The 72089-nt window shown below is 42.6% G+C and overlaps 1 pseudogene; it reads right to left on the reverse strand.

Annotated features, from left to right (window-relative positions):
* Positions 1-45962: 45962 nt before the first annotated feature.
* On the reverse strand, positions 45963-57711 carry LOC110722460 (annotated as a pseudogene).
* Positions 57712-72089: the final 14378 nt, after the last annotated feature.

Here is a 72089-nt window from a genome sequence, read left to right on the forward strand (position 1 = left end):
CTTCTTCAAAATCTGTGAATAAAGACAAAGTGTAGATCTCTGATGCATGTTTCAGCAGACCAGATAATGGTATTGCTAATGATGCATGTTTCGGGGTTTTTGGAGTCCCTCGAGAGAGTTACAATTCCAAGAATGTGCGTCGACCGTCTGTACCTGCAAAACCACGGAAAACTCCGGTTGGGTGGAGTTCCGCCTCCGACGATCAAGTTAGAATGTATCCGGATGTAAAAGTGCGGAATGTAAAGGTTTTTTCTCTCGGATTCCGGGAGAATTCTGCAATTAATATTGCTCGGGTTTTGTGTGTATATTTATGAATATGCAATAAATGAGGATTTTCCTCTATTTATAGTGAAAGAGGATCAGTTCCCCTTTTATGGGTTGGAGTGCCACGTGTCACCAGAGGATTGGTTCTCTCAGAACCTCTCTGATGTTGACACATGTCAGCACACAATTGGTCCACGTGGACTGGGTATTTTACCCTACACATTTTCCCCTCACAGATGGCACGTGGCTTGCCACGTGGCACCTGCGACAGGTGTCATGCTCTGAGGAGGTGATGTTTCATCTCCTTCCTCTCTCTCTCCTTTTATTTTATTTTATTTTTTTTTAAAATTTGAATTGGGAAGGTGACGGTTCACCTTCTAGGGTTCTCTATAAGTACAGACCCCCTCCCCTCATTCTCACACTTTGCAATTTTTGAGAAGTTTTCTGAGAAAAAAGAGCTCTGGTACCGGCTGCTATTTCTTGCGCAACCGTCTTCCTTTTCTTTACTCAACCGGTCACCATCTAAGTGCTCATCACCCAAACACATTAGAACCGCCTGGGGGTCCTTTAACTGATTCCCTATGCTTTTAATACACCCACAACCGGTCAACCGTCTAGGGTATCATTAAGCAACGCTTCAGAGGAACATCTGGGTTTTTTTCCCCAATTTTCAGTTTCTCTTTAAGAGGATACATCCGGGTAACCGTCTGGGTATCTAGCAAGCAACTCAGAGATTTTCGGCTGCTAATCCGGATAGCCAACTTTCCCCACACTCAAAGCATCATCAAGGTACCGTCTCTACCCCTTGCAACTTTTTGAGTTTTTTCCGGTTGTATAGCTTGTAAGGAATAATGGACTCACGCAACACACAAACGGCATGGCCTAGGACAATTGTCAGTCGGTCACCGGATACGGCTGAGTCTAGGACTTGGGATGCCGTCTGGGGGTGTTTGGACCACCCTAACTCTTCTGCGAATCCGACCGTCTCTGTTCATGTGCAGGACAGAATGGCTCGGACGAGACGGACGGCTGTAAACCCCGAATACCAATCAAACGGCTCAGCCGATGCTCCGGCTAACATTGTACATTATGACCATCCGGGTGTACCTAGCACGCCCAGTGATGATATCTTGGAAGAGTCCGAGGATATAGGCGGTGAAGAGACCGTCCAACAATTAGAATCTTCAGAGTCTACCTTGGAACCGGATGCCCCCCAAGAGGATTAGGAGGCGTATAAATGGCCCTCCATCAATAATCCAACAGAGGCGCAAATGACCGCCAGGGATGTGGTCACTATAAACGCCACCTTACCTGGATTTTTACAGAAGCGCTCGGTTGGAAAAGGATGGGAAATTGTGGTGCCGCCTGTAGAAGTAACCGTCATCTGGGATGACGACCTCAATCATGCCAACGACTATTTCGGCTTTTATGAGGCGGCATTCAAAGACGGCCTCCGGTTCCCCCTCCATAATACAATAAAAGCCATTCTAAGAGGCTACGACCTTAGCATTTGGCAGTTAACACCTAATTCTTGGGTGAATATATTAGGATACATTGCCACCTGCGAGATGCAGGACATAACGCCTAGCTGGGAGGTGTTTGCACATATGCACTACCTCAGCCGTGCCCCAGGCGGCTGGAGTGCGTGGATCAAGAAGAGGAGAAAGCGAAAGATGATGTGCAGGTTGATGCCCATCAAGCTCAACCTCAGCAAACTAAGGACGCTCCTTCATCCGGCCAGGGCCAGACGTCTTCCACTCCCCAGCAACAACGAACTCAATTTTTATTTTCGGTCTGCTTTTCGAGTAATTTGTGTACTTTCCTCCCCGAACGTAGTTTTGGCTGACAATTATTATTATTCAATAGAATTTGCCGACTGGGTTGGTTTTTCTCATGCTTGCCTATATATTTTGCTTCAATTTTTGCAATTTTCTCGTATGTATGCACAAACTTTTCTTTTTGCCAAGTGACTTAGCACGTGCGGTATGCAGGATGCATTGGCTTTACCTGCCCCTAGACAGTTGTTTGCTTGGTAGTTGCCCAACCTGAGCAGGCAGCCGTCCAATAAAGCATCCGGACAAATAGACAAACGGTCATTGACCGTTAGGGAAATTTCTCAAATTATCTTCTAAGTTGAAATAGCAGACGGTGCTGGCTAAGGCCAACCTAGATTATTCTCAAATCTCTCAAATTATTTTCTAAGTCGAGATAGCAGGCGGCCATTGGCCGGGTATAGGCATCATAACCAGGTTATGAACTAGCTGCTAAGGTTTTAACCTTGCTTAATTTTTACTTGTAACCGACTGTAGTACCTTTGGGCAAAGGCCGGTTATATCTGATCAAGATATCAGTAACCGTCTGCGTTGCGTTAGAGAAACAACCAGCTGTATCTAGATCTCAATTGATTTAATCAAACGGCCGTGAGTTATCTTTAACTTGAACAGTCGGTTAAAGCCGCTTGAGTTATGATTTATAGAACTAAATGTACCACCCAAATGGGAGATGCTTTGACGAATTCACCCGAATGGGCGTCGCCGGTTGCCTGCTCATGTTGGAGCAGGCGATTGTTTTTAAATGTCATCCGGCCATTGGCCTCAAAATAACTGCTAAGTGTTGGACTTAGCCTTTATTTACCCAAGTTAGAGCAGACGTTTACCCGGTTGTGCAAAATGGGACTGTACAAGAAACAATGAAAATAAAGCATTCTTTCATTAATATACTTTATTTACAAAAATTTACAAGTCTTTAGAAGTAGTACTTTTTCAAGTTATCTACATTCCATGTTCTGGCTAGCTGCCTGTCGTCTGGAGTTTCTAGGCGGTAGGTGCCGCCTCTAACTTCTTCAAAAATCCGGTAGGGGCCTTCCCAATTAGGAGTTAACTTCCCTTCCTCATTGGCCCTACTGGTTGCCTCCATTTTTCGTAACATAAAGTCCCCACTTTTAAAGGCCGTTTGTGCACTCTTGTGTTGTAGGCTCTCGTCATTCTCAGGCGGTATATTGCATGACGCAAGGCGGCATTGCCCAGCACTCCGGGAGTGAATCTAATGCTAACCGCATGGCCTCCCAATTAGCCTCTTCATCATAGAGCATGCTTTGAAGTGTTGGCTCATAATGTTCAATAGGAAGGACGACTTCAGTGCTGTAGGTCATGAGAAACGGGGTTTCACCGGTTGCCCCTTTTTCAGTTGTTCTGATGGTCCATAGGACATGAGGCAACTCATCTGCCCATAGACCGCCAACTCGTTCAATTTTCTTTTAATGCCGTCTGAGATGAGCTTGTTGAAGGCTTCAACTTGGCCGTTTGCTTGGGGACGACCGACTGATGCAAAACAATGTGAGATCCCTTGATTTCCCAACCAGCTCTTGAAGGTAGGCGTTTCAAACTGAAGGCCATTGTCAAAGACCATAGACATAGGTACCCCAAACCAGGTGATGATGTTTCTCCAAATGAAGGAGATGACATCCTTTGTCTTAATGCCCTTGACCGCCTCTGCCTCAACCCATTTGGTGAAGTAATCTACAGCAACCAAGATATAACTCCGTCTGCCTGTAGAAGGTGTAGATGGACCTAGGATGTCCATGCCCCATTTTGCAAATGGAACCGGGCTTTGGATAGACGTCTAATCGGTGGCCGGACGATGTATGAGTTTGCCAAATCTTTGACACTTGTCGCACTTCTTCACCATTTCCATGGTGTCTGCCTCAAGAGTGGAGCAAAAGTAGCCTTGCCGCCTGACCCTTTTCGCTAGAGTTTTACCGCCTATATGTGATGCACAAAAGCCCGAGTGCAGATCCTCTAGAACTTCTTTCCCCCTTTCTAAGGTAACACATTTCAGCAGCGGCTAGAGGTAACCCTTCTTGAAGAGTTCTCCATTGTGGATCTCAAAACTTGCGGCTCGCTTCTTCAATGCAGCCGCTTCTGAAGGGGCATCCGGCAAAGTGTCGTCTGCCAGATAAGCCCGGATGACATCCATCTAGGTCGAGCTTCGGTCAAGAACTCCAATGGGATCATGTTCAATGCTTCTTTTTTCCATGATTCCTAAAAGACAAGACCTAGGCGTATCACAAGAGGCGGATGATGGCAATTTAGATAGTGCATCCGCCTGTTTACTTTCTGACCTGAGCACCTGACTTAGATGAAATTCGTCAAGTGTCCCGACCTCGTCTTTGACCGCCGGTAGATATTTGATCATAGCCGGATAGTGGCCTCGTAGTCACCATAGTATTGGCTAACGATCAACTGAGAGTCAAAGCAGGTGTCAACCTTTCTTGCCCCTGCCGCTTTACACATGCGGATATCGGATAGCAGGGCCTCATATTCCGCCTCATTATTTGAGGCTTGGAACTTGAACCACAATGCATATTCATATTTGTCCCCTTCCGGAGACTTACAAATTACGCCTGCACCACAACCGTTCATTGTAGAGCTCCCGTCTACATAAACCTTCCAAACCTGATCAACATTGTTCGGCTGAGCTAGCCTTGTCATTTCTACAATGAAGTCGGCGAACGCTGACCTTTCACTGCCTTTCTTGATTCGAAGGTTATTTCCAGACTTTGCATTTCAATAGCCCATTTGAGCATTCTGGCAGATGACTCCAAGGTTGTCATTGGTCGCTTAAGGGGTTGGTCTGTGTAGACCACCACCGGATGAGCCAAGAAGTAAGGTTTCAACTTCTTGATTGCCATGTAAAGGGCAAGGCCAAAATTTTCAACCAAGGGGTATCGTAGCTCAGCATTCCAAAGTACATGGCTAATGAAATATACCGGGAGCTAAATACCGTCTCTTTCAGATAGGAGGACAGCACTGAGGGCATGTTATGAGACGACCAAATACATATAGAGAACCTCTCCTGCTAGAGGGCTAACCAGTCGTGGCAATAAGTGGAGGTGCTCCTTCAATTTTTGGAATGCCGCCTCAGCTTTTTCCCCCCATTAGAATCTAGTCTTCTTTTTGACTGCCTGGAAGAAGTAGAGGCACTTGTCACCTGACCAGCTGAGGAATCTCCCCAATGCCGCCAGACAACCGGTAAGTTTTGGAACTTCCTTGACAGTGTGGAGTGACTTCATGTCAATTACCGCCTGTACCTTTTCCGAGTTGGCCTCTATCCCCCTTTGATCAATCAAAAATCCGAGAAATTTCCCAAACTCAACACCAAAGACACACTTCTTGGGATTAAGCATGACCTTGTGCCGCCTGAGGGTGGTGAAGGTTTCTCGGAGGTCAGCAAGGTGATCCGTCTGTAGCTTAGAGTTGACTATCATGTCATCAATGTACGCATCTACATTCCTCCCAATTTGATTAATGAAGATTGTATTAATCATACGTTGGAAGGTAGCAGGCGCATTCTTCAGCCCAAACGACATCACCGTGTAATAGAATAACCCTTGATCAGTGACGAACGCCGTCTTCTCTTGACCTTTTTTCCACAAGGGTATCTAATGGAAGCCTGAGTACGCGTCCACGAAGCTCATTAAGGCATGACCGACTGTAGAGTCGACCAGACTGTCCATCTTTGGAAGTGGATAGCTATCCTTCGGACATGCCTTGTTCAGATCTGTGTAATTAACACACATCCGCCAGGTACCATTCAGCTTCTTAACGAGGACAACGTTTGCTACCCAATTCGGGTAGTAGCATTGCTGAATGAACCCGGCATCCATCAGCTTCTTGATCTCGGCGGCAGCCGCCTGAGATCTTTCCTCGCCGTGATTTCTTTTCTTTTGCCTAACCGGCTTCTTTTTTGGATCCACGACAAGTTTGTGGACAGCAAGATCCGGGCTGACGCCTGGCATCTCTTCCACTTCAAAGGCAAAAATGTCTTTGAATTCTTTCAGCAGTTGCTGCAAATCTGCACCCAACCTGGCAAAAGCTAACCATCCCCACCTTGACGGTTTGTTCCAGACGGCTGTCGTCAAGAACAATGTCAATATTTTCACTAGCCGGCTAGGGACGGAGATCATTTGACCGCTCCCAGATCAGTGATTGCTATTGCTTCTCTTTTTTGACGGCCACCAAGTGGTCCGCCATTCTCTTTTTGCCGGCTGCTTTGGGAGCAGGCGCGACTTCCTTGAAGTCATCAAGGTTGATGGGTTCCTCGCCTTGGCTGGCTGCGGCCACAGTAGGCTTGACGTCTGAGAGGTAGCACTCCCTTGCCGTCTTCTGATCCCCATTCAAGAAACCCACTGACCCATCATCCCTCTCAAATTTGATCAGCAAGAGGGATGGGATGATGACTGCCTTGGACTCGTTGAGGGTTCGACGGCCAAAAATCAGATTGTAGGCGGTCAATTCCTCAACCACAAAGAACTTTACGACCATGTGTCGTCCCTCCCCCTTTTCTCCTAGCCAGATGGGTAGGTCAATCCTCCGCACCGGATGCACTACTCCTCCCCCAAAACCAACTAAGGGGTGAGAGACTTTGTGCATGCTGCTAGGCTTGTACTTGAGCTTCGCCAAGCATCGATAGCTGATAAGGTCAGACGAGCTCCCGGTATCAATGAGGATCCGGCCCACTCGTTGGTTGGCAACCTTGCACTTGATGCACTACCCCTCTCGCAAAATCGCCTGCTGTAGTAAAGATTTGCTCTTCATCAGTGCCAGAGCTTATAGCAAGGTTGTCAGGGCTTCTTGGACGACTATCCACTGTTTGTTCTGGGGTTACCCTTGGACTTCAGAAAATAGGACTTCAAAGCCCCTTCACCAGCCAGACGGTCTAGTAATCGCCTTAGGCTATTGCAGCCATTGGTGTCATGGCCTATATCCTCATGGAAATGACAGTACTTGCTCTTATCTCGGCTTTTGATGGGACTTTTTGTTACAGCCGGTTTCTCAATGGTCATCCGGTCTTTACCCTCCATGAGGATTGAGAAGCAGTCCTTGTTGAACTCGTACTTGGGGACGTACTACTTCAAGTCTTTCTTTTTCTTCTAGGACAGCGACTAGAATTGTCCGCCACCTAGACTTCTTTTCTTTTCTTGCTCTCTTCTTTTTTGGCCGGCTGAGCTAACCGGCTCTCTTTTTTGTCAGACTTTTTAGGGTCCGACGGCTGCTTGATGGCACAAAGCTCGTCGCTTGTATATACGCTTCGGCTTCCATCAGAGCTTCTTGGAGGGTAGCCACCCTCTTTCTGACTAAGTCGAATTTGAAAGTCGACCCGCCTTTCAGACCCTTGAAGAAGTCTGTGTAGGCTAATTTGTCAGGCAGCCCTTGGATCTGAATTCTCATCAGATTGAACCGCCTGACATAGGACCTTAGCCCTTCTCTATCTCCCTGCTGAATAGCCCCCAAATCAAGACTTGTCTTTTTGGCTAGGATATTGTTCATAGAGAAGTTGGACGCGAACAAGTATGCAAGCATCTTGAAGTTGTTGATGCAACTGGCTGGCAGATTGCCAAACCATCGTTGGGCTACGCCCTTCAACGTCGCCGGGAAGCATCGACACCAGACGGCGTTATCCAACCCCTGTAAGTACATGAGGTTGGTATAAGCCATTAAGTGGTCTTCCGGGTTGGTGGTATCGTCATAGGTACCAACCAACACATTCTTAACCTTGGTCGGCTGAGCTGCCTTGGTTATCTCCCTAGAGAACGCCGACGGCTGTTCCCCAAGGTTTAGCAGCCGGAGCTTCCAGTCCATGGGCTAGACATTTTGTGCCGCCTGACCCCCGAAAAGAACCAGCTGCATATAGGGTGATCCGTACGGCATGTATGGCTGTTGGGGCACATACAAAGCCGGCTCGATAATCTGAGGGCCAGTACGTGCGGGCATGCCGCGTGACTGACTCTCTTGGTTTGTTTCCGAATACCTCATTGAAGTGTTCCGGAAACTATCTGGGTAAGTCGACGATGAAGCCGACTCAAACAATTGTTGACTTTTCTTTTGCTGGATTAACATCCGGGCATCTGATTAAGTCTTCTTTGATCCATCCGGCTAGATCTGCTGGATGACCTTCCTTTTCCCTGCTTCAGGGAAACGGAATTTTGATAGATCGAGCATGGGCCCATCCGTCCCCTTTGGCTTAGGGTGAGGAGTAGGCACTCGATCCTTCACTTGCTTCTTTCTAGAGGGAGAAGGCTTCTTGGTCGACTAACCCTTGTTGGTGCCTGTAAACTTGTTTATAAGGTCCTTAATTTCCCCTTTGAAACTCGTCATGAATTTCATGAGTTCGTCTCCTGTAACGGGGGCAGCACCCTCTGCCGCCTAGGGTGTCCCAGCCGGCTTGACGGTTGGGTTGCTAGGACCAGCTTTGTCTTCGTCTCGTTCCCTTATTTCCCTGGAACGGGTGCGTCTTGTTCTGAATGACCCGTCTGGGGCCACATAGGTGTCGACTTCAAGGTCGTCACTACTATCTTGGTCCGTGTGGACCTCGACTTCGGCCGTAGGCCGTTTGCCTTCAGCAGGCGGCACAGACTCTGATGCCATCTCAAAAGTACTCTCCCCACAGACGGGGCCAAATGTTTAGGGGTTTTTGGAGTCCCTCGGGAGAGTTACAATTCCAAGAATGTGTGTCGAACGTTTGTACCTGCAAAACCACGGAAAAATCCGGTAGGGTGGAGTTCCACCTCCGACGATCAAGTTAGAACGTATCCGGATGTAAAAGTGGGGAATGCAAAAGTTTTTTCTCTCAGATTCCGTGAGAATTCTGCAATTAATATTACTTGGGTTTTGTGTATATATTTATGAATATGCAATAAATGAGGATTTTCCTCTATTTATAGTGAGTGGGGATCAGTTCCCCTTTTATGGGTTGGAGTGCCACGTGTCACCAGAGGATTGGTTCTCTCAGAACCTCTCAGATGTTGACACGTGTCAGCACACGATTTGTCCACGTGGACTGGGTATTTTTACCCTAAACAATGCAGTTGATTTACTACACGAGAACTCATCATGTTTTTCTGTGCTTCTCCAACGTTGTATACAAGCTTTGAAAATGCTATAGAATTCAGTCATGGTTGTTGATCTATTTACTCTAAACCCAATTGCATGATTGGTATTTTCACTTCGTTGGGAAGAGAGGATACCAGCCGAGAATAAGTCTTTGCTTAGAGCTGGACACCAACAGATGAACTTGTGTACCCTTTTATTAACAATAAGCTAGGAAAACCAAGCTCACAAAGAATAACCTCAAGGAAACCCCACTCAACAGAATCATAGGCTTTTTTGAGGTCCACTTTAATCATGCACCTAGGAGAGATGAACTTGTGAGTGTACCCTTTTATTAACTCAGTGGCCAAAAGGATATTATCACCAATATGCTTCTCAGGAATGGAACCAGCCTGGGCATCATCCACAACCTCACCAATGACCTGCCCAAGTCTTGCAGTTATGGTTCTAGGCACAATTTTATAAAGAACAGAGCAACAAGCAATGGGTCTAAAATCTTTCACATAAGAAGCATTAGGGACTTTGGGCACCAGGGTAACAGTTGTGCAATTCCACTGAAGGGGCATCACACCAGTGGAAAAGAACTCAAGCACAACAGCATAAATATCAAACTTAAGAAACTCCCAAGCATGCTTAAAGAATTTAGCATTAAAACCATCAATACCAGGAGCTTTATTATCAGATACAACTTTAAGATCCTGATCAATCTCATCACTAAAAACAGGAGTAATCAAGAAATGCTGAGAAGAGGGAGAAAGCTACTTACCAGACCTCAAAATAGCCAAATCAACACCAGGCAAAGAACTAGAACAAGAGACTTATAAAAATCAAGGATCTCTTGCTGAATATCAGAAGGGGTACGAAGTAGAACATGATGCTTATTAAGAAGAGAGTCAATTTTATTCCTTGCTTGCCTATGCTTCATCACTAGAAAAAAGGAGTATTTGGAATTCGAATCTCCAAGCTTAACCCTTTTAACTACAGATTTTTGCTTCTAAATGCTCTCTTGAACATTCCTCCAATACTTAAGCTTGTGAATAGCCTCATCTTCCCGAACTAGCAGCTCAGAATCATTAAAGTTCACAACAAGTTGGCTTTGAATGTGACAAAGCTCATCCGAAGCTTAATCAATTTTCCCCTCAACATTCCCAAAGGATCCAGAGTTCAGCTCCTTGAGTCTAGTTTTAACTTGCTTAAGTTTCAACCAAACTCTAACCATTTTGCTCCCCGAAGATTGAAAATGCCAAGCATCCTGAACACATTTCTGAAAATCATCATGGGTGAGCATACAGTTCAAAAACCGAAAAGGCTTTTGATCGGTGGACAATAGGTCGTTAGTTTACTATCCTAGATCAAAATTACAATTTATAACTCCTATCCTATCTCTATCAATTTTGTTTTAGATAGCGGTAAGGTAGGGTCGATTCCCAAGGAAACGGGGGTTTAGCACAATTAATACGAAATCTAGGAGAAATTGCTAGTAACAAAAAGGGGTATTTAGATTTGTGTTTGAAGAATCCTATGGACAAACCAACTACTATTGAGTCTAGAGTAAACTAGAAACAAGGGAAATAGATTAAACACTCTTAAATGCAAATAAATGGACAAGATTAGAGAGATAACAATGACAAAAGCACTAGGGAGAGGGGGACTCAATCATGAATAAGGAGTACTAAAAAAACAGATAGGAAACCGATTCTAGGAGTATAAACTCTACCTAAGATAGTTCATTCTCATGCAACTACTCAAGTAAGTCGATGAAATCATTCACACCTTGATTAAATCATTCTCATGCATTCAATCAAGGGCTAGACTCTTGGGATTAGAGGTGCACACACTAACTCCAAGCATATTATAGCTCAAATCATCAACTCAAGAATAAGTCCCAATCAATAATCAATAGATAGTCAAATACACATGATTTTCACCCCCTTCCCTAGCTAAAAACCTAAGCTAGAAGGAAGGGAATAGCCATAACAACTAACATAAGCATGTATTCAATATTAACACAACCTAACATGATTTTAACTTGAAAGGAAATCAAAGAAACTAATAAAGCTTGAATATTTATGGAAATAAACTCAAGTAAGAACAATAAAACAAAGAAGATAAAAAACTAGAGAAACAAAAGTAAAGATTGATATTATAAAGATGAAAGATTACCAAATCATCAAAGTAGTAGCAATAATCTAGAAGAAAGCTTGAATATTTGATTACAAAGATTGATTCTTGAACACTAGTGTTTTCTCTCTCTAGAAACCATGAAATTCTCTCTCTACAAATGATTTTAGGCCAATGGAATAGTGAATGCCTCAAAAACTCAAGCAAGAGACTATTTATAGTCTTCTACCAAAAGGAAGAAAAAGGGCAAGGGAGAGGGCTCTCCGAACAGCCTGCCGCGCCCTCTCCAAGCTGGGTAAATAGCCTCGTCAAACCCAGAATGCCGCGCCCGCGGGGGAGAATGCCGCGCCCGCGGCCCCTGTGCTCCGCGCCCGCGGCTCGCCATCTCCACTTTCTTCTGCTGGCTTTAGGGTTTTCCTGTCCGCGCCCACGGCTTACAAGCCCGCGCCCGCAGCCAATCTGAACAGCGCGCCCTCTCCATTTTGGCATCTCCACTCCCTTGGCAAGCTCCTTTGGCATCTCCACTCGAGCTATTAATTCGTGATTCGCACATGAGCGCTGGAAGTTGTCAAAACACGCAAAAAGGAGGTAAAAACTAAAAGAAAAGATAAAAGGGGAGGAAAAATACGAGAGGGAGCTAAAGTGACTAAAATCAAGATAAAAGGGGTGAAAAGAGGCATAAGCAAGTGACAAATCCGGGGGAAATCGGTAGTGAAAAGGGTTAAAATGGTGGCATAAATTCCACACATCAAAATCCCCCACACTTGCCTCTTGCTTGTCCTCAAGCAAGACAAAGAAAGAAAGAAAAATCAAACACCACCAAGACAAACATAACATGGCATGGTTTTGGAAAAACAACATTAGAGATCAAAAAGACAAATGCTTTATTTGGACTCAACCATGTCAAAAACGTCAAAGAATATTAGCTATTCTCAACTACGTGATGCATGCACGCCTCAAGATGCTATAGATTGCAAGAGTCAAGCCTCAACTAAGCATAGAGAACTAGTGAGTCATCTTCCGCCCTAATCCCCTCTAGAATGGTCCGCGTTCTCCCCACTAGCTTCAAATCGTCCCCCTAGATGGCTCCTCATGATTCCACGAAGGAACCGGAAAAAGATTCAATTTGAGGAGGTAAAAGATTATCTCGACATCTCAACTATGTACGTTCTTTCCATAGGGTTGAGAACCATCTCCCTCCACCGGTTGTTGACCACGCACTCTTAAAGTCAAAGGGGCTTCACAAGGGTTGTAATGACACGACTTAAGTTAGAGGTCGGAAGAACAATTTTAAATAGTGGCGGTAATTCCTAAGTGAAGCAAGAGGAAGGGAAATCCTTAAGGTCAAAACTCAAAACACAACCACAACTCAAACGAACATCCAAACATTTTGATTTCATTCGCATCACCACCCTTTATTCAAGTATATACAAAATAAATAAATTTCTCATTTCATCAAATTTTTTTTTTTATTTTTTTTAACACTCTTTTCCAAACCTCTTTAAATATTCAACTCTAGAATTACAAACCAATTTCACAAATGATTCATGCTCACCTTCATGACGCTTTTTCACACTGACCTCGCAAAGCCATTGCTTCACTAACTAAAAGGGGTTGGTAAACATAGGTCACTAGGCTTGTAATGAGGTTGAGACAAGAATGGGAAAACATTAGGCTCAAATTGGTTGGCAAGAGGGTTGACGCAAAGAGAAAAATGAAATTTGTAACTAAATAAAAGAGAAAATAAACAAAAATGAGAAATGGTGCCCTTTTCCTCCCTCAAAAGTCCAAGGTCACGATCTTGGGAGCTAATAGTCAACACAAGGATTTAAACATGCATAGTCGAGGATCCTAATACGCCGCTCAACAAGTTGATGAAGGCATGAACAAGTGAACCTCACAAGGGATGAGAAAAGTAAGCAAATACCAACTACAGGGCTTTAAATCCACTACAGGGATCAACTCCATCTTACCACATCCCGTGAACTAGGGGTTCAAACGCCCTCACAAGTTCTTACCCTTGCTACTTTAACTAAGGCTCGTCTAATTCATTCAACAACAATCTCGAAATGTGCATCTCATCACATAGTTAAGAAAAAGGACAAACATTCAAGGATGCATCATCACTGAGATAGAGCCCAAATGTAGCAAGCAAGTTCCAAAACACATCCATATCATCATGCCATAATTATGCTTATCACACAAAAGGAAGTAGAACAAAAGAAAGAGAGAATCAAGAAGGTTCATATGAGAGGCTTAAAGATTCAAATAAATCCCAATCGACATACAAGTGATCGTTCGGTCTCAATACCAACGATCCCAGGTTCCTTGGAACCGCATGCAAACATCCTCGAACCATTCAACTCTTTCCTAAGCTAAATCCTAAACTAAACACGACACGAGAAGAGAAAAGAAAAGTAAAGGAAAGATCTCACCAATGTCTCTTGAAGAAAGAAAAAAAAGCAACCAAGAAATTTACCGTGCCTCCACATGTCTCTTTCAATTTCTTCCAAGCTACAAAAGAGAGAGAAACAAAGAAAAACAAGGCAAGCACTACAAAGAAAAGAAAGTTAGTACTAGAGAGAGAGAGAAAATCCATGAACTTAATTCTTTGGGTATGACATACTACCCAAACATCCCATCATTATGGAATCATCATCATCAAAACATTGTCATCATATCATCATCATCATAGAAACGGATAGAAACAGACATCATAGACACCAGACAACAACAACGCTACCAACGACACCTACACCCAAAACCCCTAAATAGTCCCTTGAGTCCTAGGTGCCTTCCCCCACACTCACTTCAAGCATTCCCTAACGCTCTCCTTTGACTCAAACACCCCCCCACACTAGAGTAAAGCATCGTCCTCGATGCGGCATGAGGACATGTAATAAAGGGAGGGAAGACAAAGGGAGGGAACAAAAAGAACAAGGGGGAAACTAATGGCCACTAGAGCCGGCACCGTCGTTATCCGCATTCCCACTGTCATAAGAGAAACCCGAGGGGGGCCCATAGGGGTCCCAACCTCCGGAGTAGCCAGGTGGCCACCCATAATGACCTTTAAAGAGGTCAAGTTGGGATGCGGATAACTGGTCATATGGTTCGGGTTGGACAAGGGGTGTGGGGTGAGAGGGATTGACATAGGGGTAGTTAGGATCACCCCTGTAATCACTCCCACCTGAAACCCGATAATCATAATGACTGGACTCATCAGGGAAATCACGCATAGGCACAGCAGGGTCCGAGGTCCCTTGCCAATATGGGTACGTAGGTTGGTTGTCACCCCCCCAAGATGGCACGGGCCCTTGTTGGGCCGGCACATATGGGTAGTTGAACGGGGGGGGGGGTGACATCCCCTCTACGTACACACAAATCATATAAAGCGTTGGTTTGGTAAGAGAGGTGTTGATGGGAAACAAACATACCTTGCATGCCGAGTTGCATGCTTTCCATTTGGGCTCGCATTGCCTCAATTTGTTGTTGGTAGTCGAGTTGATGATGTTGTTGTTGTTGTTGCCGTGATCCTTGTTGTTGTTGTTGTTGTTGTTGTTGTTGGTGGTGGTGGTGGAACTCATCCTCTGTGCCCTCATGGCTTTGGCCGGACCCTTCCCCCATGACCATCCTCGCACTAGGAAGGACACCTGAGTCCTTCTTTACCCACCATGGGTAATTGACTCCTTCCCTCGTGAAGGAAGTGAATTCCGGCTTGGGCAGGAAACAGTGGTGCTCGTGGGAGACAAGTAAGCTCCAAGTCTTTCCTCGATCCTCGGTATTTGCGATGAATTTCATGGTCTTCAGCTGGTCGAGGTCGAGCCAAATATCACTCCCATCACTTTTCCCCACGGGGGTGCAAGATTCAAGCTTAGCCAAATGCCCCAGCTTCTCAGCTATCCTAGTGACCATTCCTCCAAAATGAATTTAACCCTTCCTTGTACCCGAGAGGACACCCTCAATGCATTTGGTGAATAGAAACCCAAAGTTCATTCTGTGCCCAATTTCCGGCTGCGTAGCTAGCCATAATATCCGGATTTCCTCGGTTGTAATCTTCCCCAAGTTTTGTTTATTAAAGACCGTGTACCCGAGAATTCGATGCAGAAGTCTGATGGCTGGGTGCATGATCTGGCTGGCTAAAGAGTACTTGGAGTTGAAGGTGTCCATTCTCGAAATGACCTTCCACCAGTGAAGGGACTCATAGGCATGGAGGCCTGCATGCTCGGGGAAGAACATATCGGCACCGGGGTTGAAATCCAGTAGTTGGTTAAACTGGCGGAGGGTGAAGGTCTCTTTTTTGTTGAAGAGTTGGAAGGAGATGGAGAGATCATTATCTCCTGCGGCATGGCTTTCGAAGGAAGAAAGAAACTCTAGGGTAGGCTCTTTGTAGGTTCGATATGCGCTTGACACAAAGGAACCAAGCCCGAGGTTGTTGAACAAGAACCAACAATCCTCGTCGATGCCAAGCTTGGTGGTGGTGGGGTGGTGATAATGCTTGGTCAGTCTCAACTTCCTGTTTAGGAGGTTGTCGTAGATGGGTTTTTGGTTTTTGTTGTGGAATTTGAGGGGTTGTAGAGGTGGTGGAGCGGTTTGGGGTGTTGGTTCATTTTGTTGGGGGTTTGAGGATGACGAACCTTAAAGTTCCTTCCCACTCTTTCTCTTCTTTGAACCAAACACCATGATTATTCACACAAATTTCAATCACCAAGAAATACTCCCAACAAATCATAACAATAAACACCAACAACAAACTTCCAAACCCAAGCAATCACCACAAGGAACACTTCCAAGAGACACCAAGAACAACCTATAACAAAGCAATCTATACCAAGAGACAACTATAACAAACAACTCTAAAATCAATGATGATCAAGATAATAGATGAATGTCCAAACATCAACAATTCCAACATGAAAAATCACAAACATGAAATTTTCTCAAACAACAATATACTTCAAATTCAAAGGAAATATAGAGTAAGGGAGAAATTTATACCAACAATGAGTTCAAACAAGTACACTTACTAGCCTTTGAAGAAGCAATGAATCCCACCTCTAAGAACTCCTTAATGGTGGAAGCGAATCCTACACAAGAGAAAGTACCGAAAATTTGGGGTTTTTGGGGGTGAAAAATCAGATTTTTGGTGAGAAAAATGGTAGAAAAGTGAGGGAATTGTTGAAATTTGATGGAATTTGATGATTTGGGAAGAGAAATTGAGGAGGAGTGGGTTAGGGTTTGGAATGGAGTAAGGAGTAGAGAGAGAAAGGGGGAAAAACTGATATGGAATTGGTGTTTGATTTTCGGGCATATAGCCGGGATTAAACCAAAGAATTCGCAATTCTAAAGGGCCGCGCCCGCGAGGTGGAACTGCGCGCCCGCGGAGGTGCCTGTCCGCGCCCGCGGAGGTGTACGCCGCGCCCGCGGCTTTTCTGTCCGCGCCCTCTCTCGGCATCTCTGAGCCATCTCCATCTTCAGAAGAAAAATTGAAAACCCCTACCGCGCCCGCGGGTCTTTTGTGCGCGCCCTCTCCAGCTATCTCCCAGGCATCTCCACTTAATCATGAAAACAGGAGGGGGCCTGCCGCGCCCGCGGGAGGCCTGTGCGTGCCCTCTCCAGGGTTCCTCCTAGGCATCTCCACTTTCTCTTCTTCCATACTCGTTCTCCTCTCCAAACTCAACTTAATAGATCAAAAACCCAAAGATCAAGGTACCTAATGAAAGAACAAACACACACAATAAGAGATTGAAGAAAAATCATTCAAAAATAATCAAAGACAAGAAACATAAAATCAAAAGGGTTGAGAACTCGGGTTGCCTCCCGAGAAGCGCTTCTTTATAAGGTCATTAGCTTGACCATTCACATCATCTTCAATAAAGTGGCTTAGGATTTGGCGGATCGAGCCTCATGCACTCAATCGTGCCAACTTGATCATTGCAATGGTAGAGCTTCAAACGGTGGCCGTTAACCATGAACTTGTTCCCATTCGCTTCTAACTCAAAAGACCCATAAGGAGTTGTTTTCGAAATTGTGAAAGGCCCCGACCATTTTGACTTAAGCTTTCCGGGGAACAAACGGAGCCTAGAATTGAACAACAACACCTTGTCCCCAACCTTAAATCTCTTGTTCCTTATATGTTGGTCGTGCCACCTCTTGGTCCTCTCCTTGTAGAGTCTTGAGTTCTCATAGGCATCATAGCGGAGCTCCTCAAGTTCATTGAGCTTAAGTAGCCTCTTCTCGCCCGCCAAGGTCATATCCATATTGAGCTCTTTGATCGCCCACCAAGCTTTGTACTCTAACTCAACCGGCAAATGACAAGCCTTGCCATAGACCAATCGGTAAGGGGTAGTACCAATCGGGGTCTTGTAAGCCGTTCTTAGAGCCCAAAGTGTATCATCAAGCTTGAGAGACCAATCTTTTCTAGACTTGTTTACCATCCTCTCAAGAAGGTTATTGATCTCCCTATTTGATACCTCCACTTGTCCTTGAGTTTGGGGCTGGTATGGTAGGCCGATTTTATGATGAACCCCATATCGTTTGAGGAGAGCTTCAAGTTGTTTCTTGGCGAAGTGAGAACCACCATCACTAATAAGAACTCTTGGAACCCCGAATCTTGGGAAGATGATCTTTTTTAGAAGCTTGAGCACAACCTTGTGGTCATTGGTGGTCGAGGGTATAGCTTCGATCCACTTAGTCACATAGTCCTCCGCCACCAATATATAGAGATTGCCACAAGAGGAAACAAAAGGCCCCATAAAGTCGACCCCCCATACGTCAAAGGGTTCAACCTCCAAAATATTTTGTTGAGGCATTTCATCACGCTTGGTTATGCCCCCACTCCTTTGGCACTTATCACATCTAGCTATGAATTTGTAGGCATCCTTGTGCATTGTTGGCCACCAAAGAAGAGATTGAGAGATTTTGGCCACGGTCTTTTCTACTCCTCCATGCCCACCACATGGCAATGAGTGACAATGCTCAAGCACCCCTTCGATCTCATGATCCGGAACACATTTTCTGAAAAGCCCATCTCCACATTGCTTGAATAAATAAGGGTCGTTCCAAAAATACCTCCTCACTTCTTTGAAAAACTTTTTCTTTTGTTGAGAAGAGAATTTCGGGGGAACGACACCACATGCTAGGTAATTGGCAATGTCCGCATACCAAGGGCTTGATGTTGATGCAATGGCCATAAGAGCCTCAAAACCCACTTCTTCATTGATAGGCACGTCTTCTTTAGTCTCAAAAGTAAGTCTCGATAGATGATCCGCTACATAATTTTCCGCTCCCTTTTTGTCCCTTATCTCCATGTCAAAGTCTTGGAGAGAAAGAACCCAACGAATGAGACGCGGTTTTGCTTCCTTTTTGGTCATAAGGTAGCGGACCGCTATTTGATCCGTGTAGACTATCACCTTTGAGCATATGAGGTAAGACCAGAACTTATCCATGGCAAAGACAACAGCTAGCATTTCCTTCTCCGTTGTGGTATAATTCCTTTGAGCTTCGTCGAGCGTTCTACTTGCATAGTAGATGACACAAGATCTTCCTTCTTTCTTTTGCCCAAGTACGACACCTACTGCAAAATCACTTGCATCACACATTAGCTCAAAAGGCAAGCTCCAATCCGGAGCTTGCACAACAGGAGAGGAGATGAGAGCTTCCTTGAGCTTTTGGAATGCCTTAAGGCAAGCCTAATAAAAATTGAACACAACATCCTTTTTGAGTAACTCGGTTAAGGGTTTGGCGATAGATGAATTTTTTTTGATAAACCTCCGGTAAAAACCGGCATGCCCAAGAAAAGCTCTCACTCCCGTGACGGAGGTAGGGGGGGAAACTTAGCAATCACCAAAACCTTAGTCGAGTCTACTTCAATGCCCTTTTTTGATACTTTATGGCCTAGGAAAATACCTTCCTCGACCATAAAGTGGCATTTTTCCCAATTCAACACTAAACTCGTCTCTTGACACCTTTTCAAAACTTTTTCTAGGTTAATAAGACATGTGTCAAAAGACGATCCACCAACACTAAAATCATCCATAAAAACTTCAATTTCATTCTCAAGCATTTCAGAAAAAATGGAAGTCATGCATCGTTGGAAAGTTGAGGGAGCATTGCATAACCCGAATGGCATTCTTCGGTATGAAAATGTCCCATATGGACACGTAAAAGTAGTTTTCTCTTGATCATTTGGATGGATAGGAATTTGGAAAATGCCGGAATATCCATCCAAAAAGCAAAAGAAAGCATGATGGGAGTGTCTTTCCAACATTTGTCCATGAAGGGGAGAGGAAAATGATCTTTCTTAGTGTTCTTGTTCAACTTCCTATAATCAATGCACATCCTCCACCCGGTCACCGTCCGGGTGGAGATTTACTCTCCTCCTTCTCCCTTGAAAATGGTCATTCCACCCTTTTTGGGAACCACGTGAACCGGGCTAACCCACTTGCTATCGGAGATAGCATAGATTATACCCGCCTCACGCAATTTCAAAATTTCTTTCTTGACAACCTCTTGGAGGTTGGGGTTCAACCTCCTTTGAGGCTCAATGGAGGTGGATTGATCATCCTCAAGGTGAATACGATGCATGCATAAAGAAGGGCTAATACCCTTGATGTCATCAATGCTATACCCTATCACATTTCTATATTTTCTCAAAACAACAATCAATTTTTCCAAATCAAGACCATTAAGGGAAGCATTGACAATAATAGGGTATTCCCCTTCATTTCCAAGGTAAGCATATTTCAAAGAAGGGGGAAGGGGTTTGAGTTCTACCTTGGGAGGAGGCTTAGAACTCTCCTCCAATTTTTCCTCCTCATATTCTAGCTCATCATGCTTAGGATCGCTCGCTTCCTCCTCTTTGGCTTCTTCAATGGCCATAGCAAACTCCTTTGCTTCTTGGGAGAAGTAATCTTCGTCACATGTGAGAGCTTCAACCATTGGATCTTGAGGACTCATGACAACCCTTCCCAAATGATCTAGCTCTTCATTGACAACATCAACCCTATAGCACTTCTCAACCATGGGGGTCTTGAGTAGCTTAGAGAATTCAAAAACAATTTTTTCATCGGCTACCTCACATGTAATGGTATTGTTCTTGCAATTGATTACTGCCCCCAAGGTCTTAAGAGCTTCACGGCCTAAAATCAAAGGGGTATCCACATCTTCTTCCATATCCATCACGACAAAGTCACATGGCACATAGATATGCCCAACTTAAATTGGGACATCTTCAAGCTCACCACAAGTAGCTTCACTGAACGATCGGCCAATTGAATGGTTTTCCTTGTGGGGATCATCTCAATATTAAGCTTTGGAGCAATGGATAGAGGGATCAAACTAACACTTTCTCCGAGGTCGGCTAGGGCACCCCTAACTTCCATGTTCCCAATCTTGACCGGCAAGGTGAAGCTTCCCGGATCCTTTTGCTTCTTGGGCATTTTGTGTTGAACAAGTGCACTCACTTGATGTGGAAGAGTGATAAGCTCATCATTGAGCTTCCTTTTGTTGGTGAGAATGTCTTTCAAGAACTTTGAGTATGAGGGCATTTGTGTGACAACCTCAATGAAAGGGAGGTTAATGTGTAAGTTTTTCATCACACTTAGAAACTTTGCAAAATTATCGTTCAATTTTCTCTTCTCAAGCCGATCGGGAAAAGGAACCGGTCCATCAAGGTTTCTACCCTCACTAGAAGTTGAGGATGTCACCACATCCTTAGACTTCTTTTTCTCCATACTCTTCTCTTTCTCATCAACCTTCTCTTCTTCAAATTTTTTATCTTCACTCATCTTCTCTTCTCCTTCCTTCTTTTCCTTGCCATCCTCTTCCTTGGGACCCTCATAAGATGCACCCGATCTCAATGTGATTGCCTTGCAAGAGTCAGGTTTCACAATATTGGAAGGGTTGGTTTGTGATTGTCCGGGCAAAATGGAAGATGAGTTGAAAGGAACCCTCTCAACCAATTGTGCTAGTTATGAATCAACCATCTTGTTATGAGCCTTGACTTCTTGCATTTGTTGATTCATGGCTTGAAGTTGTTGAAGAATTTGAGTTTGATTAGAATCGGGTTGAGATGTTTGCTCTTGACTTCTTTGGGTTGCTTGGGTTTGATTTTGGTATTGGTGTTGATTATTGTGTTGGTTGTTTCTTGGGTAGTTTCCTCTTTGATTTTGGGTTTGGAATGGAGGTGGGTTTTGATATTGGAGGTTGGAGTTGTATGGTTGTTGAGCTTGTTGATTCCATTGTTGAGGTTGGGTTGCAAATCCGGGTGGTGGTTGTCTCCAAGCTACTCCACCGCCACCTCCCCTAAATCCTTCTTGCCTTGTGTTGTATGCCGCTACATGCTCCGGGCTTAACCCTCCACAATAGGATGTATCATGGTTGGTGCCACCACAATTTTGACAACAGAAAGAGTTGACTTGGGAGGAGCTTGAACCACTAGCAACACTTGTATTCAACTTGGTGAGCCCTTTTGTCAACATCTCAATTTGATGTTGCAATTGATCGACCTTCTCCAACTCATACTTCCCACCTTTCTTTGGCGCATTCCTCCTTCTTCTTCCCCAAGAGTAGTTTTTGACTACCTCTTCGATTGTTGCTTCAACTTGATTTTGAGGGACTTTGATCAATTGTCCACCCGCCCCCGCATCAAAATTAGCTCGAGACATCGGTTCCAAACCATCATAGAAGAACCTCATGAGTAAGCTTTGATTGTATTCATGGTGAGGACATGCTTGCACCAACTCTTTAAACCTCTCCCAAGCTTCACTAAGGCTTTCCTCCGCCTCTTGTTCAAAAGATGCTATCTTCCTCCTCATCTCGGCGGGTTTCTCTTCGGAGATGAACCTTTTCAAGAACGCTTGGACAATTTCCCTCCATGTTGTGAGAGAATTAGGCTTGACTTGCTTGAGCCATTTCTTTGCTCTCCCCGCAAGAGATTGCCAAAATAGGTGCATCCGAATGTATTCTTGAGAAACTTGGTTGGTTTGTATCATGGCACAAAGTTCAAGGAACCTATCAAGATGCTCAATGGGGTCTTCACTTGGCAAACCCGAGAATTGCTCCGCTTGAACCATTCGAGTGTATTGAGGATGAATGGTGAAGTTAGTTTCCGTGACGGGTAGCAATATCCCACCGGTGAGCTCATAATCCTCTGGATTACCGAACTCACGAAATAAAACATCCGCTTGTTGTCCTGCCATTTCGTCACTTTGGGAATGTGAGGAACAAGAATCACTCTCACTATCAAAGATTGCACCAAAACCTCGTCCCTCTTCTTGATAGAGTCTACGGACTTGTCTCAAGGTTCGGTCGATTTCGTGATCAAGGTTGTGAGTAGGTGGTCCTTGAGATCGTCTTTGCATTCACCAAAGCTAAGCAAACAATTAGCAATGACTAGCAAGTGGAAAAAGAACTAAATAAAAAGCAACAAAATCCACAAATCACGCAAATAAATGTGCAAAACTAGCCGTTTCCCCGGCAACGGCGCCAAAATTTTGGTCGGTGGACAATAGGTCGTTAGTTTACTATCCTAGATCAAAATTACAATTTATAACTCCTATCCTATCTCTATCAATTTTCTTTTAGATAGCGGTAAGGTAGGGTCGATTCCCAAGGAAACGGGGGTTTAGCACAATTAATACGAAATTGAGGAGAAATTGCTAGTAACAAAAAGGGGTATTTAGATTTGTGTTTGAAGAATCCTATGGAAAAACCAACTACTATTGAGTCTAGAGTAAACTAGAAACAAGGGAAATAGATTAAACACTCTTAAATGCAAATAAATGGACAAGATTAGAGAGATAACAATGACAAAAGCACTAGGGAGAGGGGGACTAATTCATGAACAAGGAGTACTAAAGAAAACCGATAGGAAACCGATTCTAGGAGTATAAACTCTACCTAAGATAGTTCATTCTCATGCAACTACTCAAGTAAGTCGATGAAATCATTCACACCTAGATTAAATCATTCTCATGCATTCAATCAAGGGCTAGACTCTTGGGATTAGAGGTGCACACACTAACTCCAAGCATATTATAGCTCAAATCATCAACTCAAGAATAAGTCCCAATCAATAATCAATAGATAGTCAAATACACATGATTTTCACCCCCTTCCCTAGCAAAAAACCTAAGCTAGAAGGAAGGGAATATCCATAACAACTAACATAAGCATGTATTCAATATAAACACAACCTAACATAATTCTAACTTGAAAGGAATCAAAGAAACTAATAAAGCTTGAATATTTATGGAAATAAACTCAAGTAAGAACAATAAAACAAAGAAGATCAAAAACTAGAGAAACAAAAGTAAAGATTGATATTATAAAGATGAAAGATTACCAAATCATCAAAGTAGTAGCAACAATCTAGAAGAAAGCTTGAATATTTGATTACAAAGATTGATTCTTGAACACTAGTGTTTTCTCTCTCTAGAAACCATGAAATTCTCTCTCTACAAATGATTTTAGGCCAATAGAATAGTGAATGCCTCAAAAACTCAAGCAAGAGACTATTTATAGTCTTCTACCAAAAGGAAGAAAAAGGGCAAGGGAGAGGGCTCTCCGAACAGCCTGCCACGCCCTCTCCAAGCTGGGTAAATAGCCTCGTCAAACCCAGAATGCCGCGCCCGCGGGTCTTCTCTGCCGCGCCCGCGGCTCGCCATTCCACTTTCTTCTGCTGGCTTCAGGGTTTTCCTGTCCGCACCCGCGGCCAATCTGAACAGCGCGCCCTCTCCATTTTGGCATCTCCACTCCCTTGGTAACCTCCTTTGGCATCTCCACTGGAGCTATTAATTCGTGATTCGCACATGAGCGCTGGAAGTTGTCAAAACACGCAAATAGGAGGTAAAAACTAAAAGAAAAGACAAAAGGGGAGGAAAAATACGAGAGGGAGATAAAGTGACTAAAATCAAGATAAAAGGGGTGAAAAGAGGCATAATCAAGTGACAAATCCGGGGGAAATCGGTAGTGAAAAGGGTTAAAATGGTGGCATAAATGCCACACATCAGCTTTCCTTTCCTAGGGAGAGAAGGGAAAAACTCATAGAGTAAAGGAGAGTGGTCCGAAAGAGAATGAGGCAAATACATGGCCTCAACATTCCCAAACTGTTCCAACCACTCTAGATTCACAAGCCCCCTATCAAATCTAGATTGAGTGCGAACCCTAGTGTGAGACTTGTTAGACCAAGAGTAAAGAGCACCTTTACTCTTAATTTCAACCAACTCCACAACTTCCAAGAATATTCGAAAATCCCTAGTTTCATAATCAGAGACAAGGTTTCCATTAACCCGATCCTCATCATGTAACACAGAATTGAAGTCACCAGAACATAAACAGAGAATAGAAAAGGGGCCCAACCTTGAAACCCCCTCCCACAACATCTTCCTGTCATGAATAGAATGAAGCCCATAAATAAAAGTACAAAGAATCTGCCTCTAAGACTCTATAGAAGAAAGAGTACATTGAACAAACAACTCATGAGCCTGAATGACATCCACAGAGATCCGTTCTTCCCTCCAACCAATCCAAATTCTTCCTTTAGGAGAAAAGTCATAATTTGAGAACCAAGAAAACCCAGCATGAATTTTCCTTTGAAGAGTTTTACTTTTCTTCTCCTTCACCTTTATCTCAAGAATACCAATCACATCACAATTATTCTTCAAGATAAGTTGCTTAACATCAGCAACTTTATTGGGGTCATTAAGACCCCTTAAATTCCATATAGCAATAATCATTGATCCGAAGGGGGCCATCCCCCGCTAGGACCCACCAAGTTATCTCCCTCCTTATCACTTACATCCTGCAACACATAAAAGGAATTAGGACTATGAGAGAGTTTAGGAATAGCAATCCCTTTACCTTTCTTATTCAAAGCATGCCAAACACCAACTTCCCCTCTGCTCACAGTTTTTGCCACAACACTCTAAATATTTTCTTTCCTCTTTTGCACCTAGACCTTCTTCTGCTGCCCAGCAATATGCATAGCCTGTGTAGGAATTGGTTTAGCTATTTCTAGCTTAGTAGCATCCATCATTTCCACACAACAATGTCCAACCTTATTACATTTATCACAAAAAGGAGGCACCCATTCGAACTCAACTTTTAATTCCACAATCTCACCATTCGGGCTTTCAACCCAAACAGACTTCTGGAGAGGTTTAGTAACATCCACCTCTATAAGAAGCCTAGCAAAGGACACCCTTAACTTTCTAGATGTGCATTCATCGGCTGATATTGGAACCCCAATAAGGTTGTCAATTCTACTCAGAGTCTCAACTCCCCAACAATTAAGAGGTAGGTTTGGGAATTTCACCCACAAAGGCACAACTCCTAAGACTTCAGCACTAAAATCAAAATTAGCAGACCAAGGCTTAACTATCGCAGGTCTACCATTCACCATATGAGGACCAGCACACAGAACCTCATTCAACTTTTCACAAGAAGACAAACACACGATAAAGTAGCCATCATCATGCCAGAAAATTTCTGGTTTACAGAAGGAGCTCCATTGTTAAGCAAAATACCAAGCAATAGCAGGAATAGTAGGCTGGAACCTAACCACATATATAATAATAGCATTACTCCATTTCCTGGATCCCTCATCTAGCACTGCAACAGGCAACACAGCAACCGGTTTTCCATTTTTAACCTGAGGAGCAACAAATTGAAGTGTTGCCCCTTAGCGTTCAATTTCCTAGAAAACACAGCATTCGTGCCTTTCACATTACTATCATCATTCATAGAATTATCATTCCCAGACTCACTATTCACCCCCTTACCTGAACTTGAATGATTCACAGGTCCAGACGAAATTTTAGCACCATTGACATTATCATCAGAAATTGCATCAATCTACAATGGAGTTGGGTAAACCTATACTCGAAGGCAACACATTCACAAAACCAAGGAGAGCTTGGTTAGAAGTAACCGTACCTAATCCCCCGCCATTCCTCAATGGAACAATACTAGAAGTTACTGTTACATTCGACTTCGGGGCGATAGAGCCAAAGTTAAGGGCGAGAAGTCTGTATCCCTCCTAGTGATGTTGCTAGCTGATGATGGATGAACAAGGCCAAGAGGTGCAGTAATCAGCTCATCACCTTCATCAACTGATTCCTTCAATGTCGAAAATCCAACAACAGCAGGAGTAAACAAAGTTTCAATTATTTCATTAGAGATTTAGTAGGAGTAGGAGTTGATTGCTTCTTTTTCCTAGCCATGGAAGCTATTTTTGTGAAGAAGACCACCAAAAATAGCCACCATTACTGCAAAAATCGTGCTCAGGAAAAAAGATGCACGCTTGGAGCGTTTTCTCTCTCTAGCTTTCTTTCTCTAGGTTTTTTCATAATGTGTTTGACTTTAAATAAAGAAAAAAAAAAGATAACCTCATGCAATTGAAAATCCTACAATTGATGCATGTTTTTTGTAAATCACATGTATTTCTTCTAAGGTTTTTGTTCTGATGCCTAATAGTGTTCTCCTAACATCAATATTGGTTTCAATGACTGCAATTTAAACAGTATAGTAGATTTAAGTTTTATGAAAAAAGTGTAACTATAATTCAGTAATACAGTAACTTTTAAGCCATATCAGGTAACTTTGACAGTGTTATCACTAACTTCACTATTTTATTAAATTATATAATATAACTTCTAAGCCATATTATGTAACTTTAACAATAATAACTTTAACTTTTAAGCCATAAACAAAACAACACTTATATTTCTTAAAGTTACACTTATGTTTCTTAAAGTTACACTTCTATTTCTTAAAGTTACACTATATATTAAACAAGTATGCAATTTCAATTTTACTTGTACTTTTAAATATTAAACAGAAACTTCAATTTAAATAATTCTGCAACTGTTCAAAAGCTTAATGTTACCTTCAGAAGTTGAATCTTCATCCACTGAGATTTGCTCTTCATCCGCCGAGATTTGCACTTCATCGGCTGAGATTTGTTCTTCATCGAGATGAACTCTACACTCATATGAATCTGCATTGATCGTAATTCATTCAATCACCACTTTACCTATTTTTGGTAAATTTGTACAAATTCATATACAAACTTACGTACCTGAATTGAGGTTTTGATGCATTGCATTGTCATCGATTTCGCAATTTAGGTCAATATTATTGCCACATTGCCTGCAATTTAGGGTTTGTTGCAAAGAATCGATGTTTAAATCAACAATAATTGCAGAATCAACTTCAATTTCTTCTGAAGTTTAAAGATCGTTTGAAATTGGAGCTTGAATTTGTTTTTGAGATTGTAATTGTTTGGGAATTAGGGAATCCATCGATGTTTTGCAGAGAATTTGCAGAGAATATTTCGAAGAAGAAGATGTTTTGCATGCGGTTCTGATTTAGCGCTATTTATACTCTAATTGGCACGTGCGAAGCAGGCCTTACATTAAAGTTAGTGTAAGCCGGTTGTACGCTAGAATTTTTGAATTATTCAAAGTATCACCCGAAAGAAAGCCAAAATCACACACTAGTTGTATTTTAAATCAACAATCATTATTAATATTTAAATGTACAAAAAACACTATCATTTAAGCATCTTATATAATTTTCCAAAACCTACTAAAAAAAAGGAGGGCTTAATATGCTTCAAAATTACTCATTCTGTAACTTTGATACATACTAGGGTGGCCAATGCACACGTCATAGCTAAGCCATGTCCGGAAAACCCTTTCAGTTGTTGACAACATCAATAAGGAAAAATATGTAAACAAATTTTTTAGGGATATCAATGTCCACACACTATTCTTAAAAGTTCCAAAAAAGACAATTAACACAGATAGGTAAATAAACATTTTAGAGGGTATAATTGTCCAAACACAATTTATAAGAGTAAAATCATGAAATCACACAAGGAAAAACTTAAAGGCAATTAACATCATATCATAAGGGGCTTATTGGTAAACAAACATTTTGAGGACATAATTGTCCTCAAATTATTCATATGTGTTTTCTCATACTTTTTAAATGGTAGGGATTAACATTGACTATAAAATTTAGTTTACTACTTAAATATTGGTTAGTAATATGTTGTTGGTAGGATTGCTCATCAGTCCAAGACCGAACCGGACCAAACTGAAAATTAGAATTTTAAAAACGAAGACCGGACAGATTGAGCTGGAATCGAACCCGGACCGGACTGAAAGAATCAGTCCAAAACTCGGACCGGACCGCTTTGGGCCGATTTAAGAATTTATTTTAAAAGAATTATAAATTTTTAATAATTTTATGGAAAACTCGAAAAAAGTAAAGGAAAAACTATATTATAATGTCTTTTTTGGTATGCTTAGTACAAAAACGCTCATAAAATTAAAGTATTCTAAGCTTATAAAGTATATTTTAATCATTATTTAAGGTTTCACGCATATTTTTAATCAAAAAATCAGTCCGGTGTAAGACTGATTTTTATAAGGTTTTGGACCGGACCGGACTGAAGACCGGGAAAATAAATTTCCAGATCCGAAGACCGGGCCAATTAGTTCGATCCGGTCAGGTCCTGTCCAGGGTCGGTCCATTTTTTCGGTCCGGACTGATTTATGAACACCCATAGTTGTTGGTATATTTATATTAATTAATTGCATTTAGTTAATGTCAAATTCGTCTTTTGACACGTGTGCTAACCAATAAACACACTTCCATCATTAATTTTTTATTCAATAATTGCATATTTATGTCAATTTTGCATATTAATATGTGTGTTTACCACTAAACATTACTCCAATCACTATATTGTCAAACACTTAAAATTTTAAATATTGGTACATACCTGTGATGTACTAAGAAACATTTACCATGACAATTTTGTAAATAATATGAACTTTTATGAGATAGTAAAAATAACACTAAGCGAATAAATAGTACCATTCGATAGTATAACGGTATTATAATACCTTCTCATGGTATACATATGTCATAATATATTCTTTAGTAGTAAAAATAGAATTTTATAGAATACTAGAATTTCAATGATAAATAATACTACATACAATTCTAATACTACACATATTATACCGCTAAATAATGGAGGAGTGATGGACCGCTACCTAGGATGGGCGCCCATGCCTAATACCAGGGGGCAAAAAAGTCATTTCGTGTGAAAGTACCTCAGTAAGACATGAGTAGTTATTGTCTGTAAAAAAAAACAAGGCTTGTAGTTACGGCTGTAAATTTTATTCTCTTTTTTTTCTCTCTCTCTACATCGCCGGAATTCTCATCGGAAACCTAGCTAAATCGAAGCCAAACCTAGAGAAATTGAAGCCATATCCACGCTTAATCCTAACGAGGCAAGAAAGATCTTTCTACGAAGCCATATCCTCACGTAATCCTAACGAGAAAGGAGACTTCGCTGACCAGTTAGGGTAATTAGGGTTGCAATTCGGAATTCACGACCAGTTAACTACACTGATGTCAGGTAAACAAGAAGTGTTTAAATTATTGGTTTATGCATAAATTTTAAATTTTTATATATTTCATGAAGGAAAATTCTCTAAAATTCCTGTTGTTTGTGCCATAGGCGGTCAGAGGGGAAGAAGGGGTGGTAGAAGTTGTGGACGAGCCTGTAATCCTGCTGAAAAGGTCAGTTGTTTTGTTATTTTTATGTAATTGCTAATTGTGAATTTGTGAGAAGGTGACGACAGTTGCTTGCAATTTTTAATTTCTTTGGATGTTTGCAATTGGTAAGGGTAGTAGTATCTCAATTGGTTTGTTGTGTTAATTTGGTAATTAAGAACTTGATTGGCCTTAAAAAATTAAAATGTGACATTGTATTTCAGATGTTCATAGTTAGGATGGAAAAATTGGCCTTAAGGATTTGGAAAAGTTTCAGTTCATCTGAATGGAATTTGATGATTTAAGTAAATGAACTATTTCTCAATGGTGTGTAAAATTGGTTATTAATGTGATGTGGTCAGTGAAGGGTTGTTGTTGTAGTTGTTATGGTATTAAATTATGTAGGTTAGGGAATAATGTTCAATGTTTGGTAAATGACTAAAGTTGAATGAAGTGGTTTGAGGTTATGATAATTGGCTTTATGTAGTTGCGATATTTATAAGCATATATGAAAAAGTGCTTCTGTGAAGTGGCTCTATTGTTGTTATTGATCTAGTCAATTTAGTGGTGATTTGATGTAGTTTCCTTTTTAATTGAAAGGTGTACAAGAAATTCATGATGATTATGAACAGTCCTACTCCTATTGCATAATTGGGTTTAAAATTTTCCATAAGCTTATTTTTGCTTATGATATGTTCTAATCAATGTAGAAAAGTTATAGTTGTTTCGAGGTTTTTTGGATGTCCTGCGGGAGAGTTACAACACCAAGACTAGCCTTGGACGCATGTACCTGCAAAACAACGAAGACTCCTATGGGTGGGAGTTCTTCCTCCGACGATCAAGTTAGAACTTGTTCGGATGTAAAAAGTGCGGAATGTAAAGGGGGGATCAGGCTCCACTTAGGAGAGGAGTGATCATTACACTGTCTCAAACAGCCTCAAAATCCGAGCCTTAGCTATCAAGAAGTGCAATTAAAGCTGGAGTTAATGCGCAGCAATTAATATACACGTGTGTTTAATAATTTCCGAATGATGTTCCTCAAGGGGAACATCTCTCTTTTATAGGGTCTCGTACTGCATGCCCAGTACTAGGTTTCAGAAACCTAGGACTGACTGGGCTTGACTAGGAATTTGGGTCGTTAAAGGCCACTTTCCTAATTGGTAATCTATCTGCCACGTGTCGTGGCCTGATTTGGTCCACCTTGGACCTTTCACGAGGTGACACGTGGCAGAATCTGGTTGGTCCACATGGATGACACGTGGCAGAGTTCAATTGGTCCACGTGGCAGGGTAAAAATCCCCCAATCATTTGCCCCTCGTAGGGGTGACGTGGCTTGCCACGTGGTGCCTGTGATGGGTGTCACACTCTGACTGGCCAACGGTTGTTACCTATGAATAGGGCATGTCCCAATCATTTTTTTTTGGTCCAACGGTTTTTTTTTTTTTTTTTTTTTTTATCGTCCCTATGAATAGGGCATGTCCCAATCATTTTTTGGGTATTTCCAAAAATTTTCAGACAGTACTCTTGAATACTTTGTCTTTTTTCTAAGAAAGAACGACTGTCGTTTGCTCTTATAGCCGCCGAAGAGTTTTCAAGCACCTTCATCTTTACAGACAAAAGGTAACCGCCTGTTTTTCTTTCGTGCTTTCTCTTTGTTTCTTTTTTTTTTGAAAATGGTTTCCCAAAAGCACACGGCACGGCCTAGGTTAGTGATCAACTAGTCACCGGGGACGGCTGAATCTAGAACTAGGACTGTCGACTGCCCCTTGCTGGACCACCCTTTGCGAACTGCCCCAAGTCTGACTATCTATGTGTCTGTGCAGCACTATGGCCAGAACTAAAAGAACTGCAAGGGTGACCAACTTAGACGGCTCCTCCTTCTATGCGCCTGTCAGTGAGATATCTGACGTGCCGCTTGGCGCCCCAAGCACCCCAGTGATTCCATTTTAGAAGAATCAGGGGAGGAGGTTCAAAATGACATGCCGGGCTTTGTTGATCTAGCCCATCAGGCGGACGCTAGGTCCGAGAGCTCAGGTAGTGACTTTAAGCCAAGTACTTCAAGCAAATTCTCTGACAACTCTGTAGAGAGGCACTCTCGGCTGGCGACAACGATATAATCCCTTTCAGTAGAAATGGGAGAAGACTGGGCGGAGCCGTCTGCCACCTGCCGAGAGCAATATGCTGCCTACTATCATCATGTTCCTACAAGCAGGCGGAAAATTACGGCGGACAAAATAGGAAGCTTCAGAGCTTACTATGTCATGGGGCATGGTTATATCTTATGCACGCCGGATGCCGAGGACACTGTAGTCTGGCCATAAGGGTCCAGCTACGGGGACGAATGTTTTGGCTGCTATGAGGCGGCTATTAAGGTTGGCCTAAGATTTCCCCTACATCCGGCTGTGGAGCGAATCCTAGACAGATACCAGCTGGGAGTCTGGAAACTGGCCCCAAACTATTGGTTCAACATCTTGGGCTATGTTGCTGGCTGCAAATTAAAATGCACGAAGTAGACCCCACCTTTGAAGCATTCGCCCACATGCACTACCTTAGCCGAACATTAAAAACAAGCGGGACCGGCTGGTACCAGTTGTCTAGACACTAGGGCAATATGATGACTTTGGAGAAGGAGAACAAATGGAAAGATTGGAGGAACACCTTCTACATTGTCTCCACCCCTAACAAAGTCAAAAATAAAAAATTTAATAGGTGGAACAGGAACCCACCTTTCCTAACAGGCGGATCTGAGCTGCCGCTTGTTCCTCGTAGAGCCAGAGAGGAGATCCTTGACAAAGGCCTCTTCAAGGTGGATATCCAAGCAAACCCCGAGATTATATTCTCAAGTATAACTGGCTATACGATGGGAGGCCGCCTGTGGCCTTAGTGGAGTGATGCCGAGAGGTAGTTGACTGCATGTTCAAGTGTTTTGTAAAACTTGGTTGATTTTGTTTCAAACTAACTCTTTGATTCATCTTTTACAGATCAAGCTATGGAGAATCTCTCGGCCTCAAAGAAAGCTGCTACTCAATACCGCTCGGCCATCCTGGGCAAGCGGCCTGTTCCGGAGTCGCCTGCTTCATAGGTGCCCAAGGTGAGCCTCTTTTTCATTTGTTTAAGTCAAAATATATTTGTTGTTGCCTGCTTCTCACTCTGTGGCTTTTCTTGCAGGGCGACCTTAACGACCCCTCCCCTCACTCACAGCCGGATCCGAAAATTCGGAAACAGACGGCTGGTGACGTGACAACCCTAGTAAACCTAGGAAACATGTGGCCAGTAGGTCAGAGAGAATCCATCCTCCCAAGTCTCCAGCCGTCCCTGAGGTCAGTCGGCCTCCCAAGGAGAAGGAAGTGGCGGATGAAGGTATCAAAGACTTGTTTCCTTTCCCTTACCCATTGAGGGTCAAATTCAATCAGCAGTCGCCTAGTACCTCTGAAAGCAGTCGGTCTATTGGCCGAATTTACACCAAGTACTTAAAAAACGTTGAATGGGCAAATGTTGAATGGGCAGATGCCTCTCAACGGCCAGATCTTGTACAACTAGCCAAATCCATGCTGAAAGCCATCTCTATTAAGGACATGGAGGCGGTTAGAGGAGTCGACACCCTCAACCTGGACTCCATCCTCGCTCTTCTGGCTGAGGTATAGTTGTAAAGAATTTCTATTTCTAGTTTATATAACCTGTGAGCCGCCTGTAACTGACTGTTTTTTTGGCCGAGTGCAGTCTATGCTGCGAGTGAACGGTCTTCGTACGCCCATCAACAAGAAGACTAAGGAGGTAAATGCTGCGAATGCTCGCTCCGCCTCTTCTCATGATAAGGCCATGTTTCAGATTGCCCAAAATGAAATATTGACAACTGACATACTATATTCACAGGCAACCGCCAACCTGTAGGTCAAGGCTAACTTGGACGCTGCGAAGAAGCAGGTCTCTGAGCTGGAACAGCAGTTTATGGACCTCAAGGACAAACTCGAGCCTCTCAAAGAGGCGGAGAGGGAAGTAAACGGCCTCCGAACTCGGGTGGACAAACTGAAGCAGTGGCTGGCTAACTAGGAAACCCAGCTTGCCAAAAAATACACTTCTAGGTTTAACGAGGAGAAGCAGGCCTTGGTCAAGGACATGATGGACGACTATAATGTCATCATGGAGATGACCTGGGCGACTCTTTTCCGGAGGCCAGCTATGAAGGTTGGAAGATTCAGTTTACCGCCTGCACCAAGGAATATCATGACAAAATCATGAATGCTGGTGAAGAGGAGGAGGGCGAGTCGTTTGATTCCGCATCCGGGGGGTCAGACCAGGAAGAACAGGAGGAAGGGGAGGATAATGAAAAAGAACAGCAGCCGGCTGGGGACCAAAAGGATGCGGCTGCTGATACTCAACAACCCCCTCCTACTGCTTAAGCTTTCCCTGTTTTTATATCAACTTTCTTCGGCCTGCGTGCCGATTGTTTTGTATCATTACCCGACCAAGGGGTCGGGGTTTATTGACAATTGTAACTTTTTCGTCGGTCTTCTGGCCGACTGTTTATATGAATCATCCGATAGTTTTGTCGGATTTACCAATTTGCACTTTGCTTTGAATTTTTGTATTTCATAAATTTTGCTAAGTATAATTGCCTTTTTGTATAGATGCTTTGAATACTTTTCAATGTGCCGATTATTTTGGTATACCGACTATTTTTGCCCCTGGGCGGCTGTGCGCCTGGTTTTCAAAGGCTGATGGATTGACTTGGAAATTTTTGATACTTTAAAGAGTATGGCTGATTTCTAAGTCAATCAATCACTAAGGTTCTGGACAGACGTATTGTTTTATAAATTAAGAATATCTATCCATATGCCTCATTTTGATCGTTAGGCCATAGGCTTTACTTAGATCATCCGGCCATAGGCCTCATTTGTTTAGAGTGGAACAACACATAGCCGCTTAGTTTGTTAAACTTAGCTTATTTCTACTCATGTTGGAGTAGTAAGAAAATAATTAAAAGTTCGTTTGCTTATTAGACAGGCGTCCCCCCCACCAACCTTTTGAGAGGATGCGCACATATACAAAGTACTGAAAACAAATAGCAACTTTTTATTGATGTGCTTTCATTTACAAAAAATTTACAAGTCTCAGAAGTAGTACTTTTTCAAGTTGTCTACATTCCAAGTTCTAGCTAGCTGCTGGCCGTCTGGTATTTCCCGGCGGAAGGTGCCTCCTCGTACTTCTTCATAGATCCGGTAAGGGCCTTTCTAATTGGGAGTCAGCTTTCCCTGCTCATTAGCCCTACCGGTTGCCTCTATTTATCGCAACACAAAGTCCCCAACTTTCAGGGGGGCGCTTGTGCACTTTTTTATTGTAGGCTCTCGTCATTATCAGATAGAGATATCATGGTGCAAGCCGGAATTGCCCATGCGTTTTGGGAGTGAGTCCAGTGCTAGCCGCATGGCCTCCCAGTTAGCCTCCTCATCATATAACATAACTCGAAGAGTCTGCTCATAGTGTTCAATAGGCAAAACAGCTTCTGCCCCATAAACCATGAGAAATGGAGTTTCACAAATCGCCCCTTTTTCACTGTGATGCCGTTTGGTTTGAAGAATGCGCCTGCTACCTTCCAAAGAATGATTAATACAGTCTTCGTTAATCAAATTGGAAAGAATGTGGAGGCGTACATTGATGATATGATAGTCAAATCCAAACTACAAACGGGCCATCTTACAGACCTCCGAGAAACATTCGCCACACTCAGGCGGCACCAGGTCATGCTCAATCCCAAGAAATGTGTTTTTGGTGTTGAGTTTGGGAAGTTCCAAGGATTTTTGATTGATTAAAGAGGGATAGAGGCCAACCCAGAAAAAATACAGGCATTCATAGACATGCAGTCGCCTCGTACTGTAAAAGAAGTTCAAAAATTAACAGGATATCTGGTGGCTTTGGGGAGATTCCTCAGTCGGTTAGGTGACAAGTGCCTCTATTTGTTCCAAGCAATTAAGAAGAAGACTGCGTTTGAATAGGGGGTGGATGCCGAGGCAGCCTTCCAAAAGTTGAAGGAACACTTGCAGTCTCTACCAAGGATGGTCAGTCCTTTGCCAAAAGAAGTGTTGTACATGTACCTAGCTGTCTCTGACCATGCGCTTAGTGCTGTTCTCCTTGCTGAATGAGGCGGCACCCAGCTTTCGCTCTACTTCATCAGTCATGTTCTACGGAATGTAGAGCTTAGGCACCCTATGGTTGAAAAATTTAGACTTGCCTCTTCTTGGCGCATCCGGTCGTGATCTACACTAACCAACCAATCAAGCTGCCAATGACAACCATGGAATCATCCAGCCGAATGATCAAATGGGCGATTGAAATCCAAAGCCTTGAAATTACTTTTGAGCCAAGGGAAGAAGTGAAGGGACAAGCTTTTGCTGACTTCATTGTTGAAATGACCAGGCCGGCTGATCCTGAAAACATTGAACAGGTTTGGAAGGTATATTTGTACGGGAGCTCCACCCTGAACGATTGTGGTGCAAGCGTCATATGTCAGTCTCCTGAAGGAGACAAGTATGAGTATGCACTACGTTTCAAGTTCCAAGCCTCAAATAATGAGGCAGAATATGAAGCCTTACTTGCCGGCATCCGCATGTGTAAGGCGGCTGGGGCAAGGAAAGTGGACGCCTGTTATGACTCACAATTGATTGTTAGCTAATACCACGGTGATTATGAAGCCACGCATCCGGCTATGATCAAGTATTTACAGGCGGTCAAAGAAGAGGTTGGGACGCTTGAGGAATTTCATTTGAGTTAGATACCCAGGTTTGAGAATAACCAGGCGGATGCTCTCTCCAAATTAGCATTATCCTCCTCTTGTGACACACCAAGCTCAGTTTTTTAGGAGGTGATGGAAAAAAAGAGCATCGAAGAGGAGCCCATTGGAATCCTAGATCGAAGCTGAACCTGGATGGATGGAATCCGGGCATACTTAACAGACGGCACCTTGCCGGATACTTACCCAGAGATGGTCGCAATGAAAAAACGTGCGGTTAATTTTGAAATCCACAATGGAGAGCTTTTTAAGAAAGGCTATCTCCAACCTTTTTTGAAATGTGTCACATTAGAGAAGGGCCGAGAGGTCCTAGAAGACTTGCACTCGGGCTTCTGCGCCTCCCACATAGTCGACAGGACCCTAGCAAAGAGAGTCAGGCGGAAAGGCTACTTCTGGCCTACCCTAGATTGTGAAAAAACGTGACAAGTGTCAAAGGTTTGGCAAGCTCATCCATCGTCTGGCCACTGACCTGACGGTTATCCATAGCCCAGTACCATTCGCCAAATGGGGCATGGACATTCTAGGTCCATATACGCCTGCTACAGGCGAATGGAGGTATATTTTGGTTGTTTTCGACTACTTCACCAAATGGGTAGAGGCGGAGGCAGTCAAAGGCATTAAAACAAAAGATGTTATCTCCTTCATTTGGAGAAATGTCATCACCCGGTATGGGGTACCCATGTCTATGGTCTTTGACAATGGTCCTCAATTTGAGACGCTTGCTCTTAAGAACTGGTTGGGAGACCAAGGGATCTCTCACTATTTTGCATCAGTCGTCCGCCCCCAAGCAAACGGCCAGGTTGAAGCCTTCAATAATTTAATCTCCGATGGCATCAAAAAGAAAATTGAAAGAGCTAGCGGCCTATGGGCTGATGAGCTACCGCATGTTCTGTGGGCCATCAGGACGATTTGAAAAGGGGCGACTGGTGAAACTCCATTTCTCATGGTTTATGGGGCAGAGGTTGTTCTGCCTATTGAGCACTATGAGCCGACTCTTCGAGTCATGCTTTATGATGAAGAGGCTAACAGGGAGGCCATGCGGCTGGCACTGGACTCACTTCCAGAACGCGTGGGTAATGCGGCCTTGCGTCATGAGATATACCGTCAGACAATGACGAGAGCTTACAATAAAAGAGTGCACAAGCGCCCCCTGAAAGTAGGGGACTTTGTGTTACGAAAAATGGAAGCAGTCGGTAGGGCAAACGAACAGGAAAAACTGACTCCTAATTGGGATGGCCCCTACCGAATCTATGAAGAAGTTAGAGGCGGCACCTACCGCCTGGAAACACCAGACTGCAAGGCAGCTAGCAAGAACTTGGAACGTAAATAACTTGAAAAAGTACTACTTCTGAGATTTGTAATATATTTGTACATTAAAACATATTAATAAAATTTGCTATTTATTTTTTAGTTTTTTGCAAGTCTCCTCAGTGGGGCAAGCCGCCTGTGCAATACACAGTCGGGCTTACTTCTTTTAATCGCCTACTATAACACGAGTAAAAATGCTAAGTCTAGATAGCTTAGCAACTATGTTCTTTTCTGAACAACCTAATGAGGCCAATGGCCGAATGATCAACTTAAGGCCCATGGCCGGGTGATCCTAATAATATTAAACTAATATGTCTGTCCCAAACTTGAGCAGGCGTCAGGCAACATCCATCCGGATGAATTTGTCGCAGAGAGCATCTCCCATTTGGGTGGCACATTGCTCCATAAAACTAAAACAAACGGCCCTACCGAATGTCTCTAAAACAGCCTCGCAGTCGTTTGAGATGAGACGAAGATAATGAAAGGAATGGTGTCCTTCCAACAAGTGTATTATTCTGATAGAGGGTTCAGAATTATTATAGAGCTAATTCTTCAGTAAGGTCAAGTGATCAGAATGCCTAGGTGGAGGCCGCTTCCGATTAGTAATATTAAGGTATAATTAATATTACAGCTTAATCTTAACTGAACCCTTCGGGTCGAACCCAATCGAACAACCGATCCGAGACGACGAATTACTTTGAAGGATTTAATGAGTCGGCGGAGTTTTACGAATACAGACGTCGGATATCGAGCCTAGGGCGTCGAGACCGAGCGTCGCAAAATCACAAGCGACAAGTACGAGCATAGCTGTAGCTAGGCTAGGCTAGGTCATTGCAAGCCTTGGCGCACCATGATTTTCTAGGCGAGGCATGAGTGCTAGGCGCACAAGGCAGCCCATCGCAGCCCTAGCATCATGCCTAGGCGCCATCGCAGCCCTAGCACCACGCACAACACCATCGCAGTGCTAGGCACGTGCGTGTGTGCGTGTGCGTGTGCACCATCGCCCAGCACCAAGCCCAGCATGCGTGGCTCGCTAGCAGCACGCATGCTAGGCCTTGCGTGCGTGAAGGCCTAGCTGACATGGATGTGCGTAGCTATGTGTGTGTGCGAGGGATTGCGTGGGAGTGCTGGACCAGTGCCAGCATAGCATGCTAGCAGCGCACAGCACTAGCACGCAGCACCAGTGCCAAGCATCGCCCAGCACCAGCACGCACTGCCTTGCTGGGGATGCAAGGCTGCTGGCTAGTGCTAGCTAGCAGTGCTAGTTGGCACGCTAGCTGGCAGCCAGCACAGCCCTCCTTGAAGCCGGTTTGTGTGTGGTTGTGGGGACAAAGCAAAGCCTTGGGGAGCAAGGCAATGGTCCCCCCCCCACCCAACCTTGGGCATGACTCTTTAGCCCCTAATTGGGCCACTTGTCGATTAGTGATTGATTTAATTGTTTATTTAATTTGGAATTAAATAAATTATTGAATTTACCAACTCTCCCACATTGATGGGAGATTGGAAATCAAGGGTCCATTTCCCTATAAATACCAAGGCATGGGTATTGGGAATGAATACACTTGAGTAGAATTGAAAAGGCAACTCTTGATTTGAGGAAACGTTGAATTCGTAAAACTCTTAGTTTTATATGTCCGGGCCTCGACTAACCTTCGAGGCTTAGGACGCTCGCGTCGGGTTCGAGGGTACGATCCCGTCGGAGGCCTCGTATTTTTGTGGATCAAGTAAGAGCTCATAGTTGAGCGAAGCACGCGTCAAAGGTATAATCTTTTATCCGTAATTATGTTTTAATTATGTTTTGCTTGTTAATTGCATTTATTATGGGGGCGGGTCTTGGCGGGTTTCATTCCGCGTAGTGTGGGTCACTTCGAAACCCTACATTAGTATCAGAGCCACGCTCCTTTTAATTTTTGCAATTATTGATTAATTAAGGTGTTTTAAAGTAAGATTTAAATTCTGGTTTTGCTTTTCTAATTAGATTAGAAGCTCGTTTTAATTAATTTTAAAACTCCTATTTTTATCGATTTGGCTGTCGAACTCAGATTTTGGCTCAGAAATAGTGATTTTTGGGTGGAAAATCAACATTCTGAAATAGATTCAACCCTTTTTAAGGACTGTCCAGAAGCCAAATTCGAACCAGAAACCCAAGTTTTTGGGGTTTTTTCGTTTTTTCAACGAAAATTTTAAATCTTTTTAAGTCTTGATTAATGCAAGCATTACAAGGTTAGATTAAATGCATTATTGCATCCCTAATCTACTGCTATTTTAATTATCCTTAGTATAATTATGGAGTTTTAATTAGTTCTTGAGTTGATATGCTATTTTTCACACTAACTCTATTTTTCACAATTATACAAATAAATTGCATTAATATGTGAATGTGTAATTTTAAGTTCCCAAGTATGTTAAAGTTCTAATCTTTAAAGGTTTAAATGATTGAAACTCTAACCCTAAATTCCATATTGAACAAAGTTTAGATTTTTCATTTTGGTTGATTAAAATCCTTGAAGTTCAAATACTTGTGAGTAAAATTTTGATTAATCTTCATATTGGAAGATGTAATCTTGGTATTTTACACAAGTATGAAAGTTGGAAAATTTTTATCATTAGATGGTTAATTTATTTTTCTAACTCCCATTTGTCAAATCCATTATTAATTTGCATATTGGCTAAATTAATTATGGACATAGCTATTTTTATTTTAAGCATAAAGGAAGACCTAAATTATTTCAAAAATAATTTTTTTTGAATGATTTAGGCTTGTGCACCGTTAAAATTGAATTTAATTAAGTTGGACTTATTTTATTTTCATTTTGCCCTAAATTAATTCTAAACTAAATTTAGATTAATTTTATGTCACACGAAAATCGGGATTAAAATCCCGAGAAATGGCACGCAAATCGAGGCAAAAACATCCAAGCGCCACCAAGGCTAGCCGGGCTGCCTAGCAGCCCACATGTGGCTGCCTATGGTGTGTACAGGGATGTGCCTTGAGGGGCTGCTGTGTGGCATGGGAGTTGCGTGCTGCCGTAGTGCTAGGTGCGTGGCAGGGATGCTGGAGTTTCTTGTGCGTGCTACTAGGCAGCGAGGCAGCAAGCCCCAGCCAGCCTCCATACGCTGCCAGGCACCAGCTAGCAAGCTAGCATGCGCAACATGCGTAGTGAGCTGCTAGTGCTGGCTAGCGCAGCATGCTACGCTGGGCATGGATGCTGGCACACAACACAGCAGGCGCAGCACATGGGCTGCCTAGCCGCCATGGTGCGCACCCACCAAGCGCTTGTGTGGGCTACGTTGCTTAATTTTTGAGCTATGTAATTTTGCGAAAATTTTGCCGTTTTAAATTATTTATGTAATTATTTTAACGAGGTTGGACCTCAATTTTGACAAATTATGGGTTATGCCGACTTAATTAATCGGATTAATTATGTATGGATGCGGAATTTAGTGGGAGCTTATTTGATTACTTGAGCATTTTGCTTTTAGAAATAATGGATTAAACAACTTTGACTAGTTTTAATTAGGCGCTTTAATCGGATTAACCACCTAAGTTAGTTACTAGTTTTGCGTATTTAATTATGTATTTCGTAAAATGCATGGGCCATTCACAAATAGTGAATGGGTGAATGAAAGATTGTTTTCAAAACAGGTTATTGAAAAAGGCAACTAGTAGGGCCGGAGTAGGATAGAAATACGGACTGCGTTCCGTTATGTATTATTGTAAATCTAAATACGGTCTGCAAACCGTTTAGTATTTTTGTACTTTAGATTAATCTTAGTTGTACTAGCTAGTTATTTTTTTTTTGGCAAAGATGTCTCAAGACGGCGTTTCGATGAAGACGAGCCAAGATGAAGACCCATGGAAATTGAAGATTTCAAGGGGTCATGCTAGTTGCCAAAATGCGTCAATTTATGCTTTATATATATTATTGTTATATATGAATGTTAGATGCATGTCCAGGATTTCTACATGTTGCGATGATTAGTTAAGTTCACTTAAATCAAACCAACATAGTAACCCTAGGTCCCTTAATAATATTGAGCTAAAACTTGTCGTTCCAAGAACAACACTTACCGAACTAATGCGCGTATGTGATGGGCAACGCCAAAGCGAGGCATCACTACTAACCTAAGAACGTAAGGTATACTAGGTATACAAGTTGTCTAGGTTAAGCTCAACGATATCAGTAAGGAGTCCTTAGATGTCGTGGCAAAAGAGATAAAATGTCAAGAATGCATTAGATGCGACATTTTATCAAACCGAGAGTAGCTTGGAGCTATTAGCAATTGGATTGCTTACCTTAAGATATTTAATAATTAAGACAAGCCAAAGCATGCTTAACCATTTCTTGATCTTTGGGATCTCAGAATCATTTTATTCTTGCCCATAAGGGACAATTTATTAATGCGTGGATTAAATGCTCAATAAGATTGAAAATATGCATGAACGCTTTTAAATTTCAACTTATTGGTTTATGAATGGTTTTTCATTTCAAATTCTTTCAATTGTAGAACAATGTCTGCAAGTAACTCAAACAACAACCAAACGTACCCGGAACTCCCCGAAAAGTTGGCCTTTTCTTTGAACTTAGTCAACTTCAAGGAATGGGAGGAGGAACTCAGGAGAACTCTCCGGAATTGTTCCTTGGAGTACACTCTTGATACTCCCATTCCAAGCTTCTTTGCCAAAGGGATCATGACCGATGAGGCTCATGAAGAATGGTCTTCCAATTGCAAAAAGGTTTCACGACTTATGGCAAATTCCATCCCGGAAGATTGGAAGGAAACCCTTTCCTCCTACCTTCCGAACATGTTCCTCAAAGCACTTGAGGACGTTGTCAATGTAAGAGTCACCAAGAGTGACAATGGAAACTATGATGGACTCGTGTTTGATTTGACTAGGTCACTCTCAAACATGAGGATAAAGCCACCAAACGTGGGATGTCTTGCTAAGGAAAGTTGTCGGCTTTGGACCAAGGTCTACAATGCCAAATTGACACCCGGCATGCCCCTCCGACCTCATGTGCTTGGAATGACTAGGCTCTTCAAACACATGCAGCTTCTCGGAATCTCATTGGAGGATGAGATGGCGGGGCACATGTTGCTTGCTTCACTCCACTCGGGCTATGATGCACTTAGAGTGCATATAGCTGCAGGGAAGGAGACACACTCCTTAATGGAGGCAGTGCAACTACTCAGCTGAGCCACCGCATGTGGAATGACCGAGAGGCCCTTAAGAGCAAGGAGAAGGGAGTTCAAGAAGGTCAAGGAGAAGATACGTTTCTTCTATTGTGGTGGGCAAGGCCACTACAAGAGAGAATGCAAGCTCTTTCGAGAAGAGGAAGAGAGTAATGGAGCATCTGCCTCAGGTATCTTCCTAAACACTTGTGAATTAAGCTTATCATAGGTATTAGATACCAATTATGACTCACTTAATGTTGCCTTTTCAGGGACCAAGTGAGAAGCTTATCAAGTGTTGGTGCATGGACAAGTAGACGACGAAGATGATTTTTCGGTTGTGCTTGCATGCACTATTTTGTCTATGACATGTAATTAAACTAATCTTAGTTTTTCATCATGCTTTTGAACATAATATGATCTATGGTGTTGGACACCTAGTTATTTTGCATGTAAGACTTTGACAATAGTTGTTTCAAAATTGTCTTACAAATATATGTTCAATGAAATTGCATGTTTTTACATATGATTAGACAAAAGTTGATACCACTTAAACTAAGACCATTAAGAATTCAACTTCGTTAACAAACATTAGTAAATATGGCTATATCTACTTAAAGTCGAATAAATCTGAATCCTTTGATGAATTCAAAGAATTTCAGAAAGAAGTTGAGAATCAACTTCGCAAGAAAACTAAAGCACTTCGATCGGATCGAGGTGGCGAATATTTGAGCCATGAATTCGGCGATCACTTGAAAGAAAATGGTATTCTTTCAGAATTGACACCTCCTGGAACTCCTCAATGGAACGGAGTATCCGAACGGAGGAATCGAATCTTGTTAGACATGGTTCGATCAATGATGGGTTTTAGTGAACTTCCTATCTCTTTCTGGGGACATGAAACCGCGACACTAACACTGAACCGCGCTCCGTCAAAAGCTGTTGAAAAGACTCCATATGAATTATGGACTAAGAAACCTCCTAGGTTGTCTTTTCTTAAGATTTGGGGATGCGAAGCATATGTCAAACGATTAATTTCGGACAAACTTCACCCCAAATTGGATAAGTGTTTCTTTGTGGGATACCCAAAAGAAACCAAAGGGTATTACTTCTACAATAAATCCGAGAACAAAGTGTTTGTTGCTCGCGATGGTTTCTTTTTGGAGAAGGAACACCTTTCCAAAATGACAAGTGGGAGGAAAATCGAACTCGACGAAGTTCGAGAGGACGAGCAACAACGTGAACCTGATAAAACTGACAATCTAAGTGCTTTGGAAGCAGCTGAGAAGATTGGTCAGAATCAAACAGACAATGTAAATGCTCAACCTATTACCCTTCGTAGGTCGCAACGGCAAAGATCTCAACCAGATAGATACCTTGGTATTGTCTTAACCGATGATCAAGACATCCGAGTTATGGATGGTGATGAGCCTGCGACATACAAGCAAGCTATGACGAGCCCCGACTCTGCTAAATGGCAAGAAGCCATGAAATCTGAGATGGACTCCATGTCTGAAAATCAAGTCTGGGACTTGGTGAATTTGCCCGAGGGTTATACACCCATTGGTTGCAAATGGATCTTCAAATTGAAGACAGACAAGGATGGAAATGTATCGATATACAAGGCTAGACTGGTGGCAAAAGGTTATAGATAAGTCCACGGGATTGACTATGATGAAACCTTTTCACCGGTTGCAATGCTAAAGTCTATTCGGACTATTCTAGCGATTGCTGCATATTACGATTATGAAATATGGCAAATGGATGTCAAATTCGCCTTCCTAAATGGGATTTTGGAAGAAACTGTGTACATGACACAGCCAGAAGGTTTTGTCAATCCAAGCAACGCTGGAAAGGTTTGCAAGCTTAAGAAGTCCATTTATGGACTAAAGCAAGCCAGCAAGAGTTGGAATCTGCGATTTGATGAAGCCATCAGCAAGTTTGGTTTTATCAAGAATCCAGATGAATCTTGTGTATACAAGAAGGTCAGTGGGAGTGACATCGCATTCCTAGTCCTATATGTCGATGACATACTGCTCATTGGAAACAACACAAAATTACTGGAGTCCGTAAAGGGCTGGTTGGGATAGTGCTTTTCAATGAAGGACTTAGGAGAGGCACAATACATATTGGGCATCAAGATCTACAGGGATAGATCTAAGAGGATGATCGGATTGAGCCAAAGTACTTACATTGATAAGGTACTGGCACGATTCAACATGGAGAATGCCAAAAGAGGGCATCTACCCATGTCCCATGGCGTAACTCTCAGCAAGAAACAGTGTCCACAAACACCTGTTGAGCGAGAAAGAATGGATCAGATTCCATATGCTTCGCTAATTGGGTCGATCATGTATGCCATGATATGTACCAGGCCAGATGTATCGTGTGCCTTGAGTGCTACGAGCCGATACCAATCAAACCCAGGAGAGGCGCATTGGACTGCGGCCAAGAATATCCTGAAGTACCTGAAAAGGAACAAGGATAAATTCCTTGTTTATGGTGGCCATAAAGACCTGTACTACTACATTTTTTATCTATTGCAACCCCCAAATCCGTTGCATTAGGCGTCAAAATCCGTGGCATTAGGCCTAATGCAACGGCCATGTACCGTGGCATCTGTTGGCGTTGCAGTAGGTCTAATGCAACGACTTATGACACCTAATGCCACGGCACCACTGATCCGTGGCAATAGACCAATACCTGTTGCAACGGCATAACTTATCCGTGGCAATAGAGTACTGACTAATAATTATGATGAAATTGAACCTATTGCAACGGTTGAAGCTTATTAATACAATGATAGGAGTACGTATCTACTGCAACGGATTGAACTTTTTTTTTTGTTGGGATGGAACGGTAATATAATATATGTATAATTAGTTAGTACAAATCTAAATATACTAACAGAAACAAAATAAAGTATCATTTATATATAATAATTATAATGCGAAATACGTACATTACAAAATATTACTCGCTTGTTTTTGGTATGACATACCCTACTAATAAAAAATAAAAGTTATATAAAGCATTTAATCGTCCAAAATACAAATTGTCAACATATATATATATAAGCCGAAATTTCCAAATCTTCACAAAGCCGGAACTTGAATAAGAGTCGCCAACATATATGCACCATTTGTTAGATGACTAGTCACTATTCTCCCGCTGCATTTTACTCCTCATGCACCTACACGTAAAATTGAAAAAAATAATAGAAATATAATTATAATAGACCAAGGCCACAATCAACATAGAAAAGTTCAAAACGCACAGACGATGGTTGTTTAAAAGATGGCAGCAAAGAAGTTATAAAGAGATTAACCTCTTTCGCATCTGCTATGCACTGCATGTCACCATTGACAAAAATACCTAACCGGTCACAAAGAGCTTCAGCTTCTTCCATAGAGTGTGTTGTGAAATTGCGTGAGCCATAAATTGTCAGTGGCAATGCAAGAGACTAAGAGCTATGTGCCAATGCATAGGCATATATAGAAAAAGGACAGGTAAGAAAAGATTACTAGTAAGAGCAATGGCTCGATCTTGCTTTGCACGCTTTACAACATTCCACAGATTGTTTCTGGAAGCCGGATCTAGTCCAGTGCTAGGTTCATCCATGAATACAACCTTTGAAAAAAGAATCATTATATATCACTATGATATTGATCATACTTGCATGACTACATCAAAATGAATCAGAAAAAGAAAAAGAAATAAAAAAAATACTTAAATGGACAAAAGGGTTATATGATGCTAAGAACAAACCTTGGGATCTCCAATCAGGGAAATAGCAACACTTAGTCTCCTCTTCATACCGCCGCTGTACTTCCTAGTTTGTTTGTCAGCAAAACCACCATAATATAAATTGACATTTTTAAGAGATTCCTCCACTGCCTAATTCATGTAAGAAGTAAATACCAAAATTAGTTATTGATCCAACCCACCATTATACACCCTTAACTTTATCAACTACGAAGTATATATCATGCAGGAATTAGAAGAGGGGTTGTATTAAATATATATGTCTAGCAATAATATTGATATGAAGAAATTATTCAACATACAATTCACTAAGAGAGATATACAAGTACCTCTTTTAAGGCAGTATCTCTAAGGGCCTTTAGTCTACCATAAAACATTATATGCTCCCGTCCTGTTAAAGTTTCCTAGAGAAGGCTGCACTTATCAAGAGAAAAAGAAATTGTAAACTATGGATTCAAAAGACTCTCAAGTAGAGGAAGTAGGACAGTGATTGAAAAACTTACTTGTCTTGAGGACAAACACCGATCATAGAGCATACCTCATCCATGTTTGTTCTTATGTCCAAACCATTTATGAATGTTGTGCCAGAGGTTGGCTTTGTAAGACCAATCATCTATATGAGCAAAAGGAGAAAAAAAAACACTAAGTTTAATAGTAAGTTTTAAATTTCATTTTATATCAACTTCTGCACCCTTGTTACCAGGATGATGAAATGGTGAAAGAAGCTCGGATACAACGACTTGTTCTAGTATTCATAGCGTTGTAGAGATCTACTGAACTTCACAGATGATAAGTGAACAACATTGGACTAACCATTCTAATGAATGAAGTTTTTCCTGCACCATTCGGGCCAAGCATCCCAAAGCAACCTGATTGAGGCAAAGCAAGATACGTTCCTTTGGCAGCAATTTTTAGTTTCCATCTCTTGCTAGATACACCTTCCTAATGTTGTCACAGAGAAAGAGATGACTTGAGCTGACTCGAGTATCGATTGTTTCACTGTTTTTCTCTATTAAAGAGGAAGGGGGTAAATGGGGATAAAGTAGTTTGCAAGAGAAATTTTTCCTATAATTGAGCTATGAAAATTGAAGCTGATTGACTTTGACCATCTATTTGCACCTTCAGTTAAAAGTAAAAAGTTTTAGGCAATAAGAAAAGGAACTGATTAAGTTTAGTTCTTTTAGCAATGGCAATGAGATACTGCATGCATACACATGAGCAAAAGTCTTACCTCTTGGACTACATCAATTTTCTCTGCATCTAAGGAATCTTGAGATTCATTACTCTGGAAATTAGGTTGCCTTGTAGATGATGAAAGCTTCTTACACCAACTTCCAAACAATGACATTTGGTCGAAAAAATATGCTAAAATTACAGTGACCACCCACTCAACTAACATGATGATGATGACCTCCCTCATTCCGTTATCAGGGTTATTCAAGTCTCGCCACTCCATGCCACTATCACCCACCATACTTCCATCAAATGCATATTGTTGTAGCTCATATAACCTGCGAAATAATGAAAATCCAGGATACAACTCAAGAATAACCACCCAGATTTCTGAAATAGGAAGATATATTCAAACTAAGACATACAAAAAGATCTTTCAATCTTGTTAGTTGCATATTTTATATTGATAAAACGCATTAGACATTAAATCTGACAAATTTCTATCAAAAGCATACTTTGATAATGAAACTTACTTGGAAACGGTTTTACAAGCAAGCTCTTGAATAGGAAGTTCCCCAATAGACCAGTCAAAAACACAAGTAAATACCCCACAACTACATAAAATAGTCTTAATGAGTATCATGAACAAGAAATTTATAATTTACTGCAGCAATCTATAGTATTGACCAGTAACAACATAAAACTGACCAGTAATCACCTAGAAAACAATATTACAATGTATTGTACAAAAATGTTACTTTAGAGTTCATTGGATGGTGGACGCAAATAAGAAGACAGGAACAAATCAATATTTAGAAAGATCACAAGAAAGAGTGTTCAACAAATAGTTCATCTCATGCATAAAATTCCAAATAACTCAGTATCTTTAGTCTCTATAATTTGATACAATGAAAAAAATATCATGGCACTATCAGAAAGGAAGCTAAGTACCCAACTGAAACAAGTCAATGTAGACAAGAGAGAGAATTGCAATTCTACACAGCATAATTGACAAGAACATAATATAATCAAGTTGATGCATTACATTGATAAAGCCGAGTACCCCAAAATTGATTAATCGAAAATTAATTATAGAGTTTGTCATATTTCTTGACTTAAAATTGAAAATTAATTAATCCAAAATTAATTAGAGTCTTTCATATTTCTCGCTTTTCCGACTTAAAATCAAACCCAAGATCCATTATTTCACTTCCTAATTACATAATCTTATCTTTTCCTAATTAAAGTTAGAAAGATGCAAATGGAATTTGGTATGCATTGAATACCAATCTAAGAGTTTTAAAACCAATGAAAACTTTGTATACAACTATTTGTTCAATCGAGGGATGTTTTGATCTAGATTGGTTAACAGGCTGAGTTGTATACACATGCAATTATTAAAAAACAAATTTCAGCCACCAATTATCAAAAATAAATAATCAAAAACTTGGATCACTAAAGTCTTACCCCATGAACCAAATCAGCCACTCCAAATCAATATATCTTCTTATCCATTTATATGAAATTCCCCCAAATCAGCAACTAGAATTAATATAGTAGCTGAGTGGGGTACGGTGATGCTAAGAAACAATTGACCCAAGATTGACGTTAATTTCACAAAATCATTAACTAAATTTGTATTTCAACTTGGACATTGCATTTAATTCAGAACTCATGTAACAACAAATTAAATTATTGATACCTATATACTGTACTTGTATTTGTTATCTTTTCGTCATATTAGGTGAGACCAAACCTACCTAGAAGCAACCTTGAGTATCGTTTCATTTCCTATTGTCTGTCATCTCTAGTCTCTACCTGTGTGCCAATTTGGTTGGAGAAAAACTCAATTTATATGTATGACATAAATCACCCAATTAATAAGAAAAAAAGACCTATTACTTTTTAACTCGATTAATGGAGTATGTAACTACACACCATTTGGTGGTTATTGGAAGTATCAAGAACAGGAGCAGGTGGAGTAGGGGTGAGGAGCTAATATTAGACTAAAAACAAGGGAATGAATCCCCAAATACAATATTCAGTACTGGGAATATGAAAATTTTGGGAATTCAATGCTCAAAGAGTATCACTCATATAAAAATATTCACAATATTAGTATTAGTATAGCTTAAATTAAAGCAAGACAGTGACTGACAAAATTGACTTATTCCCTACATAATTCCAAGCCAATCCGAATAACTTGGTATTTGAACACAAATTCATGCCTAAAAACCAAATGATATCGAACCTCGAACACCCAGATTATCTCTATGCAACCAAATAGTTTAATCAGCCCGAGAACCGACCCGAAACCAGACAAATTACTTGCAAACTTTATCCGTGTATAGCGAACTACAAAGGGCAATCATAAAGACGGGATTTGGTCCGAATATTTTATTAATGGAAACTGAAAATTAAACCTGAATCAAAATCAAGCTAACCAACAATAGCAAACTACAAAAATGAAGAAAGAATAATTTAGCATAATGTCATCAGACTAATTAATATAATTAATTATTTAAAGTAGCAAAAATCTTAAGAAATTAATGAAAAATCTCAATTTTGCTAAACAAAACCCATTAGCCGTTTAATTCCAAGAGTTACCAAAGCATAAACTTCATCCTCCATGGCATCAAATACAAATTCCCAAACACAAAAGCAAAAACTTCAAATTTAATTCTCAAAAACGAAAATTCGTTGTTTACCTTGAAGAGAATTTCGAGCATACAACTCAAGGAAGGGACATGCAACAATGAAATTGAGACCGTTTGTGCCGCTATCAGCCACCACCGCCTGACTGCCGCTATCAGCCACCACATTCCTCTACTACTTCCTCGTAATTATTTACTTATTTTCCTCTTCGAATTTTTGACTGATTTTTTTTCGTGATTTTTTGAGAATAGGTACTGTGAATTTTTGGAGTTAAATGTGAGATGATGGGGAAAATAAAGAATTGGGGGAAATTGAGAAAATGGAGAATTGGGGGAAATTGAGAAAATGGAGAAATTGGGTGAGAAATCTGAGAATAGGTACTGTGAGTTTGTGAGAAGGAGTGGAGAACGAAAATTGGGTGAGAAAATTGGGGTAAACATCACGTGTGTTTGTTCAAAATTTTGGTGAAAAAATTAGAGGGAACAATGCGCGCTTTATCTAAAATTTTCATTTGATACAACACCACCGTTGCATTAGCTTTCATTTTTGTTAAAATAGCTAGGCTATTGCAATGGTTCTTTAGAGCCGTGGCAATAGCTCTACCTCTAAGAGCATTAGTTTTAACTCCGTGGCAATAGCCTACTCTATTACAATGGCAAAAAAAATACCGTTGCAATAGGCTATCTATTGCCACGGCATTTGGATAGGGCGTTGCAATAGCTCATTTTTTGGGTTGTATTTGATCGAAAATGTAGTAGTGCTGGTTGTTGAAGGTTACACCGACGCTAGCTTCCAGACTGACAGAGACGACTTCAAGTCACAGTCATGATACATATTCTGTTTGAATGGATGAGCGTTAACTGGAAGAGTGCCAAGCAGAGCACAACTGCAGACTCTACAACTGAAGTCGAATACTTGGCTGCTTCAGAAGCTACTAAGGAGGTTGTTTGGATTCGCAAGTTCATCAGTAAACTTGGTGTTGTACCCTCCATCAAGGGTCTGATAGATCTCTACTGTGACAACAATGCAGCTATCGCTCAGGCTAGGGAGCCAAGAGAACGCTAGAAGGTAAAACATGTCCAAAGGCGATTTCACATGATAAGGGAATGGAAATCCGAAGGTGAAATCAGAATTTGCAAGATATGCACGGATGATAATGTGGCCGATCCTTTGACTAAACCTTTGCCTCAAGTGAAACACAACAAGCACGTTAAGGCAATGGGAATAAAGCACATTGGAGACTGGCTTTGAAATTCCCTGTACATGTGTTTTAATTAAACTAGATGTTTTAATGTAAGACACTGTATTGAAACCATTCATTAATGGAGTAATTAATTTTTGTGCAAAATTATTTTTCACTCCATTGTTATTTAATTGTGGTTTAGAATTAAATAATGAGTTCATTCGATTTATGGAAATATTCAAAACAGGGTATCAAGACCATGTCTTGGATAAAGAAACACCTGTTAAGTGAACATTGAATATTTAAATCAAAAATTATCCCTAATCGAGGTCATCTAACTGATGGACGATTGATGACCACCAGAGATTAGTGTATAGTATGATTTACAGCACCGTTTCTTGTGCTGCAAGGACATGATGGTCATAAATCATTTTCACAGGTGCCAGTTTGGAACTACACTGGATCGACCTATGAGAGTACTTTAAGAGATTCAAAATTGTCATAAGTACATTTCTCATTATAGCTATCCGAACTCGTTTCCTCGACCGTGAGTGTTGTGAAGTTTTCTTATTTGAGAACTAGTCTCTTTGATGTTGCCTAACGTCTGCCGTAACTGGGGATCATAACGGGAACACTCAGGGGATTAGGTCCTCTTAGTAAGAGAAACTTACAATGCAAGACTGGGAATGTCCCTCTATTGACAATAGGGAATATGTCTTTGTTGTTTAAAAGGCCGCTCGAAGAGCAAGACTGTGAAAATACATGGCCATGCTCAGATGGATTTTAGAAATCATCTGCTTATTGACAGTCAAACTCGGAGATCGAGAAATACTTCTGAACGTAATAAGGATGACGATGAATCTTACCTTATAGTTCACGAAGAGACATTAAGCGACATAGGAAATGAGCTATACACTATATGCTAACTTGTCCGGAAGGACAAGTAGGAGATTGAAAGGAATGGTGTCCTTCCAACAAGTGTATTATTCTGATAGAGGGTTCAGAATTATTACAGAGCTAATTCTTCAGTAAGGTCAAGTGATCGGATTGCCTAGGTGGATGCCGCTTCCGATCAGTAATATTATGGTATAATTAATATTACAGCTTAATCTTAACTGAACCCTTCGGGTCGAACCCAATCGAACAACCGATCCGAGACGACAAATTAATCCGAAGGATTTAATGATTCGACAGAGTTTTACGAATACAGACGTTGGATATCGAGCCTAGGGCGTCGAGACAGAGCGTCGCAAAATCACAAGCGACAAGTACGAGCATAGCTGTAGCTAGGCTAGGCTAGCTCATCGCAAGCCTAGGCGCACCATGTGTGTGCTAGGCGCACCATGGTGTGCTAGGCGAGGCATGAGTGCTAGGCGCACAAGGCAGCCCATCCCAGCCCTAGGATCATGCCTAGGCGCCATCGCAGCCCTAGCATCATGCCTAGGCGCCATCGCAGCCCTAGCATCATGCCTAGGTGCCATCGCAGCCCTAGCACCACGCACAACACCATCGGAGTGCTAGGCACGTGCGTGTGTGCGTATGCGTGTGCACCATCGCCGAGCACCAAGCCCAACATGCGCTGGCTGGCATGGTTGTGCGTAGCTGCGTGTGTGTGTGAGGGATTGCGTGGGAGTGCTGGGCCAGCGCCAGCATAGCATGCTCGCAGCGCAGAGCACTAGCACGCAGCACCAGGGCCAAGCATCGCCCAGCACCAGCACGCACTGCCTTGCTGGGGATGCAAGGCTGCTGGCTGGTGCTAGCTGGCACGCTAGCTGGCAGCCAGCACAGCCTTCCTTGAAGCCGGTTTGTTTGTGGTTGTGGGGACCAAGCAAATCCTTGGGGAGCAAGGCAATGGTCCCCCCACCTAACCTTGGGCATGACTCATTAGCCCCTGATTGCGCCACTTGTCGATTAGTGATTGATTTAATTGTTTATTTAATTTGGAATTAAATAAATTATTGAATTTACCAACTCTCCCACATTGATGGGAGATTGGAAATCAAGGGTCCATTTCCCTATAAATACCAAGGCATGGGTATTGGGAATGAATACACTTGAGTAGAATTGAAAAGGAAACTCTTGATTTGAGTAAACCTTGAATTCGTAAAACTCCTAGTTTTATTTGTCCGGGCCTCGACTAACCTTCGAGGCTTAGGACGCTCGGATTGGGTTCGAGGGTACGATCCCATCGGAGGCCTCGTATTTTCGGGGTTCAAGTAAGAGTTCATAGTTGAGCGAAGCACGCGTCAAAGGTATAATCTTTTATCCTTAATTATGTTTTAATTATGTTTTGCTTGTTAATTGCATTTATTATGGGGGCGGGTCTTGGCGGGTTTCATTCCGCGTAGTGTGGGTCACTACGAAACCCTACAGATAAACGTACCGCTTACTTTAAACAAGCGGTAGACAGTCAAAATCTAAGTCATAAACCGCCTACTATTGCTTGGGACAATATACTTGGCATAAGCTGAGTTCTAAACTTGGCAGCTATTTGGGTAATAAGCTAAATCTAGCTTAGCAAATGGAGAAACAACATGCGGCAACAACCGACTGTTTCTTCTATCCACTCAAGTTAAAGAGACAGAGACTGATTAACCCCAAAGGTTAACTCAGTCACTCAACCAACCTATAATGAAACCTAAAAGGTATGAATGAAGCCGCCTGTCCTTTTAATAAACAAACGGCATTCGGCCACTATTCCTATTTAGGTTAGCAAAACAGTTGAAGCTACCGCCTGTAACCCAACAGGTGGTTGCTACTTTGATTAAAAACATCCAATTTGGCGCCTGTTCTGTATAAGTACCAAACAAACGGAGTATTTACAAAACTAAGTACAAAACTTAGTGGCAAAGCATGGTTCGTCTAAAGAACTATATTGAGGTCGAGAGCCGGATCATGCTGACTGTATGGCCGTCTGTCCGCCTGGTTTGGGGTAATCACCATAGTGCATGATTGACCTAGAAATCAACCATACTCTTTAAAGTATCAAAGATTTCCAAGTCAATACATCAACCTTAGAAAACTAGGCACACAACAAGCCAAGGGCAAGAAAAATAATCGGTATACTAAAACAATCGGCATTTTGAAAAATATTCAAAGCATTCATACAAAAAGGCAAGCAATACTTGGCAAAATTATGAAATGCGAAAATTGGAAAGCAAAGTGAAAATTGGAAAATCCGACAAAACTACCGGATGTTTCATATAAACAGTCGACCATGAGACCGGCAAAAAGTTAAAATTGTTAATAAACCCCGACCCCTTGGTCGGGTAATGATACAACACAAACGGCACGCAGGCTGAAGAAAATTTGATAAAAAAAGGAAGGAAATCTTAAGCAGCCAGAGGAAGTACATCAGCATCAGCAGCCACATCCTTCTAGTCCCCAGTCGGCCGCTGTTCTTTTTCATCAACCTCCCCCTCCTTCTCCTCTTCCTGGTTCGTCTCCCTAGAAGTAGAATCAGTCGACTCTTCCTCCTCCTCTTCCTCGCCCTCTTGGGCTTGGTTCAGGATTAGATCATTGTATTCCTTGGTGGAGGCGGCAAATTAATTCTCCCACTTCTCATAACTGGTCTCTAGGAAGAGAACCCCCCATGTCCTCTTCATGATGGCGCTGTAGTCGTCCATCATTTCCTTGACTAGGGCCTCCTTCTCTTCATTAGCCCTTGAGAGGTATTTTTTTGCAAGCTGGGTCTCCTGGTTCTGCAGGCAGAGTTTGAGCTTGTCCACCCTAGTGCAGAGGCCGGCTGCTTCTTTGTCCGCTTCTTTAAGAGGCCCGAGCTCACCCTTGAGGTCCTTAACGGACGACTCGAGCTTTGAGATCCTCTTCTTGGCCGCCTCTAAGTCCGTTTTGACCTGCATGTTGGAAACCGCCTGATATTACAGTATGTCATTAGTTAGAAGTTCATTTTGGGCAATCTGGAATATAGCTTTGTCAGAAACAGAGGCGGCCTGAGCCTTCGCATCCTTTACCTCTTTGGTCTTCTCACTTATGGGCCTGCAAAGACCGTGTACTCGCAACATAGACTGGACCCGACCAAAAACAGACGTCAGATACAGGCGGCTCAAAAGTTATATAAATAAGAAACGAAAAATTATTACAAGTATACCTCAGCGAGGAGAGCAAGGATGGCATCCGGGTTGAGGGTGCCGACTCCCCTGACCGCCTTCCTATCTTCAAAGGAGACGGCTTTCAGCATGGACTTGGCCAGATGGACAAGGTCCGGCATTTGAGAGACATCTGCACAATCAATACCCTGTAAGTACTTGGTGTAAATTTAGCCAATAGACCGATTGCTTTCAGAAGTGCTGGACGACTACTGATTGAATTTGACCTTCAAAGGGTAAGGGAAAGAAAGCAAGTCTTTGATACCTTCAGCAGCCGCCTGCTTCTCCTTCTCCTTCTCCGTCTGAATGCCCACAGGGACGGCAGGAGATTTAGGAGGTTGGCTGCTCCCTGGCCTTGAGGCCACATGTTTCCTGGCTCTCCCAGGGGTTGTTATGTCACCACCCGTCTATTTCCTAACTTTAGGATCCAGCTGGGAGGAGGAGGAGGGCTTTGCTAAGTTGCCCTACAAAATAACCACAATAAGTAAGAAGCAGGCGGCAGTAAAGCTAAATGAGATTTTTTCAGTTGAAAGTTCACCTTCGGCGCCTACGCAGCAGGCGACTCTTCAGTTAACCGCTTGCCCAAGATGGTCGAGCGGAACTAGGCAGCAGCTCTCTTTGAGGCCGAGAGTTTTTCCATAGCATTGTCTGCAAATTATAAATCAGGGAGTTAGTTTGACGCAAAAATAATCAAGTTTACAAGACACTTGAACAGGCGGTCAGCTACCTCTCGGCATTTCTTCACTAAGGCCACAGGCGGCCAGATATGTCCCATAATATAACCAGTTATAGTTGGGAATATAATTTTGGGGAATTAACTCCCTCGCCCCAGTCTCGGTGTTCGCTTGGATATCTACTTTGAAGAGTCCACTGTCAAGGATCTCTTCTTTTGTTTGCGAGGAACAGGCGGCAGCTCCGAACCACCTATAAGGAAAGGTGGGTTCCTGTTCCACCTGTTGAATATTTTGTTTCTGACTTTATCAGGGCAAGAGATGATGTAGAAAGTGTTTCTCCAATCCTTCCACTTGCTCTCCTTCCCCAAAGTCATCATATAGCCCTTATGGCTAGACAACTGAAACCAGTCGGTCCCGCTTGCTTTTGGGGTCCGGGTGAGGTAATGCATGTGGGCGAATGCTTCGAAGCTGGGCTCTACTTGATGCATTTTGCAGCCGGCAACACAGCCCAATATATTGAACCAAGAGTTTGGGGTAAGTTACCAGACACCCAGACTACGGTGTCTTCAACATCTGGCGTGCATAGAATGTAATCATGTCCCATGACATCGTCTGCTCTAAAGCTCCCAATTTTATCGGCCATCATCTTCCACCTTCCAGCGGGAACATGATGGCAGTAGAAGGAAAATTGGTCTCGGTGGGTAGCAGGCGGCTCCGCCCAATCTGCTCCCAATACTACTGAGAGGGACTCTCTCGCGGCCCCTAACCGAGAGTGCCTCCCCTCAGATTCATCTAAGAATTTGCTAGAAGTACTTGGCTCAAATTCTCTGTCTGAGCTCTCGGTCCTAGTGTCCGCCTGGTGGACCGGATCAACAAAGCCCGACATATCATTTTGAACCTCCTCCTCTAAATCGTCTAAAATGGAATCACAGGGAGTGCTTGTGGCACCAGGCGGCACGTTAGACAATTCGCTAACAGGCGCATAGAAGGAAGAGCTGTCTGAATTTGTCACCGTTTCCGTTGTCTTAGTTCTGGCCATGGTGTCCTGCACAAACACATAGACGGTCGGACTTGGGGCAGTTCGCAAAGGGTGATCCAGCTAGGGGAAGTCGACACTCCTAGTTCTAGATTCAGCCGTCCCCGGTGACCAGCTGATCACTAACCTAGGTCGTGTCGTGTGCTTTTGGGAAACCATTTTCAAAAGAAAAACAAAGAGAAAGTACGAAAGAAGAAAAAGAAACAAGCGGTTACCTTTAGTCGGTGAAGATGAAGGCGCTTGAAAATCTACAGCAGCTGTAAAAGCAGGCGGTCTGATGCAGTCAGAAGTCGTTCTCTCTCAGAAAAAGACAAAGTTCTCTCCGGAATTTTTGGAAATGTCAAACAAATGATTTGGACATCCCCTATTTATAGGGGGGTGAATTCCAAGAGACAGTAAAAAAAAAAGGTAAAAACCCGTTAGCCAATCATAGCGCAACACCTGTCACAGGCGCCACGTGGCATGCCATGTCACCCCTGTGAGGGGCAAATGATTTTGGGATTTTCTCCCGCCACGTGGACCAATAGAGCTCTACCACGTGTTGTCCACCTGGACCAATCAGAGTCCGCTACGTGTCATCTCGTGAGAGGCCCATGGTGGACCAATCAGGTCACGACACGTTGTAAACGGATTGCCAAATGGGAAAACGATCTTTATGGCCCAAACTCCAAGGCAAGCCCAGTCAGTCCTAGGTTATAGAACCCTAGTACTGGGCTTGCATTTCAAAGACCCTATAAAAGGGAGATGTTCCCTCTAAGGAACATCATTCAGAAATCATTAAACACACGCGTACATTACTTGCTGAGCATTAACTCCAGCTTTAATTGCGCTACTTGAGAGCTAAGGCTCGAATTCCAAGACTGTCTTAGACAGTCGGATGATCACTCCCTTTTCGAGAGGAGCCTGATCCCCTTTACTTTCCGCATCTTTACTTCCAAACACGTTCTAACTTGATCGTCGGAGGCGGAACTCCCACCCATAGGAGTCTCCGTTGTTTTGCAGGTACAAGTGTCCACAGGTCAGTCTTGGTGTTGTAACTCTCCCGCAGAACATCCAAAAAACCCTGAAACAGGGTTGATAGTTTATTGTAAAATAATGGATGTGAAAAAAAAATACTGATTTTTCAAACAATTTTGTAAAATTATCACAGTTAGGAATTAAGATTTTTCCAACAATTTGAGCTATAATACTTCATTATTAAATACAGGCTCCGTCATTAGCAGGTTTTGTATTATTCATTTGACCTACTTTGACTAATGTTTGAGATTATTAATTTTCAATTATTATAATTATTTGAGACCAATAAAGGCGAATACCTCCTAAAACGAATAGTCAAAGATTTACATCGACATTTGAGTTTAACATAAATGGAGCACTTATTAAAAAATGAATGGAGTAGCTACTTTCATTCGATGCTTTAATACTATTATTTTAACATACATATTGTTATTCTACATTTCAATATTGTTATTTGATACATAGTTGTGTTTATTTGGTATTTTAATTTCGTTATTTTGATATTGAGGCGGGGGTTAGGATGGTGGGGCTGTTGTAGGTGGAGAGGGGATGAGGTTACTAGTCACTTGAGACCAATAAAGGTGAATACCTCCTAAAGTTGGAATAATTTAATAATAGTCCAAAGTTGGGGTTATTAAAATCGAATGAGCTAAAGTTAGGATTAGTAAAACCAATTTTTCATTCATAATAATAAAAAAAAAAAAAAAAAAAAAAAAGAAGAAGAAGAAGAAGAATGAACTATAATGAAATTTATGTAGAACAAAAAAAATGGAGGGATTATAATGTTACTATGCATTTTAATACTGTATTCTGCATTAACATACTATCATTAGAGCCATGCTTTATATTTCATCTTTATATTTTACAAGTTAAATTAAGTGTGACGACAAACATTTTTTTTTACCTGTTTGTACTAAGTTTATTGGAAATTACGTAGAATATCCTCCGAATTATGTTTGACAACAAAGAGAGATATTTTCATCAATATTTTTGAGAGGAAAATAAATTCTCATTATGCTAAGTTTTAAATTAAACTAGTGTGTGGCACGGCTGTTGCACTGAGTTACTAACAATTTTTTGTTTAATAATAATGATCATTAATGGTCTTGTATGACATGGCATCATATCATATGCCAGGTAATGGAAAGATTGACAACACATAGCAAATTACATATCTTGTCATTGAGTTTTAATAATATTTATAAATTTGAGACAACTACGTTTATTTTGCATTTTAATACTGTTATTTGATAAAGTATACTGTTAGACTATATTTTTGAAAGGAATGGTGTCCTTCCAACAAGTGTATTATTCTGATAGAGGGTTCATAATTAAACGGGAAGCTAATTCTTCAGTGAGATCAATTGATCGGAATGCCTGGGTGGAGGCCGCTTCCGATCAGTAATATTAGTGAACAATTAATATTACAGCTTTATCTTGACTGAACGCTTCGGGTCAAGCCCAAACGAACTGTCGATCCGAATCGACGAATCAATCCGAAGGATTTGATGAGTCACTAGAGTATTACGAACACAGACTTCGGATATCGAGCCTAGAGCGTCGAGACCGAGCTTCGCAAAATCAACAAGGAACAAGTTCGAGCAAAGCTGTAGCATCACATTGGCCTAGCCATGTGGTTGCTAGGCTAGCTCGAGCTAGCATGCACCTCGCATTGCTAGGCGCAAGCCTAGCATGCCATGCGTGCTAGGCGCTAGTGCCTAGCTGCTATCGCAAGGCTAGGCCTTGCTAGCACTGGCGCACAACATGCCCAGCTGCTATCGCAAGGCTAGGCCTTGCTAGCACTGGCGCGCAGCATGCCTCGCATTGCTAGGCGCTTGCGTGTGGCAGCATAGCACATCGCTACGCACCAGCCAACAAGCACCCTGGGCTGTGTGTGCGTGCATGTGCCTAGGCCCAGAGCTAGTAGCCCAGCAATGCACAGCACTACACACCAGCCAGCATCATGCTGGGCTATGTGTATGTGCGTGTGCCTTCGCATCGCAGCACCCAGCAGCACGCCTAGCAGCAGCGAGCTAGGGCCTCGCCTAGCAGCAGTGAGCTAGGGCCTCGCCCAGCAGCAGCAGCATGCGTGGCTCGCTAGCAGCATTCATGATCAATCGCTAGCAGCCTTGATGCCGGTTTGGAGTTGTGGGGACCAAGGCTTGGAGCCAACCCTTGGGGAGCAAGGCAATGGTCCCCCCTTGGTGATGGTCCTTACCTAACCTCTCCTCTCTCCATGTGCCACTTGTTGATTGTTGATTGCATTTTCTTTTAATTTATTTTTTATTTAAATAAATTAGTTGGAAATGCAAACTATCCCACATTGATCATGAATGGGATTGCAAGTTGCATTTCTCTAAAAATACCCCATGATTGGGCATTTGGAAATCAACTTGAGTGGAACTCAAAAAGGCATCTCTAATTATTGAGAAAACCTTTAAGTTCGTAAAACTCTAGTTTTATCTTTGGTTAAGTCTCAACTAACCCTCGAGACGAAGACCGTTTGGGTCGGGTCGTGGGTACGAGCCATTGGAGGCTGTCACGCTTGTGAGGCTTTAAGCTTAGAAGTAAGAGCTCGGTTTACGAGCGAAGCACGCTTCAAGGGTATAACTTCTTTCTCCCTTCACTTAATTATTGTTTAATTATGTTTATGCATGCTTTATTGCTTTAATTATTGGGGCGGATCTTGGGGGGTTTCTATTCCGCGTAGAGACGGTCTCTACGAAACCCTACAATTTTAATACTGTTATTCTGCACTAACATACTGTTATTCTGCAAATTAAAAGTCTTGTGTACAATGGGTGTACATTAATTTTATTGTAAAACGATCAGTTTGAGCGTAACTTTAATTATTTTATGGTAACCTTAACCACTTAAAGGGTAACTTTTAATTTGTCGTTGGTTTGAATTTTATTATAATGTGTAATTCTTATAGATACGTGATCACATACTATAAAGACTAATATGATTAATATAATACATTAGAAGTTTTTTGTAAGATAAAATCTATTAATAGAAAAATAATAACTTTAAGTACTTTTAACATAACTTTAACCCATTTTACAATAAATTAACGTACACCTGCCTTTTTGTAGAATTTGTGCTATTTGTTAGCCCTATATTCTAATTTGGAATATCCCTTAAAGATTGCCTCTTTTTCTAATATAGTAATATACCCCCACTAAACCCACTTGTATCACTCAAAGCCAAATTCTTGCATTGGCAAACATGTACAATTAAAATGGCAAAAACTTTTGGGAACGAGAAAAGTAGGATTTTAAAAACAATTTGAGACAAGTACTTTTATTCTGTAGTTTAATATTGTTATTTAAGAGAGTATATTTCTATTATGCATTTTAATACTGTTATTATGCATTAACATATTGTAATTGAGGCATAGTACTCTTAAGTCATTAATAATCGTGCATAGGTGAGAATTTAAAAAGAAAAAAAAAAGTTGAAATATAGTAGTAGGATTATAAAAATAAACTAGGCTGATTTATCATATGCTCATATAGTAGTATTCAACTACCTAATAACATTGTTCGAGTATCAAATAAAAGCGACAATATAAATTTAATAAATTTTTATCGGAACGTAAATGAGTAATGATTAGGGGATTTTTAACCCCGCCACGTGGACCAATTGAACTCTGTCACGGGTCATCTACGTGGACCAACTAGAGTCCGCCACGTGTCACCTTGTGAGAGGTCCAAGATGGACCAATCAGGTCAGAATACGTGGAAGACAGATTGCCAATTAGGAAAGTGGCCTTTAACGGCCCAAATTCCTAGGTAAGCCCAGTCCGTCCTAGGTTTCTGAAACCTAGAACTGGGCATGCATTACGAGACCCTATAAAAGGGAGATGTTCCCCCTGAGGAACGCCATTCAAAAATTATTAAACACACGTGTACATTAATTGCTACGCATTAACTCCAGCTTTAATTGCACTTCTTGAGATCTAAGGCTCGAATTTCGAGGTTGTCTAAGACAGCCGAATGATCACTCCTCCCCTAAGTGGAGCCTGATCCCCCATTTACATTCCACACTTTTTACATCCGAACACGTTCTAACTTGATCGTCGGAGGCGGAACTCCTACCCAAGGGAGTCTCCGTTGTTTTTCAAGTACAGGCTTCCAAGGCTAGTCTTGGTGTTGTAACTCTCCCGCAAGACATCCAAAAAACCCTGAAACATTTGGCGCTGTTTGTGGAAAAAGTACTTCTAAGATGGCTTCACAAGAACCTGTACCGTCTCTTAATGAGAAACGGCCTATGGCCGACACCCAGGTCTATACAGACTAGGATACAGATAACAACTATAAAGTCGATACGCACACGGCCCTTGACGGGTCCCTAAGAACTAGGCGAATCCGTCCCATCGAAAGGAGGGAACGGAATGACGAACAGGCGGGCCCTAGTGAACCAGTCGGCCAGTCTACTTGTCAACCCCAGGTGGCTGAAGGTTCCACCCCTATCACCAGAAACGAGCTCATGACTCACATGACAAGTTTAAAAGGGGAGATTAAAGACCTGATTGATAAACGGACGGCTGTTTCCACCAGGGAACAGTCAGCTCAGAAGCCCTCCCATTCTGGGAGGAATAAGCCTGTCAAAGATCGAGAGGCCACTCCTTACCTTAAACCAATGGAGGGACAGAGGCCCTTGATAAATCTAGCCAAACTCCGGTTCCCTGAGCCAGGGAAGAGGAAGGCCATCCGGCATGTACAGCCGGATGGTTCAAAGAAAACTTATTTTGATGCCCGGATGTTGATCCAGCAGAAGAAGAACATGCAACTGTCAGAGTCGGCTTCAACGTTAAACTAGCAAGACAGCTTTCAGAATACCTCAATGAGGTATTCACAATCAAACCGAGAGAACCAGACAGGTGGCATTTCCGCTCACTCTAGTCCTCAGATGCTCCATGCGGCCCCGTATGCGCCTCAACAGCCATACATGCTGTATGGACAACCTTACATGCAGACGACCCTCTTCGGGGAGCAGGCGGCACATAATGTCCAACCCTTAGACTGGCAACTCCGACTGCTAAGGCTGGGGGAAGAGCCCTCTACGTTCTCCAAGGAAATAACTGAAGCCACACAGCCGACCTAGGTGAAAAATGTATTGGTAGGTACCTATGATGGTACCACCAATCCGGAAGATCACCTAATGGCATACACCAACCTCATGTATCTACAAGGATTGGATGATGCCGCATGGTGTCGATGCTTCCCGACCACATTGAAGGACGTCGCCCAACAATGGTTCGGCAACCTGCCAGCCGGATGCATAAATAATTATAAGACGCTTGCATACTTGTTTGCGTCCAACTTCTTAATGAACATCCCTGCGAAGAAAACAAGTCTTGACTTGGGAGCCATACAGTAGGGATAAAAAGAAGGGCTACGGTCATACATCAGGCGGTCTAATTTGATGAGAATTTAGATTCAAGGACTGTCTGATGAAGTGGCCTATACAGACTTTTCAAAGATCTAAAGGGCGGGTCGGCCTTTAAGTTCGACCTTGTCAGAAAGAGGGTTACTACCCCCCAAGAAGTACTGATGGAGGCGGACGCACATAAACAGGCGATCAAGATCTGCCACACCAGTAAACAGTCGGACTCTAAAAAGTCTGAAAAAAGAGAGAGTCGATCATCACAGCCGGCTAAAAAAGAGGAAAATAAGAAAAGAAAAGAAGTTTGGGCGGCCGACAACTCTGAGCAGCCGTCCAAGAAGAAAAAGAAAGAATCTAAACCATACACCCCCAAGTATGAGTTTAACAAGGATTGTCACTCCATCCCCATGGAGATCAAAGACCGAGTGACCATTGAGAAGCCGGCTGCTATGAAAGGTTCCGCCAAAAATCGGAACAAAAATAAGTACTGTCATTTTCATGAGGACGTTGGCCATGACACACACGACTGTTATAGTCTCAGGCGACTGTTGGACCGTCTGGCTGACAAGGGAGTGCTCAAGTCCTACGTTCTGAGGTCTAAGGTTACCCTGCAAACTAACCCTAGGCAGTCGTCCAAGAAAAAGTCTCAACTTGCTAATAGTTCTGATACTGACGAAGAACAGGTCTATAAAATAGCAGGCGGTTATGCTGGAGGCGGCCCAACCATTCGGGGAACCAAAGATTATATCAGGCGGCTAGATGTCATCTCACTTGAGGAGAGGCAAGCGTCTAAGCACACTTTCCCTGAAGTTTTCATCTTTGAGGGAGACAGGGGCAATGTCAGGAGGCCGCATGATGACCCCATTGTCCTCAAATGCAAAGTGGCCAACCAAAAGGTGGGCCGAATCCTCATAGACACCGGCAATTCTTTTGATCTTATCAGCCACAAGTGCTTGACCAAGCTCAAGTACAAGCCTAAGAGCATGCACAAGGTCTCTCATCCCTTAGTGGGATTTGGGGGCGGAGTGGTACATCCGGTAGGTCGAATAGACTTACCCATTCGGCTAGGAGAAAAGGGAGAGGGACGCCACTTGGAGGTCCGGTTCTTAGTTGTTGAAAAGTTGACTGCCTATAACATGATTTTGGGTCGTCCCACCCTAAAAGAGTCCAAAGCTGTTATCATTCCTTCCCTTATGCTTCTCAATTTTGAGAGGGATGATGGAACAGTCAGCTCCCTACGGGGAGACCAAAAGACGACTAGGGAGTGCTACCTCTCTGACGTCAAACCCACTGTGGCCGCATCCGACCCTAGTGGAAAAACTATAGACCTTAACAAAGTCAAGGAAGCCGTGCCTGCTCCCATAGCAGGCGGCATAAAGAGAAAGGCCGACCGGTTGGTGTCCGTGAAAAAAGAAAAGCAATAGCAATCACTAACCGGAGAACGGCCGTATGAACTCATCAAAAGCCGGCTAGTAAGCACATTGATATTGTTCTGGATGACACTCGTCCAGAATGTACTGTTAAGGTAGGGACGGCTGCTTTAGCTAAATTGGGTACAGATTGGCACAACATATTGAAAGAGTGTAAAGACATCTTTGCCTTTGAAGTGGACGAGATGTCAGGCATCAGCCCGGATTTAGCCGTCCACAAACTTGCTGTGGATCCTAAAAGAAGTCGGTTAGGCAAAAGAAGAGGAACCATGGTGAAGAAAGAAGCCAGGCGGCAGCCACAGAGGTGAAAAAGCTGTTAGATGCTGGATTCATTCGGCAATGCTGTAGGGTTTCGTAGTGACCCGACACTACGCGGAAGGAAACCCACCAAGACCCGTCCCTTAATTAAAGCAATTAACATGCATATTAAACTTAATCAAACAAGATTAAGAACAAGAAATATACCTTTGACGCGTGCTTCGCTCCCAAAGAGCTCTTACTTCAAAATCCCGAAAACACGAGATCTCCGACGGATCGTACCCTCGACCCGACCCGAGCGTCCTAAGTCTTGAAGGTTAGTCAAGACCCGCACAAAATAATTATGAGTTTTACAAATCAAAGGTTTACTCTTACTTAGTGTTGCCTTTTTAATTCCACTCAAGGTTGTTCATTTCCCAATACCCAAGCATGGTATCTATAGGGAAATGAACCCTTGGTTTTTCATCCTCCACCAATGTGGGAGTGTTGAAAATCAATCATTTATTTAATTTCCAAAATAAATAAATAATAAAGTTAATCATATTGCGACAAGTGGCATGTTCTCATGCAAAAGAGTGGTGGCCAAGGTTAGGTGGGGGACCATATGCCTTGCTCCCTAAGGCCTTGATTTGGTCCCCACAACCTTGCACAAAACCGGGTCAAGGGAGGCTAGCTGGCTGCCAGCTACGGCTGCCAGCTAGCAGTGCCTTGCTGCCCAGCACCCAGCCAGCCAATCAGTGCGTGCAGCTGCTGGGCTGGTGCTGATGCTTGTGTGCTGGCGTTGGGCGCTACTAGCACATAGTGCTGGCACTGGCCCCCAGCAGCCCATGCACAGGCTAGCACACACTCTTTCTTTGTGCGCCATTGCTAGCACTGCCAGCATGCGTGCTGCTAGCGAGCCACGCATGCTGGCCCTTCCCTTGCATCATCCTAGGCCCACGTACGCACCACGCTACGCACCACGCAACTCTCGCACATGCATCAGCCAGTGCCTAGCACTGCTATGCTTGGTGCGAGGCACGCACACACTACGCACCACGCAACCCTCGCACACGCATTAGTCAGTGCCTAGCACTCCTATGCTTGGTGCGAGGCACGCACACACGCACATGCACATGCGCCAGTGCCTAGCACTGCGATGGCTGTGCTTGGTGCGTGTGTGGCCTTGCGATACGCACCCAGGGACCCAGGCTAGCACGTTGCTAGCTGCGATGGGCTGCCTGGTGCTTGTGGTGCTTGCGATAGGCTGCCATGCGCACCCAGGCACCTAGGCTAGCACGCTGCTAGCTGCGATGGTGCGCCTAGTGCTTATGGTTCTTGCGATAGCCTGCCATGCGCACCCAGGCACCCAGGCTAGCACGCTGCTAGCTGCGATGGGCTGCCTGGTGCTTGAGGCGCTTTCGATAGCTTGCCATGCGCACGCCTAGGCTGCGATGGTGCACCTTGAGCTTGCAATGGTGCTCCTAGCACACCTAGTGTGCTTAGGCTTGCGCCTAGCCATGCTAAGTGCATGCTAGCTCGAGCTAGCCTAGCATCCACATGGTTAGACCATTGTGGTGCTACAGCTACACTCGTACTTGTCGCTTGTGATTTTGCGACGCTCGGTCTCGACGCCCTAGGCTCGATTTTCGACGTCTGTATTTGTAAAACTCTACTGGCTCATTAAATCCTTTTGGATTAATTTGTCGTCAATTAAGGTTAGGTTCGACCCGAAGGGTTCAGTTAAGATTAAGCTGTAACATCAATTGTACATTGATATTACTGATCGGAAGCGGCCTCCACCCAGGCATTCCGATCACTTGACCTTATTGAAGAATTAGCTCCGTAATAATTTTGAACCCTCTATCGGAAGAATACACTTGTTGGAAGGACACCATTCCTTTCAAATGCTACTTCCGTGATAGGGTTGCCAATGTTGTCCTTGTAAAGAAGCCGAATGGTACTTGGCGCATGTGTGTAGAATACACGGATTTGAACAAGGCACGTCCGAAGGATAGCTATCCCCTTCCAAAGATTGACAATCTGGTCGACTCTACAGCCGGCCATGCCTTGATGAGCTTTATGGATGCCTATTAAGGTTTTCACTAGAGACCCTTGTAGAAAAAGGATCAAGAAAAGACGGCATTCGTCACTGATCAGGGGTTATTCTGCTATACTGTGATGCCGTTTGGTTTGAAGAATGCGCGTGTTACCTTCCAGCGAATGATTAATACAGTCTTCATAAATCATATTGGAAGGAATATGGAGGCGTACATTGATGACATGATAGTCAAATCAAAACTTTAGACGGATCATCTTACAGACCTCCGAGAAACATTCGCCACACTCAGGTGGCACCAGGTCATGCTCAATCCCAAGAAGTGTGTCTTTGGTGATGATTCTGGGAAGTTTCTCGGATTTTTGATTGATCAAAGGAGAATAGAGGCCAACCTAGAAAAAATATAAGCAGTTATAGACATGTAGTTGCCCCGCACTGTAAAAGAAGTTCAGAAGTTAATAGGTTATTTGGCGGCATTGGGGAGGTTCCTCAGTCGGTCAGGCGACAAGTGTCTTTATTTCTTCCAAGCTATTAAAAAGAAGACAATGTTTGAATGGGGGACGGATGTAGAGACGGCCTTTCAAAAGTTGAAATAACACTCGCACTCTTTGCCAAGGCTGGTTAGTCCTTTTCCAAAGGAAGTGTTTTACATGTATCTAGCCGTCTCTGACCATGCGCTGAAAGAGGCTGTTCTTCTTGCTGAAAGAGGCGGCACACAGCTCCGGTCTATTTCATCAGTCATGTTCTACGGAATGCAGAGCTGAGGTACCCCATGGCTGAAAATTTTGGACTTGCCCTCTTTATGGCAGTCAAAAAGTTAAAACTTTATTTTCTAGCGCATCCGATAGTGGTTTATGCAGACCAACCAATCAAGCGACCAATGACAACCATGGAATCATCTGGCCGAATGATCTAATGGGCGATTGAAATTCAAAGCCTTGAAATTTCCTTTGAACCAAGAAAGGCAGTGAAGGGACAGGCGTTTGCCGGCTTTATTGTCGAAATAACAAGGCCGACTGATCATGAAAACCTTGAGCAGGTTTGGAAGGTATATGTGGACGGGAGCTCCACCCTGAACGCTTGTGGTGCAGGCGTCATATGTCAGTCTCCTGAAGGAGACAAGTATGAGTATGCACTACGTTTCAAGTTCCAAGCCTCAAATAATGGGGCGAATATGAAGCCCTGCTAGTTGGCATCCGCATGTGTAAGGTAGCTGGGCCAAGGAAAGTGGACGCCTATTCTGATTCACAATTGATTGATAGCCAATACCATGGTGACTATGAAGCCACACATCCGGCTATGATCGATCAAGTACTTACAGGCGGTCAAAGAAGAGGCTGGGACACTTGATGAATTTCATCTAAGTCAGGTGCCTAGGTCCGACAACAATCAGGCGGATGCTCTCTCCAAACTTGCATCATCCGCCTCTTGTGATACACCTAGGTCTGTCTTTTGGGAAGTTATGGAAAAAAGAAGTATTGATGAAGATCCCATTGGAATACTAGACCGAGGCTCAACCTGGATGGACGGCATCCGGGCTTACTTAACAGACGACACCTTACCAGATACCTGCCTAGAGATGGTCGTAATGAAAGCGTGCGACCAATTTTGAAATCCACAATGGAGAGCTTTTCAAGAAAGGCTATCTCCAACCTTTTTTGAAATGTGTTACCCTAGAGAGGGGACGAGAGATCTTAGAAGACTTGCATTTGGGCTTCTGCGTAACCCACATAGGCGGCAGGACCCTAGCAAAGAGAGCCAGGCAGCAAGGTTAATTCTGGGCTACCCTGGAAGCAGACGCCATGGAGATGGTGAAAAAATGTGACAAGTGTCAAAAATTTAGCAAGCTCATACACCGTCCGGTCACTGATCTGACAGCCATCCATAGCCCAGTGCATTCGCCAAATGAGGCATGGACATTCTGGGTCCGTATACGCCTGCTACAGGTGAACGGAGGTATATTTTGGTTGATGCCAATTACTTCACTAAATGGGAGGAGGCGGAGGCAATCAAAGGCATTAAAACAAAAGATGTTATCTCCTTCATCTGGAGAAATGTCTTCACTCGGTATGGAGTACCCATGTCTATGGTCATTGACAATGGTCCTCAATTTGAGACGTCTGCTCTCAAGAACTGGTTGGGAGACCAAGGGATTTCTCACTGTTTTGCGTCAGTCGGCCGTCCCCAAGCAAACAGCCAGGTTGAAGCCTTCAACAAGTTAATCTCTGATGGCATCAAAAAGAAAATTGAAAGAGATGGTGGCCTATGGGCTGACGAGCTACCGCATGTTTTGTGGGCCATCAGGACGACTGAAAAGGGGCGGCTGGTGAAACTCCATTTCTCATGGTTTATGGGGCAAAAGCTATTTTGCTTATTGAGCACTATGACCCGACTCTTCGAGTTATGTTATATGATGAGTAAGCTAACTAGGAGGCCATGCGGCTAGCACTGGACTCACTTCAAGAACTCAGGGGCAATGCTGCCTTGCGCCATGAGATCTATCTGAGAATGACGAGAGCCTACAATAAAAGAGTGCACAAGGGGCCCCTGAAAGTGGGGGACTTTGTGTTGCGAAAAATGGAGGCAACCGGTAGGGCCAATGAACAGGGAAAGCTGACTCCCAATTGGGAAGGCCCCTACCGGATCTATGAAGAAGTACGAAGCGGCACCTTCCGCCTAGAAACACCAGATGGCCGGCAGCTAGCCAGAACTTGGAATGTAGACAACTTGAAAAAGTACTACTTTTGAGACTTATAATTTTTTTTGTAAATGAAAGCACAACAATAAAAAGTAGCTATTTGTTTTCAGTACTTTGTATATGTACGCATCCTCTCAAAAGGGAGGGACGTCTGCCTAATAAGCAGACGACCTTTTTATTATTTTCCTACTACTCCAACATGAGTAGAAATAAGCTAAGTCTAGCAAACTTAGCAAGTATGTGTTGTTCCACTCAGAACAAATGAGGCCTATGGCTGGATGATCTAAGTTAGGCCTATGGCCTAACGATCAAAATGAGGCCTATGGCCAGATATTCTTAATTTATAAAATAATATGTTTGTCCCTAACAAGAGTAGGTGTCCGGCGACATCCATTTGGATGAATTCGTCGCAGAGAGCATCTCCCATGTGGGTGGGACATTGCAATGTGAACTGATCAAATGAGGCAAAGATAACAAAGACTACCGACTGCTCTAAAAACATGCGGTAATCTATAATATCTAAGTCGGATGCCAACTGTTGTTGCTCAGGGGCAACATAGTCGGAAAAATTTGAGGATATAAGCTAAGTTCCACACTTAGCAGCTAACTGAGTAATAAGCTACGTCTAAAGCTTAGCACATGTAAGGGAACAACATGCGGCTAACAGCCGTCTACTTCTTCTATTTACTCAAAACAGGGTGACGAAGATTGATTAATCCCAAAGGTTAACTCATAGTCGCTCGACCTAAATAACCTAAAATGAAACCTAAACAGTACGAACAAAGCCGCCTGTCCTTTTGATAAACAGATGACATTCGGCCACTATTCCTATTTAGGTTAGCGAAACAATTAAAGCTACCGCCTGTAACCCAACAAGCGGTTGCTACTTTGGTTAAACAACCCGTTTGACGCCTGTTTCCGTACAAGTACCAAACAAACGGACAATTTACAATCAATAAAATAAACTAAGTACAAAACTCAGTAGCTAAGCGTGGTTTGTCTAAAAGAACTATATATTGAGGCTGAGTGCCGGATCATGCTGAGCGTATGGCCTTCTGTCCAATGGCCGTCTGTCCACCTGGTTTGGGGCAATCACTATAGTGATTGATTGACTTAGAAATCAGCCATACTCTTTAAAGTATCAAAAAATTTCCAAGTCAATCCATCAGCCTTTGAAAACCATGCGCAGAGCCACCTAGGAGCAAAAACAGTCGGTATACCAAAACAATCATTATATTAAAAAGTATTCAAAGCATTCATACAAAAAGGCAAGCTATACTTAGAAAAATTTATGAAATGCAAAAATTCAAAGCAAAGTGCAAATTGGAAAATCCGACAAAACTACCGAATGATTCATATATACAGTCGGCCAGAAGACCGGCAAAAATGTTAAAATGGTCAATAAACCCCAACCACTTGGTCGAGTAATGATACAAAGCAAGCGGCACGCAGGCCGAAGAAAGTTGATATAAAAACAGGCAAAGCTTAAGCAGTAGGAGGGGGTTGTTCAGTATCAGCAGCCGCATCCTTTTGGTCCCCATCCAGCTGC

This window comes from Chenopodium quinoa, unplaced genomic scaffold (assembly GCF_001683475.1).
Source record: "Chenopodium quinoa cultivar QQ74 unplaced genomic scaffold, ASM168347v1, whole genome shotgun sequence".
Classification (NCBI taxonomy): domain Eukaryota; kingdom Viridiplantae; phylum Streptophyta; class Magnoliopsida; order Caryophyllales; family Amaranthaceae; genus Chenopodium; species Chenopodium quinoa.